The 66,235-nt window shown below is 43.7% G+C and overlaps 2 protein-coding genes across 7 annotated transcripts in view; both read left to right on the plus strand.

Annotated features, from left to right (window-relative positions):
• NPVF (neuropeptide VF precursor) overlaps positions 1-4,410 on the plus strand; it is a 5,654-nt gene extending 1,244 nt beyond the window's left edge. Inside the window, exons 2-3 of the mRNA XM_045006495.1 lie at positions 895-1,277; positions 4,006-4,410. Coding sequence (XP_044862430.1) covers positions 895-1,277; positions 4,006-4,102 — 480 coding nt within the window. The 3' untranslated portion in view covers positions 4,103-4,410. The remainder of the gene's footprint in view (positions 1-894; positions 1,278-4,005) is intronic.
• Positions 4,411-18,244: 13,834 nt separating this feature from the next.
• On the plus strand, positions 18,245-59,093 carry C2H7orf31 (chromosome 2 C7orf31 homolog). 6 transcript variants are annotated; one of them, XM_045006489.1, is made up of 10 exons: positions 18,245-18,306; positions 25,388-25,555; positions 31,832-32,008; positions 36,156-36,227; positions 43,820-43,849; positions 49,139-49,323; positions 52,574-52,662; positions 54,428-54,602; positions 54,865-54,956; positions 58,217-59,093. In XM_045006489.1, exons 2-10 carry the CDS (start codon positions 25,422-25,424, stop codon positions 59,048-59,050), a joined length of 1,788 nt encoding a protein of 595 aa, XP_044862424.1. In that variant the 5' UTR covers positions 18,245-18,306; positions 25,388-25,421; the 3' UTR covers positions 59,051-59,093. The 6 variants fall into 6 exon arrangements, with proteins under 6 accessions (XP_044862424.1, XP_044862426.1, XP_044862428.1 ...); XM_045006491.1 differs by lacking the exon at positions 18,245-18,306 and adding an exon at positions 22,108-22,129; XM_045006493.1 differs by lacking the exon at positions 18,245-18,306 and adding an exon at positions 22,183-22,203.
• The last annotated feature ends 7,142 nt before the right edge of the window (positions 59,094-66,235 follow it).

Below are 66,235 nucleotides of genomic sequence, written 5' to 3' on the forward strand. Positions count from 1 at the left end.
ACTGTTGCATAAGAAAATATTTTATATAGCCACTTTTCAGAGATCACCTGCACTTTAATTATTTTATAAAACAATTAATATACTGGGCTTAATTCTCCACTGTGTCCAAGCACAAGCATTGGGTGCAATAGAAGTGGTTCTGTACCGGTCAGCTCAAGCACGAGATAAACCAGTGTAGGAGCTCAAGGTCCTAAATGCTCCTATGCCAGTGGAGGATCAGTGTAGCAGAATAGAGCATGATCCTGGCACACTGCATATGCCAGGAATGAAGGAGTGGTTCTGTTAGCTTTACACTAATTTGAAGTTCCCTTAGGCGAGGGGAATTCTCCAATGGCTGGGCAGCGTGGCCAGGAAGCTGGGGAGATGGGAACTAAGAGAAAAGGAATCATGAAAGAGGAAAAGGAGACCAATAAGAAGGGAAACAACTGTACAGGAAGAGGAGGAGAAGAGGACAAGACAGCAGAAAAGCAAATGCAAGGAGTAGGGAGAGAGGGAAAGGAACAGAACAGATGGAAGGGGAAGATAAAATGAGCAAAAGGAGACTGTGATTGACATTTAGGGCAAAGATGGGTATCACTAAAGCAGATAAAGATACAGAAATGCATTCCTAATTTTACTTTTCCATGTAAACAACTGCTGAAGTTACCACAGGGATGGTTTTTGGTAGCCAATGGGAGGAAATAGTCTACAAGATAATCAATCTACAAGGAAGAGTCCACATTCTGAAAAATGTTTGGGGAATTCGCATTCTAAAAGCATTAGAAAAGTATATTCTTCTCCCCCGTGTCTGTGCCTACAGACACCTGAAAATTAACAACCTACTGTATGTGATTTGTATGTAGACAGATTATCATCAGTGCAAAAAGATGACTGTATCATTATTTCTATTTTTAGTCCAGTGAAGACTTCTTAGAAGAAAAGCAGAGAAGTCTCAATTTTGAAGAACTGAAAGACTGGGGATCAAAAAACATCATTAAAATGAGCACTCCCACAGTCAACAAGATGCCAAATTCACTTGCTAATTTACCACTGAGGTTTGGAAGAAATGTTCAAGAAAACAGAAGCATTAAGCCAGTGGCTAATTTGCCTCTGAGATTTGGGAGAGCTTTTGAAGGCAGTATTTCTAGATGTGCTCCTAACTTATTACACAGGTTTGGCAGATCTCCATTTGTTAAAAGTTCCATCCAGTCACTTACCAACTTGCCACAAAGATTTGGGAAATCACTACCTGCCCACCTATCACAAGACATTCAAGAATCTGAACAAGGCAATAACAGGTAAGCCCATTAACAAGAATTTTTAATGAATCAGTAAACTCAAGGGTTGTACTGTATGACTGGAGAGTTACTAACATAGTTCCTATTTTTAAGAAAGGAAAAAAAGTGAACCGAGTAACTATAGGCCTGTTAGTTTGACATCTGTAGTATCCAAGGTCTTGGAAAAAATTTTGAAGGCGAAAATAGTTAAGGACATTGAGGTCAATGGTAATTGGGACAAAATACAATATGGTTTTACAAAAGGTAGATCACGCCAAACCAACCTGATCTCCTTCTTTGAGAAGGTAACAGATTTTTTAGACAAAGGAAACACAGTGGATTTAATTTACCTCGATTTCAGTAAGGCATTTGATATGGTTCCACATGGGGAATTATTAGTTAAATTGGAAAAGATGGGGATCAATATGAAAATTGAAAGGAGGATAAGGAACTGGTTAAAGGGGAGACTACAGCGGGTCATACTGAAAGGTGAACTGTCAGGCTGGAAGGAGGTTACTAGTGGAGTTCCTCAGGGATCCATTTTGAGACCAATCTTATTTAATCTTTTTATTACTGATCTTGGCACAAAAAGTGGGAATGTGCTAATAAAGTTTGCGAATGACACAAAGCTGGGAGGTATTGCTAACACAGAGAAGGACCGGGATATCCTACAGGAAGATCTGGATGACCTTGTAAACTGGAGTAATAGTAATAGGATGAAATTTAATAGTGAAAAGTGCAAGGTCATGCATTTAGGGATTAATAACAAGAACTATTGCTATAAGCTGAGGAGGTATCAGTTGGAAGTAACAGAGGAGGAGAAGGACCTCGGAGTATTGGTTGATCACAGGATGACTATGAGCCGCCAATGTGATATGGCCATTAAAAAAGCTAATATGGTTTTGTGATGCATCAGGCGAGGTATTTCCAGTAAAGATAAGGAGGTGTTAGTACCATTATAAAAGGCACTGGTGAGACCTCATCTGGAATATTGTATGCAGTTCTGGTCTCCCATGTTTAAGAAGGATGAATTCAAACTGGAACAGGTACAGAGAAGGGCTACTAGGATGATCCGAGGAATGGAAAACCTGTCTTATGAAAGGAGACTCAAAGAGCTTGGCTTGTTTAGCCTAACCAAAAGAAGGCTGAGGGGAGATATGATTGCTCTTTATAAATATATCAGAGGGATAAATATCAGGGAGGGAGAGGAATTATTGAAGCTTAGTACCAATGTGGACACAAGAACAAATGGATATAAACTGGACACTACAAAGTTCAAACTTGAAATTAGACAAAGGTTTTTAACCATTAGAGGAGTGAAGTTCTGGAACAGCCTTCCAAGGGGAGTAGTGGGGGCAAAAGACATATCTGGCTTCAAGACTAAGCTTGATAAGTATATGGAGGAGATGGTATGATGGGATAGCTTAATTTTGGCAATTAATTGATCTTTGATTATTAGCAGATAAATATGCCCAATGGTCTGTGATGAGATGTTAGATGGGGTGGGATCTGAGTTACTACAGAGAATTCTTTCCTGGGTGCTGGCTGGTTAGTCTTGCCCACATGCTCGGGGTTTAACTGATCGCCATATTTGGGGTCGGGAAGGAATTTTCTTCCAGGGCAGATTGGCAGAGGCCCTGGAGGTTTTTCACCTTCCTCTGCAGCGTGGGGCACAGGTCACTTGCTGGAGGATTCTCTGCACCTTGAGGTCTTTAAACCACGATTTGAGGATGTCAATAACTCAGACATAGGTTAGGGGTTTGTTACAGGAGTGGGTGGGTGAGATTCTGTGGCCTGCATTGTGCAGGAGGTCAGACTAGATGATCATAATGGTCCCTTCTGACCTTAAAGTCTGTGAGCTTAAAGTCTATAAAAGCATGCTGAACGCTCTCCAAATGATAAATTAGCCAGGATTCAATCCTGCCAGCCTTACTCAAGCAATCTCAACTGGGTGTTTGAGTGAGAGTTTGATTCGCCTAAATAAGGACAGCAGAATCAGGCCCAAAGTTCTTCAAATTAAAAAGCATTGCTATTACAGTCAGGAATTTTTCAACAAAATGTTGTTTTTTTTGGTTGGAAAATGTCAATTCATCTAAACTGAAAGGAAAGTGTCCGTTTTGATGAATTTCTCACTTTAAAATGTTTTGAAATTGTTGAAGCTTTCCATGGCAATATTTTCAAAATGAAAAATTACATTGTTTTCCTTTTGAAACAATGTTTTGTTGTGATATTTAAGCTAATTATCATAAAAATTGTTTTTAAAAGTCAAAACCAAAATTTTTTGAAAATGTCAAAATGAAACATTTCAATTGACCTGAACCCAAAAATAAAAAGATTGGTTTGGTGACTTGTGAAAACTTTTGAGATTTCAACTTTTCATCCTGATTCAAGACAGTCAATATTAATTTCAAAATTTCAATTTTTTCCTGTGGCAAGAAAGTCATTTCCTGCCCAACTCTTATTATTATTTGGAACAACTATTTTCTACTGTGAAATTTATTTTTACACACAATAATAATTCCTTAAAATACCTATAATCCAAACTATTCATTAATTTGGGGCCCTGATTCTGCTTCGTCTTGCTCTGAAACCACATATTTTGCCTCCATGAAGCAGAAGAGAAGTCCAGTTCAGAAGCATTCACTGCAGAACGAGATAGCCAGTATTATCTGCAGCTGCCATTTTTCATTCTTCTGTGATTGTCTGACCCGATTGTAGCAGATTTTGTTTTGTATTTCTGACCTTTTAGGAATCTGTATTCAAACAACTATATTGAAAAGGAATCAAATGATGAAGACTCAAACCAGAAGAGCTGGGATCTATATTTAAATCAAAAGATGATGTAAAGGAAACAGAGGTGCAAACAGAAATCCAGACTTACCTTCATAATAATATTAATACTATTGTACCGTGCCTGGTGCTGTGCAAACAATTGCAGTATATTGCAATGATAACGGTAGTGATTGTTGTACTAGTTCACTTCAGTGGCAGGATATCATAAATTTTAATGACTGCCGCCTGGTTGATTTTCTGTCTGTTGTAAATTTTTGAAGAATAGTTGCATTGTATAACTGGAATCATTTTAAGCAAATAAAAAGAAGTATACTTCAACTAGAAGGAGCCTACTGTGTGACTAGCAAACAGAAACAATGCTGGAAGGAAAAAAGCCTATTGCCATCTTAGTGTCTTATGTAGCCAAAGAAGTGAATGAAAAAAACGTATACATGGAACCATCGTTGTTGTTTGAGACCTATTTGGATATAACTGTTAAGGTGACCACTGACATTTTTGCTATAAATTAAATGCTAGTTTCTTAGATCTACACAGAGGAATAGCATCTATTGTTGTCTCTTCATAATGCAATTACAATTTTGACAATATTTTGAGATAATATCCTACCAAATATCCTGAGGAATCTGAACTGTAAACATTCCCTTTCCTCTGCCAGACTGAATCACATTAGAACTACCAGACGCACAGTTGGAAAGAGCTATTACTTCTAAACCCCACCTTTTCACATTGTAAATTTTCTTGCTTAGACTTTAACCTGACATTTCAGTTTAAGCCACATTTGAACAACATCAGTTGAAACATTCTAATTATATGAACAGGAAAAAGAATGGATCCCTTTTATTTGTGCTCTGATAATTTCATAGTTAGGGCCAGATTCTGACTTGCAATCAGCCCCTTTGCACCACTCCAAATTCAACGGGGCTACTTGCAGAGTATGGTTCTACTTACCTTAAGGGTGGCAGAATCTGACCCTAAACAAACAGAGCCCCAGCAAAGTGGAGAATATTTAGGTATTACATAGAAATTCATCCAAATTCAATAAACTCTTTGAAAGTCAGAGAGTGTGTGGGTATTTTTGTCAGCAGCAAAATATTGTAGGCTGAGATTTTCAAAAGCAAAAGCCAAAATCAGGCTTCTATGTCCAATTTGGACACCTCTGATTCTGCGCTATGCTGAACACCCCACATTCCCACTGAAGTCAATGGGGATTGTCCCCAGGAATTGTGTAGAACTCCTTGTAGGATCAAAAAATATAAATGTTCTGATCTTTGCAGTGTTTTTTTAAAAAATGAAATATATCTACAAGCTACTGGGAGAGCAAAATCTTGGTCATGCCATACAGCACAGAAATGTATCAGATTTAAGAGTTGTCAGAGGAACTTACTCTGCCATGTTCACAGTTAAGGACATTGGTCAGCAAAGTGTATACATAAGGAGAAATCCTGACCCCACTGAAGTCCAAGAGAGTTTTGCCATTCTCTTCAATAGGGCCAGAATTTCACCCTTTCTGTAGTCAGAAAAACCATGGAATGTGTTACTGATTTCAGCATTGGAACTGAAATTCCCCAAATGTTGAGTTGTGTACTGATCCTTCAACACTTCTGGCACATCAGGTGAACAAAGAGCAAATAACATTTGCAAGAATCCCTAAGCAGCAATAGCAACTGTCTGCTTAAGGGACATACCACCTCGCAACAAGGTCAGATTGGCATTAATAGTGACTGCAATGGGAGAAAAGCAGTAGCCTGAAAGCAGTCCCTGCTACAAGGACACCTCTACTCCGTTATAACACCACCTGATATAACACGAATTCGGATATAACGTGGTAAAGCAGTGCTCGGGGGGGCGGGGCTGCGCACTCCCGCGGATCAAAGCAAGTTCGCTATAATGGGGTTTCACCTATAACACGGTAAGATTTTTTGGCTCCCGAGGACAGCGTTATATCGAGGTAGAGGTGTATAAATAGGATGCATTCTAACTACAGGCCCTGCAGCACAGATCCAAGAGAGGAGGGATGTTGATTTATTTCCTCCCAGCAGATAAAAAGCTAGGAGCAAAGTACATAAAGGAGAAATTATGTGATGCTATGCAAAATTTTGCTTTGGTCTGAGAGTGTGTGAGCCGGGAAAACAGTCACTGGCTAGTGTAAAGGGAGGAGAAGGAGCTACATACATAGCTCTAGCTATTACTCACCAGATTATTTATTATCCACATATTGATATTATTCATGAATTGGGAAAAAGCAAGAAAGGGATTAAAGTAAATCAAGTAGCAGACCATCCAAACTCACAGGGATTAATTCTAGTAGGGTTCAGGAGCTCCTATCCTTTCATGCTGCACAAACAATATTTATGCTTATCATTAAACTCACCAGGCAAAACCAACATGCTCACTTGAAATTCCTACCTGAGCTGATAAAGTGGACAGGTGACAATTTACTGCCAAATTTAAAGGTCTGAGGCCTCAGCATGTGGTTGATTTCCATGTATTGTTTGGAGAGATTTAGTAGAGTGTAAAAAGTCAACAGTTGTACCCAGAAGAAGCCATACACTCTCAAGCATCTTTCATCAGGGCAGGAAACCAGTCTCTCACACTTCCCAAAATGCAGAGGGCCAGTCACTTTCCTCTGGTCTTTGGAGCCCCAATGATTTATGCCAGCTGAGAAGCTGGCATACAACAACATAGATTTTTTTAAAGGGTGGCACAGCCTAACATTTAGGTTTCACAAAAATAAGCTTTCACAAAATGTGAAATCAACAGGAATTTTAAAATTCCAGCCAAAACTATTTAATTAAATAAATAACCATTCTGCTACACTGTTGTCATTGTAACCCAGATATCATTACATTGTGCTACTGCATAAAACCTTAACATGAAATTGACTAGAAAATGACAGAAAACAAAAATGAAATTGCCTAGTCTATTTTCTTTGTCCAACCAAAGAAAAATGTGGGGAGGGGGGGGGAAGGAGTAAACAAATAGCATAAAACAGTGAAAAGAAAGTACGATTTTAAAAATTGTTTCTACTAACTGAAGCAGTTACTACACTAACACATGGTTCTTTTACGGTACGTTATTTTTAAATCTAGAATTGTCCTTTTAACAAGTGATGTAGTGCTAAATTTTATAATACAGGAGCCCTGCAAAAGTGATCTGCAGTTGGTAATTCCATCACATGGGCTTCCACAATCTATCTTATGAATGATGTCATATTAAAAACCTAACTTACACTTTACCAGTAAATGTTACCTCATCTACAATCTGTGCAACAGCAAATATGAGATTTCACACATTAATAATAAATACACATATCATATCAAGATAAAATATTTGTAACTCAATTATATGCCAAACTTTAAACTAAGTAGCAAGTCACATCCAAAGCGGACATGTAATTAGTCAAAAAGCCCATTGGTGGTGCATGTAAAATACTGTTTTTACAATATTAATATTCTCTGCAAACTTCAAATAAGAGCAAGATTCGCTTGTATGCTCCAGCTACTTTTGGGGCACTCCATAACCCCAATTTAATTGGCTGATCAGACCATCCCCCCCTTATCCGGATGGCCCCTCACAACATCCCAGTAGACCTGACATATATCCCACTCACCACAGCCCCTCACCCCCCAATACTCCCCACTCACCCTGTAGCCCACCAACAACTTGTCCCCAGCCCCTCGCTCATTACTCCCACAACCTTTCTGGCCACTCACCGACTCCTCCCCCAGGCTCAGCACCCCAGTCCTGTCCTGGGCTAGAGCTGTGCCTTCCGATCACGGTCACCCAGTGGTTCCACTTGCTCCCATCACCTGCCCCGCACTCAAACAACTTGGGCCAAATTTGAGTGATGAGTGGCATTGCAACCTGGCACACAGGGTTGCAGCACTGCTCAGATTTGATGCAGGCAGTAGTCCCTCTTTTATGATGGGTGGGTGGCTAGGCCTGCCCTGAGCAGCAGTGCAATCCAATGCACCAGGCTACAATGCCATTACTCAAATTTGGCCCAACTAACCCTCCCATCATGACAGAGGGGTAGCTGGGCTAAACCTGATTGGCATTGCAACCCCGTGTGTCAGGTCGCAACACCACTCACTCAAATTTGGCCTGGCAGCCCCTCCATCAGGTATCATGATGGGGGGGTGGGAATGGGAGGAAGGCCAGGCCAAATTTGAATGGCATTGTAACCTCATGTGCCAGGTGAAGTGCTGGAGTGCTGTTCCATCCTGGATTTCAGGTGCTAGAGTTACACTCCAGGCCATTCTGGCAGCCCTATGCCCCTGCTTTAAATCACATTTTGGGGAACATATGGGAGTGCATAAAATGTCAGAAGGTATTTCTCCTCAAGAAACTGTCTGTGGGGGGATCTATTAGGGCTTCTCTGCCTCTGGCTAGAGGTGCTAGACACCACCCTCCGCTTAAGTGGCAAATCCACTCAGGCCAGGTTACCAATGGCATTGAGGCTTCCAGGGGAGTGGAAAGGCTAAGAAGAGACACTGACCAATAAGGAACCAATAGGCCCATTAAGAAAGTTTGCCTGCTTCTTCTGAAGGTCAGTGCTGAGTAGGACTGAGGCAGAAGAGGAGCAGAGCACAGCAGTATTAGCCCAAAACACCAAGGCCAGGCCAGACCCTTTGCTTAAGCACTGCAGCTAAGTAGTTACCTTTTGTATTTGTTAGTTTAGAGGGGCAGACAAACAAATCTCGAGTTTGTTGATAACTGTTTAAGACTCAGGCCAAGCTCACAGCACAGGCTTTTCTGCTCCAGCCCAGCTGCCGCACCATCCCTTCTTTTGAACCTTTGACCCACAGGTTGTCTGATTTATCCTTTATATAGCTATAGATAGATATGGGTTACGTTGGTCTTGTTCTTTGCTAAGCCCCAAAGCCACCAGAATGATTAGTATAGATATAGGTCAAGAGAAACATATAGAGGAAGGATCATTCTACTCATTTTCTTATGCTTAGAAAATGTGGCACTAAAGCAAGAATCTTACATTATCTCTGTGTCATGACAGTTTTATAGTCCTTAAACTCCCTCCCCTCCCTCTGCCTCCACCCCCCCCCCTCCTCCACCACCAGTCTGGTATGGTTCAGTCTCTACAGCAGAAGACTGAGTAATAGAATGAACAGAAGAGCTGTAATGTAGGAAGGTAAAGTAATCTAATTACTCTCTACTTCAGGAATTCACTGACTGTTATCAGTGGGTTCATCCCCTTTTTGTGACACTTAGAACAGTGTGTACTCAACCTATCTTTGAAGCTTCTGTGCTCAGAGTATTTACCCCAGCTTCTGTGCTCAGGATAATAAAAGGTGATGTGCTGAGCCAGTGTACTACTTATCAAGTGCCGTTCACATCTTCTCCACAAGGGCATCCATCTGCACTCCTTTCTGCGACAGACTGAAAAGGAGCAGTGTAATTCAGTAGGTGAAAACCAGTTTATGAACCACCTAACAGAAGGACTGAAAACGCTATGTCCAGGAAAAACCTCCTCCTTGAGCTTCATCTCAGAGCTACCAAGTTTCAGCCCAAACTAGAAGGTAATCTCAGATCCCTATAATGCAGGGGAGAGACAGTGTGATGAATTTAATCACAGAAGGGATGACATGAGTGGTCTCACACCAACATAGAACTGAAGTAATGCAGTTCTGGATCAAGCCCACAGTATTCTGCAGCAGGAACAGGAGAATCCTTAGAAACCCTGTGGCAGGATTGACATTTAACTACAGAAGTTCCTCAATAACCATCCTGATCTCACCTTACTGAGGACCACATTACGGATGTATGCACATCACCTTTATCCCTGGTATAGAATAGCTGATTTGGGTTTTAAAATAAGAAATACTTCGGTAGTAGACTAATGTATTAAAAATTCAGGGAGACAATGATTTAGAGACATGGGACCAAATGTATCCCTAGAATGGCACTCACTCACAGTAGGGCTGAATTGGGCCGATGATGAGTTTTATTTGCAGGAGTTCACAAGCAAGTGCAGAGAGAAGTGTTTTTAAAACATCTGATATAAGAAATATCTCTTCTTTGGTTGCTGAAAATAAATGCATCACCTTCATCTGATGATTTAAAAGGTTCCTAGAAGTGCATAGCTTAAGCTACACTGTATTACTAACACAGATATTGATTTGAAAGGGGAAGTGGGACTGTTTTCCCATGACCCATGGTGTAGAAAAAATAGGCTCAGGGAATGAAAAATAAGATAAAAATATGTGATTGGTACTGACTTATACTTTGGCTGTAGCTGTTTTGAAGGGTATGCATAGTCGCTACTAGGGATTTTAATCAAATTCTGAGTGCTGGAATTTTGCTAAGAAATAAGAGGCCACCAGAAATGCAAGAAGGAACCCTGATATTTCTCCTGTTGGGCATTTCAAATGAAGCTGGGCACCGATTTCCAATGTCAGTAGTGTTACAAGAGAAAGCAGTTTGATTTAGGTGCACATGAAGAAATGAGTTAAACCAAAATGAAGATACACCAAGGGTAAATTGTACTTCAGTGTGGTGAAACCAGGCTTTAATTTGGCCTGTTTGGGTCTTGAAATAGAGAAGTGTGAATGCAGATGATGCTGAACATCTGCGCCTGGGCTGGAAGTTTGTGCTGCATTCAAGAAGAGCTGCTTCATGGAAACAAAGGGTGGAGAAAACAGCAACAGTTGTCAGTATGTATTTCCTGGGGTCTCTCAGGTGACCACTGCCATCCATTTCTGTAAAATTTTGCTTTCACCCTCTTTCCCAATGAATATATTCAATGGGCTTGATCTGCTGAGATGATGAGCAGCTGCAGCCCCTACTGATGTTAGTTGAGGTTTCAGGTGCTCAGAAGCTCTGAAAGTCAAGCCATGGGCAAGTCTTGTTTGAAAGGCTGATTCACCTTATGCATAAATCCATACATTTAAAACTGCCTATCGGGCTACAGCTAATGATTTTTTTAACGTAAATAGACAGCATGGGACTGACTCTTCATGTACACATGGGTAGAGCTAAAATAACTCTACTGGAATCAACAAAGTGGCCTTGGTGTAATAGCAAGATAGGAATCAGACCCTGGTATTCCAAACATTAATACCGGACATCTTTTCTAAAGGAAAAGGCTTTTACATTAAATAAACTATAGAATGATTAAACAGGATAGCATAGAAGCTGCTCCTATCCTTTGTGCAAATTATCCAATAGGGCACAGACATTCAAGCTAAAATTATGTTAATGACCACAAAAAATTATCCCAAACCATTTATTCTTATATAATCTTCATGCTTTCAGACTCTGTGTTCTTATAGTAAGGTTAAGAAAATGGCATTGAATTATTTAATTAATTTCCCTTTTTCATAACATAAAATACCAGAAGCTTGTACTAAAATCAAATAATTATAAAGCAGAGTGGGTTGTGAACACAGTTCTTTATGTTTGTTCCACAAAGGAAAATAAAGGACTTTGTGATTATAAAATCTAATACAGACATTTGCAGTCATGATTCCAGGCCATCTGCAAAACTAGTCTACTGCCACAGGAGGGCAGAAGTCGCATTATTTTTAAACATGAGAAATGCTTTTGAAGCATCCAGTTACTATTTCAGACAGAATGAAGTATTGTTTTAAAACATTTTCACCTCATACTCTAGATTGGGATAGAAGACTGCTTAAGAAAATGCAAATACATACAGTGGCTATCTTAAGACTTTGCCATAAATGAAGTCTAGTTATATTATTCTTTACATTCTTATACTTTAAAACCATTTCCCAAAACCTGGAACTGAAAAAATATAGGCTGCAGAACCACTGTGTTTGGCTACATACCTGTAGGGATTATTCAGCAATGCTGTCTATCTTCTATCTTTTGCCACTGGCATAAGTATAATAATGTATATCACCTTTGTGTAATAATACCACTTTTCTCACTAAAAAGCAGTCTGTTTCAGCTTCCTTTTGAACACTGAAGTGTGTATGATTCTCTCCACATAAAGAAAGCAAAAAATCAGCACCAGGGCAGGATAATGACACTTCAATAGTTTCCCATCTAAATCCTGACATCCACCTGTTTCTTTTATTACACATGGGGATAAGTCTGAGTTTGCAAAATACGTTTTCTCTTGATTTAATTTAAGAAACTTTTTCCCCATTAGGTCATTTCCTTCTAAGTAACAGAAACATTCTTATGTTTGATGAGAAATGATCATGCTTTGTTCTATTTCCATTGATTAAAATACATTATTCCACATTAAACCCGTTCCGTTTAATCGGGGTGGGTGACAATTTAACTTCTGCCACCTCTCCTTCCTTGGCAATCTTTGATCTTTTCTGCATTAGATAATGGTGAGTTTGAAATGGCTGGGACCTGAGAAGATACATCTGCCAGGGTGCCTGAGTTATTGCTACTTGGATGACTATTCTACTTGCCATTCAGATCTGCTAAGACTCTTTATTTTTTCCTGATTGCTTCACTTCAGCACTACAGGCTAGATGATGCTAATAGCCCAGAGCCCATAGGAAGGGGTGATGTGGAGCTACACAAATGAGGAGAAGCCACTAGGAGGCATTATGGCACAGAGAGGCAGAATGCTTGGGCAGAGCAATCTGCAACATCTCCTTATGGAGCTCCCCATTCCCCACTGCCCAGAGCGGTCAGTCAGCTCTGCTGGGGTTCTGGAGCCATGGTTTTGCCTTTTCTTTACCCTGCTCTTTTCTCCTTTCCACTGAGTTGCGCCCGGTATGGGGAGCAATTTGGCAGTAGTTTTGGGGTTCTGGGAAGACAAAAATTGCAAAGCCCTGAGATGAAGGATGAAAACATCCCCTGAAGTAATCCACAAGAATGGAACATCCCCAAATGAGCAAGCCCCTGAAAAGAGCCAGAGTGAGCCTAAGTGGAAATAAGAGCTGCAAAAGTTGCTGTGGAATCCCACTGCCTGCGGTACAGCTGTCAGTTTGTTCAACGCTGTTTCAAAATCATGTGGAAGGCACGATTTCTCGACTCTTTTGAATAGCGTGGAAGAAATCCTCAAATTTTCATATTCTTTGAAAATGCTGCCTCATCGCCACTTTTGCCTCTAACTTTCCCAGGGTTTAAAAACTTGAATCATTCACTTGTATGTTCACTTTCTGTTTTCTTAGGGCATGTCTACCCACTGCATTGGAAACTCAAACTGGTGGACTTGGTGTTTCCAAACCTGTGCAGGCATGTGAACTGCTGGCTTGGAGAGGCTAGCCCCCAGCCCTGCCCCTTCTGCCCAAGGCCCCACCCCTTCTGGGACACCCTCTGGAGCCCAGAGCCCCCCCACTGCAACCACCAGCCTCCACCTAGTGCCCCCAGCCCCACCAACCCTGGAGTGCCAGGAGGATGGGCAGCGTGGCCCCAGCCCTGGAACACCAGGAGGGTGGGCAGTGCAGCCCCAGCCCCACGTGCCGTGAGGACAGGTGGTGTGGCCCCAGCACCTCCAGCCCCAGAGCACCGCGCAGGTGGGCGGTGCGGCCCCAGCGCCAGGTGAGCAGCGTATCTCCAGCTTGAGCTGGGGCCATGGCACAGGCAGCCGCAGAACCAGAAGCAAGAGAAGGACCGGGAGCGGAGCGTGAGCGGAGTCATGCCTGGCTATTTGGGGAGGCTCAGCCTCCCCCAGCTTATGATACCTGCCATCCATTCATGCAGGGTTTAAAGTTGCTGGACCCAGGTCTCACAGCTGTGCTAATGCATCCATACTGCACTATGCAGACCTACTGACCCAGGTCTATCCCTAACCTCCAGCATATCTACCTCCAGCATATCTATCCCTAACCTCCAGCATATCTACCTCTTCTTAGTATCCTCCGCAAACTTGCTGAGGGTGCAATCCATCCCACCATCCAGATCATTAATGAAGATGTTGAACAAAATCGGCCCCAGGACCAACCCCTGGGGCACTCCACTTGATACCAGCTGCCAACTAAACATTGAGTCATTGATCACTACCGGTTAAGCCCGATGATCTAGCCAGCTTTCTATCCACCTTATAGTCCATTTATCCAATCCATACTTCTTTAACTTGCTGGAAAGAATACTGTGGGAGACCGTATCAAAAGCTTTGCTAAAGTCAAGGTATAGCAGATCCACCGCTTTCCCCATATCCACAGAGCCAGTTATCTCATCATAGAAGGCAATCAGGTTGGTCAGGCATGACTTTCCCTTGGTTAATCCATATTGACTGTTCCTGCTCACCTTCCTCTCCTCCAAGTGCTTCAAAATGAATTCCTTGAGGACCTGCTCCATGATTTTTCCAGGGACTGAGGTGAGGCTGACTGGTCTGTAGTTCCCCAGATTCTCCTTCTTCCCTCTTTTAAAGATGGGCACTATATTTGCCTTTTTCCAAATGTCCAGGACCTCCCCCGATCACCATGACTTTTCAAAGATAATGGCCAATGGCTCTGCAATCACATCAGCCAACTCCCTCAGCAGTCTCGGATGCATTGCATATGGCCCCATGGACTTGTGCATGTCCAGCTTTTCTAAATAGTCCTTAACCTATTCTTTCACCACTGTGGGCTGCTCACCTCCTCCCCATACTATGCTGCCCAGTGCAGCAGTCCGGGAGCTGACCTTGTCTGTGAAGACCTAGGCAAAAAAAGCATTGAGTACTTCAGCCTTTTCCACATCATCTGTCACTAGGTTGCCTCCCCCATTCAGTAAAGGTCCCACACTTTCCCTGACCTTCTTCTTGTTGCTAATATACCTGTAGAAAACCTTCTTGTTACCCTTCACATCCCTTGCTAGCTGCAACTTCAATTGTACTTTGGCCTTCCTGATTACACCCCTGCATGCTCAAGAAATATTTTTATACTCATCCCTGGTCATCTGTCCAAGTTTCCACTTCTTGTAAGCTTCCTTTTTGTGTTTAAGCTTACCAAAGATTTCTCTGTTAAGCCAAGCTGGTCACCTGCCATATTTGCTATTCTTTCTTCACATTGGGATGGTTTGTTCCTGCGCCCTCAATAAGGCTTCTTCAAAATACAGCCAGCTCTCCTGGACTCCTTTCCCCCTCATATTAGCTTTGATCCTGCCCAGGGGATCCTGCCCATCAGTTCCCTGAGGGAGTCAAAGTCTGCTTTTCTGAAATCCAGGGTCCATATTCTGCTGCTCTCCTTTCTTCCTTTTGTCAGGATCCTGAACTTGACCATCTCATGGTCACTGCTGCCCAGGTTGCCACCAACTTCTAATTCCCCTACCAATTCTTCTCTGTTTGTGAGCAGCAGGTCAAGATGAGCATGGCCCCTGGTTGGTTCCTCCAGCACTTGCACCAGGAAGTTGTCCCCAGTACTTTCCAAAAACTTCCTGGATTGTCAATGTGCTGCTGTATTGCTCTCCCAGCAGATGTCAGGGTGATTGAAGTCCCCCTTATAACCAGGGCCTGTGATCCGAAGAAAGCCTCGTCTACTTCATCATTATCCTCATTGCCCACCATGACATCACCCTTGTTGCTCTTGCCTTTAAACTTAACCCAAAGACTCTCAACAGGCTTTTCTCCAGTTTCATACTGGAGCTCTGAGCAATCATACTGCTCTTTTACATACAGTGCAGCTCCTCCACCTTTCCTCCCCTGCCTGTCCTTCCTGAACAGTGCTCCAGTCATGTGAGTTACTCCACCAAGTCTCTGTTATTCCAATCACAGCTCCTTGACTGTGTTAGGACTTCCAATTCTTCCTGCTTGTTTCCCAGGCTTCTTGCGTTCGTGTACAGGCACCTAAGATAACTAGCCGATTGCCCTACTTTCTCAGTATGAATCAGGAGGCCTCCCTTGTTGCACGCTCCTCCTTGTGTTTCCTCCTGGTTTCTCACTTCCCCACTTACCTAAGGATTTAGGTCTCCGTCCCCCGGTGTACCTTGTTTTACTTCCACAATGTGATGGTCCCTACCTGGACCTTTTCCTTCAACAGGGAGGATGGACGAGAACACAACTTGTGCCTCAAACTCCTTTATCCTTCTTCCCAGAGCCACATAGTCTGCAGTGACCCGCTCAAGGTCATTTTTGGCAGTATCATTGGTGCCCACATAGAGAAGTAGGAAGGGGAGATGGTTGAGATGGCAAAAAAACAGCAGATCTGAAAGGTGAGGCCCAGAATGGGCTAGCATCAAAATCTTTTCCCCACAATTCTGGGAAGACCTACAAAGGATTGATTTTTCCCAGGGGATGGCATGGGCCAGTCTTCTCTGTGGCATCATTCCTTTGCCAATCTAGCAGAGAATAACCACCATTGTTGTGCTGCCAGGAAAGTGGATGAAGTCCAAGGGGGCCAGGAAGCAGTGCAGAGGGGGATCTGAAGAGCTGAACCCCCTGGTCATTTATGGGCAGGAAAACCTTTCCCCTGAAACAACAATCCAATAGAAAAATCCTGTGAGGAGAACAAATGTTTGACTCTAAACAATAAGTGAAGCTTGTTTTAGAGCAGGTTAAGAAATGTATCTGCAGTCCTCACAAATCCCTTTGTAGCAGTGCCCCACATCATCCACTCAGGGGGTGAGCCCTCCCGACAACTTCCCTAGAAGAGGCTCCAGACAGTGCTCACCGACAAACCTAGAGATCCATGGGACTCTAGAGACTGACTGACCCTGGCACCCCCAGGTAACATTCCTCCATTGGAGCACCACTACCAGAGTCTCACGTGGCTGGAGTTTTCCCTGGGAGCTCTGGATTGTGCTATCTTTTCTGGGGATTCTCTGTGGGCATGGGGATGATGTGTATCCCCTTGGCCTTGCTCACTTCTACCCTTGACCTGACTCCTGAGGAGTTACATCCCCCAGAGAAGATTGATAATCCCTGAAGAGACCTTGGGGTCTCTTCAGGGGTTGGAGTCATGGAGGCAGCTGCGCCCCCACTTCTGTGCAGGAGTTGGTGAGATCCACATGTGGAGGCTCTTGTTTATATGTGGATCAGGGAGGGGGGAAGTGAGCACAATCTGCGCGTATTTTTTCAAAACAACATGCACATTACAAAAACAAATGGCACGGTTTATATACTTAATATCTTAAATACCAAGTCTAAACCTCTTTTAATCTCTTTATAGTAGAAAAAGCATAGTTTTTCAACACTGTATAATGAAAAATGGGTGAAGAGATTTTGCTCCAACTTTCTACAAGTTTACCTTTAGGCGCAGAGGAAGCATGGAAAATTTGCACTACAACTAAGGACTTTTCAGAAAGTAAGTAACGTGAATTGTGGGAATATATAATGAAAGTCTCAAGTAACTAACTACAGCATTCACTACCAAGTAAACATTATAATGTAGTTCACCAATCCATCCAGGTGAAAAGTAATACAATGTTCCACAAAGTGAAGTGAACTGGCTACTGGTTCTTCTGAATGATAGCATAAAAGAGTATTTGTTATGCCTTAAAAGGAGCTGCTTATACATTATCCCTTGCCAAGGATTGCTTCCAGTTTTCTTCCATCTTCTTTTAAAAAAAAAAAAGTAGAACCTCCTATTATCCCTACCCTGTCTGCTAAACACAAAACAGAACAACAGTTTTCTTCTTAAACACATCAGATTACTTTGTCTCCAGTTCAACTCCAACAAGGCAAATATTGAAGAAAGAAAGCAAAGCAGATCAAGAGACCACTGGAGTTCTGCCAAGCATAGGAAATTGCCATACTGGATCAGACACAGGGCCCATCTAGTCCAGTATCCTGTCTCTGACAGTGGCTAATACACGGTCCTTAAGAGGATGGCGTAAGATTCCTGTAGTAGGCAGAAGGAAAGGACACACTGCTGTTTCTGGGTCCGGGCTAATTATGCTTATCAGAAATCTTACTGTCTTGGAGCTTGCCTAGTGTTGTATACCTGATCCCATTTGTGAAGAATCGCCTTGTGTCAGCTCATTTGATTCTTCAGTCATGTTCAAACATGGTAGAATTTTGTAATGAACATGATTTTGTTTTGAACTACACTAACTGCTAATCACAGTCAGCACCAGGTCTGTCCACTTGATGCTTTCAATTTGTTCAAACATCATAACTTTTACTGTCTCAGGAGAAGTGGAGCAGGTCATCAGCTACCCCTTCCTTTACATCCTTCTCTCCAGATCCTGAGGATACCAGTAACCACCTACAGAAAGACTGCTGCAACACATACCTCTTCAAACTGCAGGGGCTGGTACTGTGATGCTGCCTACATCACAAGCTGTGCTATAGTATATATCCAAAAACTGCAACCATCTGTCATTGTGATGTCAGAGCCTACCCTGAATGCAGGCCAGAATATGCTCACAGGATACTGCACTGAGCCAGAAGGTAGGCTTGAGTTTACAGTTTTGCCCCATTCTGTTGCCCACTAGCCATTCATTCTGCAGACTGACAGACACTGAGTTGGGGAGAAGGGGAACTGATCACTGCAAACTGGCCCCTTGGACTGAGAGCTCCCTGGAGAATGGGTTATCACAATGTTCGCAACACCTACTACATTTTAAATTCATACAGATCTTTGTATTCAGTCAAAGGAAACAACAAGTTTAGCATTCTTTAGAATGTTCAGTATAATTACTATCCCTCTGTGCTGTTCGTAACAACCCTTTAGATTAAGGAAGCCTGAAACCAATTGTATTTTTTTAAAATCCATTCTTTCGCTATTCTGTCAGGGGAGGACACTGGTTTATTATAGTAGGGTTGGTAAGTAAATGCCGGGTTGTTGATGCTGGGTTACTTTCTATTTTTTTTTTAAAACAGATTGTAAAACAGACTGGTGTTTATTTGGTGGGCAGCATGGAGGGCAATACTCTAAGTTATGCAGGTCCTGACTCTCTTCTCTCACGCTGGTGTAAATCAGGAGTAATACCACTGATGTCAGTGAGGTTAGGCAGAATAAGAATTGGGCCCATTATATTTGTGAAAAACAAAAAAGGCATGGGAGGTCAAAAGTTAAACTAAACCATCTTTTACCCCCAACAAATCAATTTCCTTAAGCAACATTACTCCCACATACAATTTTTCTCGGAGGAGAATCTTACCTAAGGGGCCCCTCCTACCCTGTGGTTGTCTTGTCTATTTAGAAGGAAAATTCTTTGAGACAAGGACTGTCTCTTACTGTGTGGTTGGACAGTCCATCATTCAATGGAGTGTCTCAATGCAACTGGAATATAAATAATAATTATAATAAGGAAGTCAAAGGTGCAGCAGCTAAATCTCCCAGATCAGGTAGCCCAATCCCACCCTAGGGAAGGAAATACTAGCCTTGAATGTAGGGGAGGGGACAGCATGTCAATGTATGAAAGAAAGAATCTACTATCCTCCTCTCTAAAGTCACTAGAAACTGCCGGGAGCTGGGGAAAAAGCTAGTCTCATCCCCACTAGGTAGACTGGGTGTTATACACTACCAGATTTCCCCAGGATTTCAGTGATTGGGGGAGCAAGAAACAGGTGCTCAGTGACTCAGAATGGGTGGACAAGGTGGGAGTTAATATTAGGCAAACAAATTGGTTTGGGGTATTACTTTACACTGAGCTAATACAGCGACAAAGAGTCCTGTGGCACCTTATAGACTAACAGAAGTATTGGAGCATAAGGTTTCGTGCATAAGCTGACGAAATGGGTATTCACCCACGAAAGCTTATGCGCCAATACTTCCGTTAGTCTATAAGGTGCCACAAGACTCTTTGTCGCTTTTTACAGATCCAGACTAACACAGCTACCCCTCTGATACTTGAGCTAATAGAGTTGTTGTTAACTCTCGTGATTTTATCATAAGTCTCACAATGTCAGGTGATTTTGTGAAGTCCCCGCTCCTGGAGAAAGATTGTTAAGTGGGAATCTCAGCCTTCATTGTAACAAAAAAAGTAACCTTCTAGCCCACTTAGTTGCAGAGAAGAGCTCATGTGACTCATGTGCAAAGCTGGAAGGTAAATATAAGGCACCCAACATTATTTTTTAAAAGAGCTCATTAAATTTTAGGCCAATCTCATGATTTACAGAGCCTGACATGATTTTTGAACCCTTGGGGTTGGCAATATTGTAAATGAGAGAGGTCTTCAGCAACAGGAATGAGAATCTGGGGGGAGGGAATGGGGGAGCAGAGGAAAAAAGGGAATGTGAAAGGTCCTTGGGGCCCACCATAGGGGGTAGAGACTGTGCTGTCCCCTACTGGGGCTTCTACATAGATTCTGGGACTGAGGCCCAATTCCTCTTGCTGAGAATTCCCCATGGACTAGAGAGGCTTGGGAGTGAGGGCTGCTGCCCCCAGCCAGGGATTTCCTCCCAGATAATGGGGATTTGGAGGGGACCCTGCTGCCCCTGTTGGACAATAGGGCCTTGGTGGGACCCAGTGTATATGTGTGAGGGAGAGGGATTCCCCATGGACAACAGGCCTTGGACCTGTTTGTGAGGGGGCACCAGAGACCAGTGGTTTTCAACCTTTTTTCATTTGCAGACCCCTAAAAAATTTCAAATGGTGCAGACCTCTTTAGAAATCTAAGACAGTCTACAGACCCCCAGGGGTCTGCAGGCCACAGGTTGAAAACCACTGCCATAGACAACAGGACTGTGAGTGTTCTGGGGTTCCCCATAGAGAATAGAACCTTGGGGAAAACCTGTGAGTGTTAGAGGACTCCCTATAGACAATAGGACCTGGAGGGTCCCTGTTAGTGTTGGAGGTTCCCCAGGAACAATAGGGCCTTTGGGAATCCTGTGAATGTTGAGGGCGGGTTCTCTAAGGTGACCACCTTTCCAAAAGGATAAGCAAGACACAAGCAGCAGCCCTACCCCACTCCATGGCCCCATCCCCAGTCCCTCCTCTTCCCCCAAAGTCCTGACCCCAGGCCAGGCTTGATGATGGAGCCAGGCCTTGCTAAGAGCCGCCCAGGAACTCGGGCTGCTGTGTGGCATCTCAGACCCTCCACCTGCCCTGGGTGGAAGGCCGGGGTGCCCAAGAGCAGCCCCCGGCCCATGTCCCCAACCCCCAGGACGTGCCACCCAGGGCAGGTGGAGAATCTGGGAATCCGCAGTGGCCCTGGCTCCCTGGGCAGCTCTCTTTACTGCCTGGCTCCAGCTTCTGGCTGGGCCAGGATTAAGGTCGTGGAGGGAAGAGGAGGAGCATGGGGTGGGGCCTTATGGCAAGAAGGGGGGCCTAAGGCCCACCTCACCCCCACCGGGAAAAAGCTGGCACCACCCCTGAGCCTCAGGCACATGCAGAGTGGCACTGCAGGGAATCCGGGACAATTGCTGTTCCAGAGAGTCATTCAGCCCGGGACCAGGACTTGAAATGTACCTTTTGGGTCTGTCCTGCCTAATTAGGCAAGGCACAGATGGTCACCGTAGGGTACCCCAGGGACAATAGAGCCTTGGGGGGGAACCCTGTGAGTGTTGGGGGATTCCCCAAGGACAATAGAGGGACCCTCCAGGGACAATAGGACCTTGGGGGGGGGGGGGGACACTGAGTGTTGGGGGATTTCCCCAGGGACAATAGGACCTTGGGGGGGGGACACTGAGTGTTGGGGGATTTCCCCAGGGACAATAGGGCCTGGGGGGGGGGACACTGAGTGTTGGGGGATTTCCCCAGGGACAATAGGACCTTGGGGGGGACACTGAGTGTTGGGGGATTTCCCCAGGGACAATAGGACCTTGCAGGGGGCACTGAGTGTTGGGGGATTTCCCCAGGGACAATAGGGCCTTGGGAAGACACTGAGTGCTGTTGGGTTCCCAGGGGACAATAGGGCCCAGGGGAGGGGGCGGCTGCCCTGCTGGGGCTGGATTTCCCATGGACAATGGGGGCTGGAGGGGTCGAACTGGGGAATCCCCCTTTGTGGGCGGGAGCGTGATGCTAATTCCATCCTGCCCTATTATTGAGGCGCACTGCCGGAGTACCGCCCCTCCCCCCCGCCCCCGGCCCCGCCCCCGCCCGTCAGCGAGTGACGTGCGGCCGGAGTACTAGCTTCTCCCCGGGTTCCGTGCCTGCCTGTCAATAACAAATCTTCGATTCTGATTGGCCGTGGTGGCTCACCGCGTTGATATCTGATTGGATTCTTCCACTAGGGAAGGCGGATCCAGTAGCCTATGAAACGAGAGGTCTATGGGCGGGCCGGCTGGGCGGGCCCTAAGGATGGTGCGTCACAGGGGCGCCGCTGAGGTTTGGCGGGTCCGGGTGCCGGGGACTTGAGGCCGCACGGGGAAGGGGGGATGGGGCTGGTGCTTTTGATTCGGGTAAGAGGCGGGGCGGGGGTAGCGATCACGGGGCCAGGTGCTGTGGGACTGGCTGTCAGTCACGGAGCCCAGGCTGAGTGCCGCGCGGGGTGGGGCATGGTAGCACGAGCCTGGGTATAGTGAGGTTGTGAGTGACCAGTCTTCACAGTGGGGAGAAGTGAGCACGTGGTAGCCCGTGTGGGGCACGTAAGTACCCTTCATACAGTTCCCCAGAAAAGACATGGGGGTTGGACACATTGGGTGGTTCAGCTAGTGTCCATTTCTAGTAAGCGGGGACCAGATTTCCCCCCCCCCCCGTGGTAATTCAGACTCATGAACTTTTACCTGATCATTACAGACTTGTTGCACCAGTATCACTAGGAGGAGGATCAGGCCCCTGTTTCTTATCTCTTTGCACATTTCAAACCAACAATGATTCTTTGTAACTATGATCATTGGTTCCTTTGCAAGGTGTTGGTAATGAATCTCACGCTTCAACATGGGGTCACAGTAGTAGTCAAGTAACTCCTCATGCATGAATGCCAAACAGAAGTGCACACACCAAATCAGTCTGCACACCAAGCACTCCCTACATGTATTACAGGAGAATTTGTTCTGCTTTTCTTTGAAGCTTACCATATCTGCTACCATTTGAAGAAAGATATCAAACTATGAATCAGATCTGGCAGTTCTGACATTATGTTCCTAGTCCATAAGACAGACAAAAATAATATGTTGTAAAAGTTGTCTAGACACAAGAGAAGCATTAATGTTTTTCACAAAGAAGAGTGAAATATTTGGTTCTCATTAACTTGCAGTAATGCTGAAATAAGAGAGGACATGTTGATAAAAATAAACCCCACAATAACCCTTGGTAAATTGAAGTTAAGGTTGTAGACGTATGTCTGTGGTGTGAGTGCATATTGCTTTTCAAGAACATTAGTGTTAAAACCTCTCAAAGAGGAGAAAATCAGAAAATGCAGTTAAAATTGCACCTCTCAAACCAGGCATCCTAACTGCCCCCTAACAATGTCAGTTGACCATATTCCCTGTGTTACATATAGAGTATCAAAAATGGGGGCCATAGAACACAGGTTTAGTAATTCATCTCACACATGTCTCAGTAAGCCTGATGATTTGAGCACTAAATATTCTTTTTCCTATAGGTTCTCTGATAGTATTGTTGGGTCAGAGACAGCTAGCTCTGTGTCTAGTGACACGGGTAATTGGTTACTATATGGAGTCAGAGCCTAATCCTGTCAGATACTCAGTGCCTTCAGCAGCTCAGAAGAATTGCCCCTTAATGAAGGGTGATGAATGGTTGCCTTCAGTACCCTGTTTGTCTAATCAGGAATTTGTGAAATTCTTGTATGTGTACTGTGTAGTCATAACATCAGAGTGGGGAGCAAAGTTTAGGGGATCTCTTCCCCCTCACTTCTTTGTGGATTCCTGACATGTGAGTTGGGGAGCCCTACTAATGTATGCTTCCTTAGGAGAGCAGCCCATCTCCTGTGGAGCTTAGGAGGTGTGCAGGAGTATGGCTTTGCCTGGATAAGTGCCTCTGCAGAGCCTTCTAACATTTCCAGGAACCTCACAAAGTCTCCCTGGTGTCTTATGCTTGTCCTGTGAGCCCTAGGAGCGTGATAGAGTAAGAAGGTAGAACATTCCTGGGGTACAAAGAGCATAGTTGAAGAGCTGAGGAGCAGCACAGTGCTGCTGGAGAAGGTGAGAAAGTAGCACATACGTGTCTTATGTAACATGTAAAGCTCCTGTATTCAGCAGCAGAAGTTCCCTCTGATAAACAATGAGCAGGTGAAGAAACTCTAATGCTTTCCAACCCCCATGTCCTCCCCACCTGTGCCTGAGCTGCTCCTTTCCAGCCTGGATCCCTCTGCTCCCCAGAGTTCCCCCATTCCTCATAGCAAGAAACACCCACTTCCCCTCATGTCTGCCATAGCCCCAACTCCTCTGATCCCCACCTAGAGGCATATATCCTTTCTCCTCCCCATGTCCCCTTTCAGATGCCTTCTCCCCTCGTGAACCGCACACCCAGTGGTTGCGGGGCTTCCAAGAGCATAGGGTGCAAATGGGGAAAGGGTGTTTGGCAGAGGTTAGGTGTGCAGAAGGTGGAAGAGGGGAAACACTGGTGTCTCCCAGCCTTCTGCAGCCAATGAACCTTCTGTTGTTAGTTGAGGGGGAGTCCTGCTGCTGTAAACCACAGGAGGGCTCATAAGGTGGAGAAGGGAGGGAATGCTAGAGCTTCCTCCATCTTGTCCTTTTGAACTTCTGCTGAGTGCCTCCACCCTGGCATTGGTCTTGGGGTAAAGAGCATGGGAACATCAGGAGAGTGGGGATCTTTTGAGAGCCATGAGGATTCTGCCAGGAGCAGTAGAGTCCAGGTAGGGAGAGGACACTCATGTAGTTTATGATGCAGAAAGGGGGGGTGGACTTGTTGTTTTTCAGAGGGGATTCCTGCGCCGTGAGCCAGAGGAGCTTCATTGGGTGGAGAATTTTAAATGAAGCTTCTTAAACATTTTAAAAACCTTATTTACTTTACATACAACAATAGTTTAGTTATATAACATAGACTTATAGAAAGAGCCCATCTAAAAACGTTAAAATGTATTACTGGCACGCGAAAACTTAAATTAGAGTGAATAAATGAAGACTCGGCACACCACTTCTGAAAGGTTGCCGACCTCTGGTCTGTAAGGTATGTTCAGCATCACTGAAATGCAGGGTGCAAAACGCCTTCCACTCAGCACATTGCACAAAAGTAGGAGGAGGAAAAGCTTGGCAAGGGAGCAAACTGTTGTGAAATGTGTCATGGGATCATTAATGTCTATACACAGCAAGCAACACTTTGGATTTTAAGGGTAAATCTGAAAAAATACCGACTGTATCTTTTCAGTCCATATTCCATGGGAAGATTTTCTTTTCCCTGCCATTTGGTTAAAATGTATTTCTAGGAATTGTTCATTAGTTGAATAAAGCCATAGTGCTATACTTCTGTCTATAAACAATCTTTTTGTTCTTGTTTTACATTGTAATCTGATACAAGGGATCAGTTGCAGTATCAAAGTGGCCACTGTTTCCTCGGCTGAATGGTATCAGAGTTCAGCAGAAGCTACCCATTTTACTTGCTCAGACTGTATCCAGATGTACTGACTGATTCTTTTGATGATTTAATCCTTTATCCATGTAGCTTCCCTGCAGACCTCAATGCACAAATATGAAGCATGGAGCTGTTACACGGCCTGCCATACTACTATAGAGAAAGGGAGGGAACAGACATATTATCGAAAACCTTAGAGTCTAATGAGGCACTGACTCCGCTGCAAATTCCTTCACGCCCAACTGTGTCTCAGAATAGGTAAGAAATAGCTACTAAAGGAAAATGTGTTTTGCTGAAAATTTTAAAGTATTGGCCCCAAACTCTGCTCCCACTTACACTAATGCAACACCATTGTTTTCAATGAAGTTACAAAATTTAGCCCAAAGTATCTGTATCTATAAAATAGATTGCACAGGTTGAATTTTTGTAATACAGTTTTTTTTAAAAATGATGCAACTAGGTATTTTCTGACAAGAAAAAAAAATCTTAGAAAATGGTTGGCCTCAACTATTTTAAATAATACATAGTAAATCTGAATTTTAATCATTATTAAAAGTCTGCGCTCTTTACTGGGTTGAACTTCATGTATATCAATATATGTACCATACGTCTATTGCAGCTGAGTAGTTTTAGTGTACTGTTATATATGGTTAATGTTTGTCACCAATATTTGGGTTAATAAGCTGCCTCTAAATACTCTAAGGCTGTGTTTGTATGTTTACCGTAACTAATGGACAAATCATATCCTCCTAGAAACCAGAGCCTGAGGATTTCCTTTTGTGATCAAATAATCAGTTTCAGTAATGGCGTACTTGGCATTCAATAGGGTTAATTCAGTGTTGTTATATAAATTCAGTGGATAAATGGACACAAAGCAGGTCTTTATAGGCAGAGTTGATAGTGCTGTCTATAGTTAAGGTTGGTTGACAGTTGCCATTGTACAACCCTATTCTCAGTTGCTTATATCTTTGCCAAACTTTAGCCATTTGGTCTAAAATTTTCCATGCCAAGGTGACTTCCTCAGGCTGATTATTTTTTTTTTTGGCAAATTAGAGAAAAATATGATGTTTTCTCCATGTTAAAAAAATTATTTCAGCCACTTCATTGAGAAGCTCTATCACAGCCATGTTTTGGAGGAGGAATTTGAAATTTGGTAAGAAAGGTCACCCTGGTCCCATAGATGTGCCATTTGCTGTTACTATGGGGGGTGGGGAGGATCCAAATTTGGCCAAGTTATAAGCCTTTGAAAAGTTTTACTTTGCACATGCTCAGTAAAGACTTACTAGAAGATTGCCTCGGAAGTCTCTGAAGAGTCTCTCTGTACTGAGTGTGCTCTACCCTGGAGCAGTGGGGCCAGAGCAGGACTTTCCTGACAGTTGCTACTTCCAGCTGATGCAGGCTGCTGAAGTGCTGGGCATTGGAGCTAAGAGCATCTCCTCCCTCCTTCTCCCCCCTCCCCTTGGCACAAAAGTAGCCTGACTCAGATGCAGAGGAGACCAGGGGAGGTGGAGGGGCAGCACAGCACAGGGAGAAGAATTGGGTTGGGAGCTGCATGGGGGGAAGAAGACATGGGGCTGAGGGAAGGGAGACAGGGACTGACAGCCTGTGAGGGGGGAACAGGGACTGGTAACCACTGTAGGGTGGGGGAGACTGAAATCAGATGAGGAGTTGGGGCCGTGTGGGGAGACTGGGAAAAGTAGAGTGGGACTGGGAGCAAGCCAAAAACTGAAATTGGATGAGGAGATTGAAATTGGCTGGGGAAGGTGCCTGTGGGAGGAGCTGGGATGAGGAGTCTTTGCTTACATGGTCACATACTATTTCTTCCACAGGATGCCTGCTACTTTATTCCACCCTCCTCGGGTTCTGCACTCAGCACAGCTCATTGACCCCCAAAATCAGGCCCTGTAGAGCTACAATAGGAGTGTTGGATCTGGTGCAGGCATAAAAGTGTGGGGTCTCTGATTGCTCTTACGTACTCCTCTTGATTTTCATATTAAAGCACAAACTGTATCATAATGCATATGCCCCTCATATGCCACTCAGTGTGTAAGTTACACTAGTTTTGCACACCCACTGGGACTGATTCACCACCCCCTTTCACCAGTGCAAATTGGACATAAAAGGCTGTCATTCTGATTTACACTGGTGTAAATGATGATGCAAGGCACACAGCCCCGGAGAATCATGTCCACTGAATTAGAAATCAATGTGAATGACACCCAGGGCCCTAATCCTACCCCAGACAGACTCACCTCACACAGCTTCCTGCAGCACTTGGGTTTCCCTTGGAGATCTCAGTTTCAAATACGGATCGAGTCAGAACCTGTTTTGTTTATGAGATCTGATGAGCTCACATCCTATCTCCCAATATTCATACACTGTTCGCATGAGCACCAGAAAACAAGAAAAATTTGCAGGCAAAAATACAGTTAAAATAAAGGATGCACTAGTAAACTGATGGCTGTCTTGGCAATTTTATTTGATCAAAAGCAAGGAAAGTAGCTTTTAGTTCTAAGTGGTACTCTTCCAGAACTTGACAATCAGAATTTAATATAATTCTAGAATCATAGAAGTTAAGGAGGGAAAATCCCTGTTAAGCCATCTAGTTCATTGCTCTACTGGTGCAGGATTGTTTCCTGCTCTACATCTTTTTAACAGTTTGTCCAGTATAGTTTTAGTTTGATATTCTCTTGCAAAGACACAGTTTTGTTGTGTCCTTGAAAACCATAATCCCATTGGATTGATATTGACTATAACTGTTCCTTTGTTTGAAAGACCGTAAGTAGAAGCTTAACAAGCCCTGTTTGGTTCGGTGGGCAATCAGATTCATGTACCTTTGTGTGCCATGTTTGTCTTTTCTGTCTTGGGTTAAGTCAGGGGTCGGCAACCTGCGGCTCCCGGCTCGCCCGGGGAAGCACCCTGGCGGGCCGGCCCGGTTTGTTTATCCGCCGCGTCGGCAAGTTCGGCCGATCGCGGCCCCCACTGGCCGCAGTTCGCGGTCTCAGGCCAATGCGGGAGGCAGGAAGCGGCGCGAGCCGAGGGATGTTCTGGTATCGTACGCCCTACTGAACTTTCTGTGGTTTCACTGTGATCCTGTGTACTTTGGGAAGAATATCAGTTCCCTTTGGAAAGCACTTAAAATTTCTTTATTTGGGAGTGCTGAGCTGTTTAAAAACTCTTTGCATCTGTTTTCCACTTCTGTGAAGCACTGATTGCTTTTTACTCACCCCGTGTTTGTGTATTTTATTCCATCAACAAATAAGAATACTGTGTTCTTACTACTTCTATGGTGCTCTTCATCAGAAGATTGCAACATAATTTATAAACATTAGTTACTTAAGCCTTATAAATAAGCTCTGAGTTAAATCAGGATTATTATTATCTGTTTTACAGGTGGACAAACCAAGGCACATCAAGATTAAGTGAGGTGCTCAAAGTTACATAATAACTGGCCTGTTTCTCCTGCCATTCACACTGGTGTAACTCCAGTGATTTTAGTGAAGTTATTTCTGAATCATACCAGTTTACGACCAGGTCCACACTAGGAGCGTTTTGTGGTATACTGCTTCAGTATACTATACCAGCAAAGCACTGCTAGCGTGGACAAAGCTTATACCAGCAAAACTGTGCTTTTGCCAGCATAGTTTATTCCAGCTTCACTCCCACAACACCTCCCCAAGTGAAATAAGATATACTGGCAAAAGGGCATCTTTGCCAGTATAACTGCATCTATGCTAGGGGCTTTTGCCAGCGATGTCAGTCACAATCAGGGTGGATAAAAATCAATTATTTTTCTTGAAAAAATGTAAAAAATCAGATTTCTTAAATTTAATTTTTTTTATTTTGTTATTTAAATTATAAGAAGTTTTTCTTTTGAAAAAATAAACCTGCTTAAAATGGCATTGAATTTAACACAAAATATGTTAGGCCTAAACTTATTCTAATTTCTTAAATCATTTAAATCAAAATAAATATGCTGAATCTATGAGCCTCTGTTCACAACTTTGATTTAAAGGCTGCCTTTCTACGTAAAGAAAGAATCAGGGGGAAAACATCCAACTTTAGAGACCAAGTTTTATAAATATGGCATATTAGGACAGCCTAAGTAACTTATGAGACTGTCTCATGGTCCAGAGACTTAGGGTACATTCACAGATTCTAGGACTGGAAGGGACCTCGAGAGGTCATCGAGTCCTGCCCTCATGGCAGGACCAAATACTGTCTAGATCTACACTGCAATAACAGACCTCTGGCATGGCTGCAGCTGGCCTAGATCAGCTGACTCAGGCCCATGGTGCTGGGGCTGCACAGCTGCAATTTGTAGTGTAGATGTTCAGGCTTGGGCTGGAGCCCATGTTCTGAAACCCTGTGCACAGGTTAGGTCTCTCAGAGCCTGAGCTCCAGCCTGAGCCTGAACATCTACACTGCAGTGTCTAGCCCCACAGCCCAAGCACCATGCGTTCAAGTCGGTTGGCCGGGCTCTGACACTTGGTGCTGCAGGATTTTTATTGCAGTGGACATTCCCGCCAACAAGTAGGAACTTAAGCTCCAGTCCCTTTCCCTTAGGCATATTTGAAAATGTCCCAGGCTGTCCTGAAATAATCAGTTTTATTTGCTGACTATAGTTAATCCCTCTGTTTAATAAAACAGTTACTTGTTAAAGTGAAACATGTTTTGATAAGAGAAGTTCATGTATCCAAAATATTTCAGGTTGTTTAATAAAAATAAGTTTTCTGTGCTGTTGTTTGTGTTTGATTAAATTCCAGTTACCACCCTAATGCAGCTTGACAAAATCCTGAGCAAAAAGTTAATTATCTAGTAAATAAGCAATAGATCATTCACCATTTTCTAACATACTGAAATGTACAGTTAAGTATCTGACCATATTAAGCTATATAATTGCTTAAATAAATGTATATTGTTATCGTGTACCCTCGTAGGCAGCAAAAGCATGTACAAAATCTAGTGTAAAGCTTATATTTTGTTGTAAATCAACATGTTTTAATGGTTATATCAACCAGTGAGAATGCAGCATTCTTTAGAAAGTAACTGAAGTACAAATGGAAAAGTTGATTTAAATCCAGACTTTCCATTTGGTGATGTAATCATGATTTAAATTGCTTTGATTTGAATCATCCACCCTGGTCACAGTTATAACTACTAACATAGCTATGCCAGCACAAGTCTGTAGTGTAGGCATAGCCTTTGTGAGAGAAGAATCATGTCCACCTCGTTAGCAACCAGGGGCGGTTCTAGCCATTTCGCCGCCCCAAGCACGGCGGCACGCCACGGGGGGCGCTCTGCCGGTTGCCGGTCCCGCGGCTCCGGTGGTCCTCCCGCAGGCGTGCCTGCGGAGGGTCTGCTGGTCCTGCGGCTCCGGTGGACCTCCCGCAGGTGTGCCTGGGGATGCTCCACCGAAGCCGCGGGACCACCAGACCCTCCGCAGGCACGCCTGCGGGAGGTCCATCGGAGCCACCTGCCGCCCTTCCGGCGACCGGCAGAGTGCCCCCTGCAGCATGCCACCCCAAGCACGCGCTTGGCGTGCTGGGGCCTGGAGCCGCCCCTGTTAGCAACAGGGCAGTAAATAGGACTCAGGAGACCTGGTTCTGAGTCCTTTGCCCTGCCAACTGGACATAACTTAACATAAACTCAAAAGATGAAGATGGCTGGTCCTTAGCACAGCAGTATAACCAATCATTGTTGAGTTTGGGAGGAATCTCTGGACTCCTACTCCCAGGGCCAGTACACACATTTGTTTATTGTTGCTATTTTAGAAGTATTTTTATGGGTCTGTTCAATGGAGAGGTTTTGGAGGAAACCACCATACGTGGGGAAACTGAGTCTATGTTTTTCCAGCCTCTCTCCCCATCAGTAAGAATGATAGGATACGCTTTATGCCTACATTGTTACCTGGGAAATTCCTGCCAGATGAAAAAAAACAAGAGGAAAAGGAAGTGTGTAAAATGTTCACTCTGCTTGGTGCTCATCTTCATGAAACAAGTGAAGTAAACGACACACATAGTACTACAGAACTGTTGGTGATATAGGCACACTGAATTATGCTGGAACTATTCAACCGTTCGCAGAAACTTGTGACATATCTGATAGAGCTTGTATGCCCTGGTGGCTGCAGATACTAGAGAGTGACATCTCTCACCCACTCTCTAGAGATGTCAGGGAAGATTTTCAAAAGCACAATTGTACTTAGGCACCTAATTTGTACAGTCAATGTGAATTAATTGCCTTGCTACAATTTGGCTCTTTGAAAATCCATCAGCATATGAGTTTTTATAGTGGTATTTAGCACCTAGAGGACAAGACAGGTGATCCATGTTTCAGCAGCTCATACACTCAATGTATATTGCAAGAGGTCAGACATGCCTGCAGCATATTGGCATAAGCATTCACCTATCTTCTTCTTCCAGCCAATCAAAATATACTGGACTTGCTTCTGCTCCCAACTGGGGCAGGCTCATCATGACAGCTTTGGTCAAAAAGCTGCTGCTGTTTAAGAATATTATTTTTTTGTTTCAGATATGAGGAGTTAAGAGATTCACTTCAGTGGTGCAGGCTTCCGTGGGGAACCGAAAGAGAATATGGAGGAATTGCACCGATTTCATTGCCAGAAGATCATAGACCAAAGAATGAGCCTCCTTGTTTGTTTGCTAAAGGACATCAACATTATGGTTATGGTGGAAATTCCTGGCCAAGGTAGATTAGTTGCATGCTTCATACATTCTGATTTTTTTAAGTGTTGTAACCTAGAAACAGCTAATGGAATGCAATATATTTGGACAGTCTGGATGGCAATGCAGATTGAGTTGTGTAGATAATTTGCATTCTGGAGATAGACTTTGTTACCCCCACTTTGGACAATGCTCACCTGTAGTGTGCCTGAGTTGTACTGCCCATTATCACCTTCTGTGTATTTACTGAAACTCTTGGATCTCTTCGTTTAGTTTATTTTTTCCTATTGTTTGGTAATGGTGTAGTATTTATTAGCTATTGTCCTAAACTTCCTCTGTGACATTAGATAAGTCTCACTCATGGCCTGATTTTTTAGAAGCGTTCAGCATCCACAAATCCCGCTGAAGTCAATGGGAACTGTAGGCTCTTGGCATTTTTCTGAAGGCTGCTCTGACTTACACCCAGCTTCTCCCAACCCCAGGAGCCATTTTGGGATCAAGGATAGACAGGGCATGCCTTCCGCACCCAGGGCTGAGAGAGGAGAAAATTCTACACTGCTCTTCACCATACAGGAATTCCCCTTTATGCAAAATGAGTGCCCAGGTAGCTGGGGAAGCTGACTTTCTGGCTGCTTTGCACTGCCAGAACGTGGCCCATTAGCTTTATCTGAAAACTGCCATTCAACCCTGCGTAGTCAAATTGAACAAGGCTCAGAATATTTAGTGGTACATTCCCTTGGCTCTGCTAGCCCCAGAATATCCTTCCTACCATTCTAAAAGGTAATTTCCTACAGGTATATGTGTGTGCAATGCAAAGGAGATAGAGAGATCACAGGTGTCTCCAAAGATTGCATAACCTCCAAGAAGTGTGTGGTGAAGTTCATTGAGCTTAGGGCCTCCAACACAAGTAGCACCAGGTTCATCCTATTCCAAAACAGAGGAAAAAGAAAAATCTCTGAAAATCCAACTAAACCCAAGATAAGTAAACTGCATTATCCTCCCTGAATATCTCACTGATTTTCTGGGTCTGCAGCACCAGCTGAGGAGCCTAGGCAAACAGATATGACTTCAGAGATCTCAACCCTTTTGTGAAGCAATTATGAAGTAATGTTCAGTGGTGCTACTCTCTGCCAAATGAGGTGGGGAGGACAAAGAGGAGACAAGGCCATTGTCTCGTCCCCCCATCATGGAATCAGTTTTCCTTATAGAAATTGACTTTATGGTGACAGGTCCTTGGAATGACTCCAGACAAGAATTTTTATTGCTCTTGGGTTTTATTTTAAATATATAAATCCTAGACTTATTCAGTGTATAGACATGCTGGGCTAGATCCTGGCCTGTGCTTCATCTCATTCTGTTCCACTCTGGTGGTGGAAGGGGGACAGAAGACTAGCTTTAACAGTAATCTGGTCAGCATAGCCACCTGCTTTTAGCCTCCAGCATAAGAGGTGTTTCAGGAATGTACCAAGGTGGAAGGAGAGCTGGTGGTCGTAGGCCAGTTCAGTGGCCCCTTGGGGGCCATAACTGCAGGTGCTATTAGAGCAGCCCTGAGGTTGCTCTGAATTACAGGAGGAGCCCAGGTAGCCCCCAAATGCCCAGCAGAGCTACAGTATATCTGAGTATTGGCCCTCAGATTGAAAAATTCTCCCTAAATATTCATATTGCTATCCAAACAGAAAAGCAAAGAAACCTAAAGGTTAATTCTGCATTGCCTGGAAACTTTTATTTATGTCCTTTTATCTGTATCCTTCTCCACACTGTGGGGGCAAAGAGTATTGGTTTCTGGCTGTTGAAGCGGCATCCCTTTGCAGCTACCTTAGCAGGTTGATTCCAATAAAATTTACCAGGAGGGCAGGTTAGAAGTGTATTAAGTACTTATTACAGTACAATTTAGTCTGGATCAGAAAGCGGAAAGTAGTAAAGATGCAAGGGAAGTACTTTAGAAATCTGTGACTGTGCCCATAGTGAGGTGAATGCCAGCACTGGAGATATAAGAACACACACACGCAAGCAAGCAAGCAAGCAAAATTATTTAGAGCCTGTGATAGCTGATTTTGGTAGTGGAGCTGTTGTCTGTTCGTGAGCCCTATACAAAAGTACTTGATTTTTTTTTAAATCCCACATTTAGGGGTTAGCTTACTTGTTTGTTTTTGTAAATGAGTATACTTCTTCTTTGGTATCTCCTATACATTTTTTTGGTCTACTGATAGGGAAGTATAGTGAACAGTATAAGTACTGTAGTTCCAAAATCTGTGGTTATAACCAAAATGCTTCATTTTCCCAACCCAGTTTATAAAATTTCAATAGAAAGTTTATGAAGGATAAAAAGTGGAAAAAGTATTTTTCCAGCACACTCCTGTCTAACATATTTCTGGCTTTTAAATATTCTGGGTGGTTCCTTATAATGATGTTGATATGTGAAGTGGAGCACACCTTTTTAAGGAAGATTTAAGTTTCTGAGAAACTATGTATTGGCAGAGCTGGTTTTATGTGGAAAAAGAACTGAGGAAATGTGCAGTTTTCACCAGCAGATGTCAGTGTGCATTAATAATATAGGGAAGACCATATTTCAGAAGCACTGCATTATTTACAATTATTTATCCTCTTACTGCTGGGGGATGCAGTTTCCAGCACAAAATGTTCAGTTGTCAACTGACTCAAAATGCATAAGAAGCCAAAGTGTCTCCCTTTACAGGCAAAACTAACGAGTCTCTGCAGATGCATTGAACCAAAGGTTATTCTGATCCCTAACACCATATCTCATTTACTGAGTTATTCCACTTGGCTGGAATAGTTACAAAGGCTGTGTGTATCTAAAGATGCATTTTTGCAGCATAATACTTTTGAAGTGTAAGAAAGACAAAAAATAAAAGTTCCACGTCATCATAACATTTTTATTCTAAAGCTGAAAACAGAATTCACATCATGGAGATAGTTTATACATGGTGTTCTCATTGAGATCGGTGTTCAAGTCTAACATATCCCAGGACACTGAGTACAGCTTGGCCAATTATCAGAAAAGACTTGTAGGTGGGTGGGATGGCTAATGCAAGCATCACTACTCCGTAAGAGTGCCCCGCATGTGAGGTAGTCCACTGAATAGTGTTGAAAGCATTGCCTGACGGGAGTATGCATCCTGGCCTCTGAGATAGATGTCAGGTGTCAGCAGTGGCTGCTAAATGGAAAGAAGGAAGGCAGTGACCCAGTCCAGATTGGCTTTAGCAAAGAAAGAGAGAGTGCAGAGCACTCTGAATGTCATGGAAAGATTACTGGCAAGACAAGGTGGGTGAGGTAACAGCTTTTATAGGACAAACTTCTAAGAAGAGATATTACCTCACCCACCTTGTCCCTCGAATATCCTGAGATCAACATGGCTACAACAACACTGCATGAAGAGACGATTGTCAACTTTCCAACAACCCAAAACACCATATTAAGCCAAGCAGAACACACCAACACATGCCCTGCTATTCTGAACCAACATTTTCCTCTCTCTTCTTCCAGGCAGTGTCTCCTCTTCTTCTATGCAAGTTTAGCCTTTGCAGGTGGAGGTCAGAAGCCCCAAGGCTGTTCTAACTCCAGGGATAACATTACCAGTTAAAATTGGTTACTCTGACTGTATGTTCTTCAGTTTGGCTGTCCCTCTTGCTCTACTTTTCTCTGTCCTGCCCCATTCTAGCTGCTGATAACCAACATCTGTTCTGTCAGAGGCAGCTAAGATGCCGTCATCTCAGTCAGAGGTCGTGTGTCTTTTCAGCAGCAACAAAGACCACTGAGAAAGGTCCCGTTTTTCTGCACACTAAGCGTCTTGACTCTGCCAGACCATTGACTTCAATGGGAGTAGAGGATGCTCAGCATCTTCTATTAAACGCTCAACCCCTCATAGGATCAGGCTCTAAGGGCTTGATTCTGTGCCCATTGAAATCATTGGCAAAGGGGCTTGACGCTTCTGAAAATCAGGCCCTGTGTAACTTAAATGTTAAGGTCTGAGTGATAGTAAGTATCTACATTTCCAGTATCTCTGAATTTGGTGGTAAGGGCAGTCTATGGACTGCAGGCAAAAATTACATACCATGTCTACATCTCTTACAAGAAAAAAAATTAGTATGTGTTTCCTGGGATTTTTATAACCAATAAGTAAAATGTTATTTTGTGTTTCTCTCTTTATGCAGAGGTCTTCCCATTGAACAGTATTATGATGTAACCCAAATGAAAAAAAGTGATGTCCGTATGAATGATGATCTGTAAGTTTCATTACAGCATAGACCAGATAATTTATTTAGTGTGGCAAATGTAATGACAAGCTAAATATTCATTCCTCCTTAATGACCTCGTGGATTAATGTTTATGATGAAATATGACCTTTGTATAAAATGTGGTTGGTCAGTGACTACAGAAAACACACACAGTTTGGAAGGAAGTTCAGAATGAGGTATCAGTGCCCCCACTCAGTTTAGTATCTCTTAAGCAATGAGATTTGAATTGGTTTTATTGATTTGTCAACCGGTGTCACTCAGAAATACTCTCTCCTACAGGGCAAAGTCCCAATTAGCAAAGAATAGCACTGAGATAACCATGGCATCCTGTGTGCATCATATTAAAGTTTTCTCTGGTATCTTTAGGTGTACTTAAAGAGGAGGTTTGACTAAGATAATGTTTCCTTTTTTTCACTGCTACTATTTAAAAGAGTAGCTGGTTTCCTTGAGATTGAATGTTGCCAGTTAAAACTGCAGTACACCGTTTTGCCACGTGATGGCACCAACAAAACACTGAAACTTGCAGCTCAAAACTTAGGTTAATGTAACAGTAGTTATGAGTTTAAACACTCAGAAGTCAGGAAATGAACAAGTTAAGGTCCTCACAACAACATTAACTTAGCAGTGTTGCATATCCTATATGCTTAGTTATGTAGTTAGGGCTAAGGCTGTATTAACTTCCCCCCACAGGCCAGGTAACCACGGGAACAGTGTGTGATTCACCCTCACCCCTTCCTCAGCAGGGTTGCCATCTCCGAGATTCAGAAAAACTAGCCCCTGACCACGCCACCAACACCAACAAAAAGGCTCCTAGTGCCCAGTAGCTAATTATGACCCCACACCTGTGGTCACAGCCCTCTCTTTGGTCACCTAGACACACAGGTGCTCGTTCCTCTGTCTGCATGAGCTTCTACACCCGCCCACTCACAGGAGCTTCAGTCCTTGAGGGAGCCCCACTACTGTCCCCTGTCAGGAGCCTCTGTCTCCCTTACCCCGTTCCTTATCCCTTCCTGATGACAAGCCTCGGTCCATCTTGCTTCCTGGTCCCCAGTGCCAGGAGGAGCTGCAACAGCTCAGGAGGTTGAGGGGCCAGCACACAGAGGCTGGTGCCAGCTGTTCTCCCAGCCAAGTGATGTGCAGTAGTTACAAAACCACTGCACGGCCACATGTGCCTGTAACGAACATGGAATGCTCCCAAGGGGCGGGGGGAGCACACTGAACCTTTTCACTGGCAAAGCAGTACAAAAACCAGCTAGGATGATTAAAAGCCAGCCAGGTGGCAAGCAACCCTCCCTTCCCATCTATAGTGCCTGCCAAATTCCAAAGCATGCTACCCCCTTGGGCATTTTGTGTGAGCCTACGAGGGCCGGAAAGGCAGCAGAACTACCACAGCTCTGCTGTGTGAGGCTGAAGACAGGCCACAAAGAAGCTGCACAGCGTGAATCTGCAGCCCTGTGCCCCAGGGTGTAGCGCTGTGTGCTGGCTGCCTCCATGGCATCACGCAACAGGGACTTGAAAGTAGGCCAAGGGAAGGTGGGTTTGGTACACTGAAAGAGTGTTGGCCAAAGCCCACCTTTACTGGGCCTTGACCGATAATGCAGCCTAGAAGCATTGGCTGTGCAGCTCTTGCGAACTGTGATTGCAGGTTGTGGGGAGAAATCTTACCTTACAAGGTCTGCTTATTAACACCCCCCCCACACACACACACACAGCATGTTTGCTTGAGCTTTGCACAAGTGACAAGATTTGTCCTTAGTGTGGGGTTTTGTAATTGCTGGAGCATTTGGATACTGGTGTAATACAAGTATCTATGCACACTAAGCTCAGCCCTGCCAACCTTTGCACTATACCCCAGCAGGTCTGCAAGAAATACAGGATCAGGCCCAATGGATTAAAGATAAATAAGAGTTTCACCTTTAACTCGGTCTTTTTCTTTGGGTGGGTTTCAGATCGCCTCTCACTCACCTGGAATGTTCAGCCAGCTGGCTTGGTTTTATTTTACACTTCATGGGCCTAATCCATTTCTGATGTAACTTCATTGATTTCATAAGAATGACACCAGGCAAGGATTTGGCCCCTTATATTTTGATGGCCAGATGAATGCCTTGTAAATTATAATTCTTATTGCAGAGAATTCACTCTGCCTGCACAAAGGCTGGGATAACAGGTGAAGTATGGGAGGGTTGTGGAGTGAAATCCATCCCCCAACCCAAGACACAGAACAGCTACTAAGGCAACAGCTTCTTCCACCTCATCCTCAGAATCCCAAATTCAGTCGTTCCTATTCTGGCCCACCCCAAGTGCAAGCAGTGAGGTTGCTTCCCTTAGTGTACTAGCCCCACTCTGCATGCTTGTTGGCCCATGACCCCTTTCCAGGGATTGCTTTGGGCAGGCTACATGAGGGGAGGAGGCATGTTGCCACAGGGACAGATCAATATCTGGCCCAGTGCATACTGAATAGAACGCTGCCGTGGCCCAGGGATGTTTTAGTTGAGAGTGCATTGATACATTTTCTTAATTATTTTTTAAATTAAAATGTAACCTGAAAGAGAAGGCTTCTAATGTTTCTATGCTCTTTCTAATATTTCAATCTCTGTTCATCGTTTCCATAAGATCATATTTACTCATATTTCATCCTTGAAAGATTTTTTTTTATGTTGTAAAGAAAGAGCAGATCTTTTTTAAAATGCCTAGAAAATGTGTCACATTCATACTCACAGGTCTTTCAGAGCGAACACATTCATGTAACTTTCAGTGCCCTCCCTGGGGTATCAAACTGGAAGATGGTGGTAACCTTGCGAAATCTGTGTTGAAAACCACTGGCTGAGTGCTGCTCTGGAGAATTACTAGGGAGCTCTTAATACTCGGTGTATTGACATTATAGCTTGTGATGGCTCTTTTGAGCCATGACAGTCTCTCATGGAAAATGAGTCACTGTGCATTTGCAGTAACTAGATGTCATAGACCAGAATGGGATTACTGGGCATTTGTCATAACCACAAATCCTTATGTAGTTTTGCATGACAATGAATGGCTTTGCATATACAGGAACTGCCTTTCAAAATGAATGAACACTGGGCCCTATCTTCCCTCCCGGTTAAAAACATACAGAGGAGAACAAGTTAATCAGAGACCCACCAGAGACCCAAATTTACCCTCCCAATCCAAGAGGCCACCAGGGATGCTGTGCAAGGGGTGGGGCCACAAAAATCCATCTAGGCCTTGTAGAAAATCCTTCTCCTCATGCCAGTGATCTGGGGCCCATTAGATAATGGTATGTCCAACCGCACTCCTCTCTGGTCCTGCCCCCACACCAGTGTCAGCCTCACAAGCTTGCAATTGTCACACCATTGGCTGCCAGTTATTACCTGTGATCCATCCCAAAGGGTCACTGAGTGTGTAGGATGAGTAAATGCCATTTCTAATCTATTTAGATTTTTCACACCGACTTAGTGTGCAGGAGTGGTGGAATGTACCACTCAGAGCAGCCATTCCTCAGGTCCATCCCCCCTCACCACAACCTGACCCTTTCCTACCACACTCAGCTAACTGCCTCCAGGCAGCCCGTTTTCTACAGAGGTGCTCAAAGTGCATGGGAGGCTTTGTGGGTTGACATCCCAAGAAGCTGCCTTGGAGCTGTGTCCCCCAGTAGTATTTCTGAACTGTTAAGCCGCCACCCCACTGTGCACTATTCAGTGAAAGGAGCTGAAGGAATTATTGTTTCCAAAAACTGCAAAAGTACGCAAAGCCAATACTTTGAATAGACTAATTGTCTCTGAAAAGAAACCATGTCTGTGCCCTGATATATAAAAATTGGTGTGAATACTACTAGCTGATTGCCCCCCATATGCTCGTTGCTGTACACATATGACAGCATCCATCTTGACCAACCAGGGATTGAATTGAGGACTTCTAGAGCTAAAAAGCGGAGTCTTTACAGCTTGAGCCAGGCCCGGTAGCTGGGGGCTGTAACAGACCCATAGCTGTTGTGGCCTGCTCATAGAGGGTGGGGAACCTGTAACATGCACTGAGCAGTGGATTACACAAACATATGGTATCCCAAGGCATATACAATCTAATACGATCTCAAAGCAAAACTTCTGTTCTGCACTTTTATAACATAAAAAAGGGGAAATTATTTAAACACAAATTTTAGACCAGGGTAAATTTTAGGCTGACTATAAACTCCACAAACACACAAATATAAGTAAAAGTTGACAGTCCCATAACTATCATTCCTCTATTATAAGTGTGAGTAAATAGGCACACTGTACTTTTCTTTACAGATTGCATTTAATATTCTGATAGAACTGGTTAGTTTGAAGGACTATAACGTGTGACATATATGTAAGGCCAAATTCAGTTCCTGGTTGCACTTGTGTAAATCTGTTATAATGCCTGTGAACTCTAGCATAAACCCAAAGCAACTCCAGTGAAGATATTGATGTAACTGTGACAGCCAAATTTGGCCCAATTACTATCCCCTTCCCCTGTCTTTTAAAGACATAGGCCCATAGTGTTTGGTTCCTGAATTTGAGATTTGCATCTGAAGAAGTGGGTCTTTTACCCACAAAAGCTTATGCCCAAATAAATCTGTTAGTCTTTAAGGTGCCACCGGACTCATTGTTGTTTTTTAAAAATGAAGGCACCCCAAATTAGTGGACTGAAAATGTGAGGTTCAGGCTTTTTTGGCTGTTTATGTACTCAGGCCCTAAAAGCTTCTATAAAGTACATTCTGCTATTGAAAGTGCAAGTTTACTGCTACTTTCTTACTACCTAGAGCAGGGATAGGCAACCTATGGCACACATGCCAAAGGTGGCACGTGAGCTGATTTTCAGTGGCACTCACACTGCCCGGGTCCTGGCCACCAGGGCTCTGCATTTTAATTTAATTTTAAATAAAGCTTCTTAAACATTTTTAAAACCTTATTTACTTTACATACAACAATAGTTTAGTTATATATTATAGACATATAGAGAGAGACCTTCTAAAAACGTTAAAAAGTATTACTGGCATGCGAAACCTTAAATTAGAGTGAATAAATGAAGACTTGGCACAGCAATTCTGAAAGGTTGCCGACCCCTGACACCTAGAGTGTAGATATTCCAGTGTTGAGTGCTATAGGAACACCTACAAATAAATAATCCTCCTTCCCCAAAGCACATATGGTACTGAATCTCCTCTTGCTTACATGGAGTAAATCAGAAATAGCTTCATTGAAATCAGTGGAGTTACACTCATGTAAAACCAATGCACCTGAAAGGAGAATCAAGCCCTATGCTGGTATTTACACAATTCCATCTGCCTGTGGCCAGAAAATTAATTTATCTAACTGAAGAGGTGGAAAACTAAATATAAATATTAGTAGAATGAGTAAACTTTAAAAAATTGCATTTGTGTAAATGCAGTTATTTCTATAACTGGTTAGATTCCCAAGGCAGGCACAGTGTCAGGCTCTGAGCTGTAATTACCAAGCATGTCCTGAAAATCCAAGTGGTTACAAAAATAACAGTATGTAAATGATTGTCAGAATTTGACATTTGTTGAAGTCCTATGATCTCTGTAACTATCGCACATAAAAAGAAAAGCAATTATCTTTGTTCATTTTAGTGGAGGCATGAGTTAGCTTGTGATGAAATTTTGTGAGATATCACATCACACAGTGATTATACTGAGTGTTACTGAGTGTTACTGTGTACCTTTACTGTGTGTTACCAACCCCTAAATGTGTTACTGTGTTACTGTGTGACATGACCCTCTCCCCACATTTTCTGTTTAGTGATCAAAAGTGTAATGGCCTTAAAAACAAATCCAAAACTGATCATGCTTTGCATTTAAGATATGAAACAGAACTAACAAGGAGATGAATTGTACAGGCTTCTCCAATTCATAGGTTTAACAGGAAGCCGAGATTATCTCAAAAAGGAAAATATGGAAACTCACGGTTTTAATGATTGGCTGTCCTTCTGGGACAGGGAGAAAACCCTAAAAAGAGTTTCATTTGCCCAGACAGCAGGAATCCCTCCTGAAACTCCTCTAGATACACATGCTCATGTGTATGCATGCACCACAAGGAATGTCCATAATATTCCAGTGTTCTCACTCTGCCTTTTCCTCTTCAGAGATCAGCAGCCCTGTGCAAAAGTCAAATCCATATATTTTAGATCTTGTACTGGCTGACAAACAACTCTTCATTTAAATAAACAATAATTCATACTAATACCTTATATAGTGCTCTTATACAGTACTTTTTTATCAGTATATCTCAAAGCACTCTACAAAGGTCAGTATCTTATCCCTATTTTACAGATGGGGAAACTGAGGCACGGAGCAGTGATGTGACTTGCCCAAGGTCACCCAGCAGGCCAGAGACAGAGCCAGGAGTAGAACCTGGCTATGAGTACCCCCATAGTGACTGATGTAAAGTTATGACATAGCTCTGGGACAGCAGGCATGCTGTCTTATTACAAGAGCCAGTGTTAGTAGCACTTCTAAGGGCATGTCCACCTATGTTAGACAGACTTACAGCCACCGCAGTAATTACTGTGGTCGGTGATGTCCACACTGATGTCCACACCTGGGGCTTCTCACCTCCAGCAGGGAGATCCGCACCTGGAGTCTGGTCAGCTGCTGTGCTCCCGGGGGGGAGTGGAGAGCCAGGACCACGGGGGGGGGGGGGCAGCAGGGCTGACATTGGGGAGCCCAGGTGGCCGTCCAAGCCAGGAGCCTGGGTAGCAGCCCAGCTTGGAGGGAAACCCCATAGCAGCTGGGCTGGGAGCCAGCTTTCTTGTCAATTTTACGGAGCTCTATAGAGACTCTGCATTGCCCTAATTACACGGACATAAGCCCTATCTCTCTCGAAGGTGGAGTTATGATGTCAGTGCAGAATGGCACTTACATCAGTGGGAGAAAGACAGTAGTGTAGACACTGACCAGAGGTCCCCAATGCTAGATTGTGTCATATATACAGTATATTTATTGGATTCTCCAGTTTTGAAAGACTTTCTGATTCTTGCAGAATAAGTCTAGGACTCCTTCTAGCTTGGTGGTAGAGCCAAGAGACTCAGTGATTAAAGTTTTGCTCTCTAGAATTAGTGTTTTCCTCCACCTTACTGCTTTAAAAAAAAAGTCTCTACCATGAAGAATAAAAAATTTATCATTGAAAAATGAATATATAATTTCTCCACGAATACTGTGACTAGAGTGGATATATTTTCAGATTTTTCTGTTTTGCATTACTGATAAAAAGGGTTCATTTTATTAAAAGTACTAGTGACTGATGTTTACTAAGGCAGGGCTCGTTACAAGGAAGTGTCAGAGGTTGATTTTTTTTCCTGTTTCTTCTAAAATGACACACCCACACCGCCCATTGAGCTTTCATATTTTGGCACCTAAACATGTAAAGGACTTTCACACCCAGAGACTGATATCAGTGAGAGTATTATCTGTGTTTATTACATATTAATTTGTCTCTAATGTTTATTGATTGTACTGATTTAGATAAAAAGGGGAGATGGAATCACAATGTATATGGATCACTCCAAATTAATCACCTAATATTTTCTTTTCTCTAATACAGGCTTCCTAAACCTCCAGATAATTCAGTCGAGTAAGTTTATATCACTTATATTGTACCTTTTTCTTTATGCCTTAAAAGAAAGGCTGTTCCTCTATTTTATATCCACACTGATATAGTTTAAGTACTCTGGCAATAGATAAGGGGAAAGTTAGCACTAGTAAAAAAAGAGAGATCTTACTACAGAATGAACACATACAATGGTAAATGTATTAGTTCTTATCCAAAGCACCCACCCTCTTAGCAGGTGTTGATCTTGCTGGCTGATGGCTAAGGTCTAAATGCATTTTTCCTGACTCACTCTTGCTGGTGCCACATATGGTACATTCTCTGGGTTATGAATGACCTTGTTACTCCTCTGTTTTAGCAAAAGAGATTTGTTGGTGTTAAACTGAGTAACAACTCCCTGTCACCGCAGCTTGTTAGCCAGCCAAACAAACTCCCTTGGGCCATTCCCAGCCCTCTTTGACTTGCAGCTAACACTTGATACACCCTAGCCCCCAAGCCTCTTGGAAGAGCCTATCAAGTCTGCTGTCTCCAAAGAGACAAAATACACAGCCTGTTGACTCAGCTGAGTATTCACACCTTATTCTAATATAACAGCATTGAGATGACTTGATAATAAAACAAGAGAAAGTTTATTAATAAAGAACAGAGATTTACGTGACACTAAGCAAAGATAATAGAAACAGAAATGGTAACAAATAAAACATAAGTATAACTCACTTCTAAGAGACTACATGTAACCTTAGCAGGCTCCAGCCGTCATCGAAAGCAGTTTCTCACCTACAGCCATTTCTCAGTGTCACCAACCCAAATGGCTGGGATCCATCATTCAGAGATGCAAAGAGCACTGACCCCTTTATTCCCACAGGGATGGATCCAAAATGTCGTTTGGCTTCTCCTTAAATTCCTCAAAGTTTATTGTTTTTGTCAGCAAAGTCAGGATGAGCCCCTGGGGTTCAGACTCCAGTGTCTTCCTGATTTCACATCCTTGCGTTAATTTGCTCCTCCTGCATGCCTCCCATGCAAATGAACTGTCCCTGGTCTCTGGCATCACCATGCTCAATTTACATTAGAGACAGGGAGATAACTAGCCTCCCTCTTCTCTGGAAGAAAACCTGTGTCCATTTGTTTGGATACAGATGTTAAGCATAATATCAGTAAGTATCCATAATGCCTGATGTAGTGTCAAGGGACACATTTCACAATGATATGAATGACCACTGTGTCACCAGCTTTCATTTAATATCTTACATGACATTCCTTATAGATAAATATCATGACAGCAGTGTGTTTGTCAGGGTTGATAGAAGTTGCTGTTACATGATATTGAACCCTTTGCCAGTGGGCACGGAAGGGCTTTTATGGTCACGCGTCATTACCCCACTTAGATATATGGGCAGGGAGGAGGGGAAGCTCCTGTTTAGTGAAGAAAGTAGCTAGGGTATGGGCATAGCAGACTAGGTAAAGCCAAGCGTGGTCAGAAAGTTAAGCCATCATTTGTCAGATGCAGCCACTGTGGCCACATGCAGCCACCAGGGACTTTTCTTGTGGCCACAGCCTCCTGGGCAGTGATTGGGTGGGGTGTGGGGAGGTAAGCAGCAGCCCCTCCCTGAGAGTCCCCAGCAGGGGTTGGGCCCAAGCCCCCCCTTGGAGACACAAACTGGAGGATCAGGCAGCCAGTGAGTTCCCCACCTTCCTGGAGGTAATGGGGTCGGACTTCAGCCCTGGGGTGGCAAGCAGCAGGCTCCAGGAACGGGCTTTGGGCTCCAGCTGTGTGGTGGTGGGCTCCATCCCCTGGCCACAGGGCTTCAGGCTTGGGCCTCAGGCCCCAAACTATGGCCACAGGACTTTGGGCTCCATCCCCCAGGCACCAGGCTCAAGGCTCCGGCCCTGGGCTGACCCCCTCCTGCCATTGCCCTTGGCCTATGCTGCCTCCAAGGCTTAATTTATCCCCAGGCTTGCCGGGGCTGAGGAAATCTGCTGTGACAAGTGATACTTGTATGGTTGTTAATATCACTTTTTACTACAGACTTAGTAGCTGGCTGGGAGGCTGTGGAAAGTGATATTAACATACAACTACACCTCTACCTCGATATAATGCTGTCCTTGGGAGCCAAAAAATCTTACCGCATTATAGGTGAAACCGTGTTATATCGAACTTGCTTTGATCCACCAGAGTGCGCAGCCCCACCCCCGGAGTGCTGCTTTACCACAGTATATCCAAATTCGTTTTATATCGGGGTAGAGGTGTATCACTTTTCACAGCAGCAGACTTATTAGCTAGCAAGTCTAAAAAAAGGCAACCAAAAAAGCAAAAGAAACAGCAACAAAATTGACAAGCACATACAAAGCACCTTATTTGTGCCTGTATTCTGTTTAGGTCAATTAAAGAATAGAGACAACTGTACATTATTTTTATTATTAAGTCTGCAAATAAAAAAAAAACCTACATAAATAAATTATGATTTGGACAAGGCAGGTGCATATTTATTTGTTTTTCCTAAAGTTAATTAAGTATTTTAGGAACAATTGTCAGAGCGGCTATCAGCAAGATTTGATGGCTGAACTCTGAGGCCACCAAAAATTTGTTGTAAGAACCCCTGGCCAAGCTATTCTTTGTTAGCTTATTTCCAATATTTTGGTTAGTGGAGTACAGCCCCAGAAAAAGGGTGAGGTTAGCCTATACATAGTGCGTGGGCTGTGTTTTTTAAAGCAGTTTGGAAAAAGTGTCTGCTCATAATAAAATGCTGTAAACTTTCATGTTAGAGTTTTCTAGAGAACCCAGATCATGCTATTCCCTCGTATTAAAATAGAATCCCAGTGTTTGTTTCCCTCAGGACAGACCCCTGGATCCGTTATTGCATTTGTCACAATGTTTTAGGATTTTTTATTTAGTTCTTTGATTTCCTCACCATTCAATAGTTGAAAGCTGCAAATAGCAGCCCCAGCAATATGAGAAAGACTCAGTGAAATCCCAGTTCTCGGTGTCCAGAGTGCCACTCTCTCTTAGCACCCTCAGCCAGAAAAAACATTTTCTTTGGGCCAAATTTTGAGTTTAGATGCACAGGCCTAGTACCCATTAGCTTCAGTGGGATCTGTGCTAGGAGCTGAGGCTAGAATTTGCCCCTCTTTTCCACCTAAAAGTAAACATTAGTAAATGTGACTCAAGTACAAAGTCCATGCACTTAAAAGATTTGATCTTTGGGTTTAGAAGTCATAAGTTCATTTATTGCCAAAGATCATTATAGCCTGTAAGGAAGAAGCACCTCCTCATTCCTCCTGCCTTTTTTTTTTAATGTAAGTTGCTCCAAGTCTTTAGACCAAATGTTATTTACTAGCTTTCTTCTGCTTACTAATGTGTATGATCTTTTCTGCAGTACTGAGGTAAAATTAATATTAGAAGACATGTTCAGTTTGTATTTGACTTTTTATTTTACACTGATAAAATAGTTGCCAGTTACTGTAGTTGAATTGTAGCGTTAAGATGTGAAGCCAACAAAGCAGTTGAGCACTTTGGTGTTGCCTCTATATTGACCAATGCCCTGATCCAGCAAAGTGATTTTAATGGGACTACTCATGCTTAACTTTAAGTACCTGTGTTAAGGGTTTTGTTGGATTGGGGCCTACATGTGCCCAGACAATGGTACTGAAAGGGGTGAAAGCGGTAGCGTTCTCCCAACAAGGGGCAGTCAGCACAACTACAGTCCCCCTTTTTCCACGCACAGACGTAAGTCTAGAAAAAGAACCTTGCTCTTGGGGTATGTCTACACTACCCACCGGATCGGCGGGCAGTGATCAATCCAGCGGGGATTGATTTATTGCATCTAGTCTAGACCCCCGCGCGCTCTCCCGTCGACTCCTGTACTCCAGCTCGGCGAGAGGCACAGGCAGAGTCGACGGGGGAGCGGCAGCAGTTGACTCACCACGGTAAGTCAATCTAAGTAATTCGACTTCAGCTACATTATTCATGTAGCTGAAGTTGCAAAACTTAGATCGATTCCCCCCGAGTGTAGACTAGGCCTCACACTTGCCAGAGCAGTGCATTACTACTATACTAGGCCACTAAACAGGCCTTGTCTTCCCTTCTACTCTCCTCTTTTCCATCCTTCTTTTGGCTGTCTGACAGTACCTCATTTGATTTCAGTGTTCCTATGTTAGATGGCATCTCCCCTCACGTGCCGTCACTCTTCTTACACGCTTCTTATGGCCTGCATTTGCTTTTCTGAAGCTTGCACTTCTTATGTGTGAGGCAGGCGGATGCTATTTCTGTTGCGATTGGTTTTCTCCTCTCTGTTCTCCTTCCCTCCATACTTTTTTCTGTCACTGCTCCTTGTGTCTGGTTTTTGTCTTGTCATGTTGTCCTCCACCTTCTCCTATGCCGGTTCTTGAGTCTGTAGGAAAATACTATCCCTGAAAGTTTCTCACATGAGTTCTTCAGTCTTTTACTTGCCCTATTGTGGGTACCTGTCTCTGCAGAGCCTCTTGTCATGTACTATTATAGAAACAGGAGCACCTTTCCAACAGAGAGGATGGTTGTAAAGTTTATGTGCTCATGAGCCTGAAAGGGTAGTGTTACTCTGCGGGCTGAAGCTGTGGATGACCTCCCCAAGGAAGGCAGCGTAGGCCCAGGTAGAGTTGTAGGTAGCATGAAGATTATGTTGGTAGGGGCCTCTTACAAAATTCTGATCTGGATCTGGGCTCTGATTTCAAACACCACCACCCTCTCCCAAAGTCTTGATTTGGGTCCATCTCTAATTAGTAAGTAGAGATCAGATATTAATCTTGGTCTTCATGCTCCCACAATTGCAGAGCTGGTCCTAGAGTCATGCTAACTATACAGTCTTATTTGATGCCCCTTTGCCTGTAGAGGCACCTCTGTGGCCTAAATGCTGGCCCCAAGGGTTGCAACTACAAAGAAAATTTAGCTTTTTTACATAGGAAGAAAGGGAGGGAACAGGGAAAGAGCCTCAGAGGTCTGGGGGTGAGCAGTGGAAATTCTTGGTGAGGTAAGGGCAGGAGAGGTTAAAGAAACTAACGGACCCCCTCCTCTTTGCCTCTCATGCCTCCTCTCAGCTGAGCAATTATTGCATCTCCTTACAAGTGTCTGACAAGCAATGACCCAATGTCTGTTTTAAACACAGAAGATCAAATTCCTCCCAGGTGTAACTCCAGTGACTTCAGCAGAATTATTCCAGGGAGGAATTTGGCCCAGTTGGATATACAATATATTTTAAATATTAAGACAAATCTATATTTATTTAAAGTAAGGTAACTTTATTTGTTTCTGTTCTTCTTTCCATGTAAAATCAATCCAAGACAATTATCCCTGCCATTTCCAGTTTCACACCCCTACCAGACACACATCTCCAGATATGCCATGTTCCCAAACTTTAAATCACCAGAGGATCAAGACACTGGAATCCAAGCAAGCAGCCATCGACCTTTTCATCCCAACGTCCCTACAAAGGCTTATGATGTGATTGTTTTGAGAAAGACCAAAGGTAAAGCAGCATTTGGCATTTGTTTGGTGTTCTCAAATGTTTGTGATTTTGTTGAAATGAAGCCAGTGTGTGAAAATAATAGCGACAGAGCTAAGCAGCTTGGTTTAAGCTGGAGCATCGCATGTTGGTACCAAGCATGCTGCCATCATTTCGATTTCCTACAAAGATGAAGCATAAAATTTAGAGTACGATGTCCTCCAGTCATGGGAATACTTATTGGTAGTAACAGTCAGTGAAAGGATCTAGAAAAAGCCATGGCAGAGATCAAAAGTTTGCAAATCCTGGCCCAAATAAATTCCACTCTGAAGTAGCTCCATTGACCATGATAGTTACAGCAGGGATGAGACCCAGATGTTTACAAATGGCAGAATGTGCCTTGAGAGGTCATGGGGTACAAAAACATGTGGCAAACTTTTCCAAGTCCCTTGCAGTCTGAGGACTTGTCTACACTTACAGCACTGTAGCAATGCAGCTGTGCCCCGTAGCACTTAGTGAAGATGCTACCTAAGCCGACAGGAGAGCTTCTCCCATTGCTGTAGGTACTCCACTTCCCCAAGTGCTATGTTGACAGGAGAAGCCCTCCCATCGACACAGTGCTGTCTGCACCAGCGGTTTGGTTGGTATAACTACGTCGCTCAGGAGTGTGGGTGAGCGACATAGTTATACCAACATCAGTTTGTAGCGTAGACCAGGGCTGAGATGAAACCCACACACTCACTGTTTATGGCTGACTCCTGTATGTTTAAACAGTCACTGAACTGTTTATATTTTACCCCACTGAGGTGAAATCATTTCTAACAGCAAACTAATGCTGCTCAGAGAAGCAGTAAATTACTGTCACTCATTACTCACACTGAGTAGCATCTTACTCCACAAGTGGTCCCAGTGGGATTCAGGATGAGTAAGGGGCTCAGAATCTGGCCCAGTGCTCTGGTAAAATGTAGAGTTCTGGCTTTGTCCCCATTTCTCCAGATCACAATCTCTTTGTTGAAGTGTGTATGCTTTTTGCAGCTCTCTTGTCGGGGTTAACCAGCACACATGTTGTTGTTAGCTCCCCATGGCATTTAGGTGTGGGGGCTGGACGGACATTTCTTTTCCAGAATAGCAGGACTCTTGGTGCAGCTGCCAGCAGCTCTGCTCTGCATCTGTGTGAGCCAGGCACAGTTTGGTACTTTGTTTAAAAGAGAAGCAGCATATGCTGGAGGGATAAGAAGCTTTTCAGTTCAGTAGGAGCTTCTGACATTAAGCAGCAGGTCAATTTGCATTAATCAGCCACCTTCCCTAGTCACTGTCACTGTGCTGAACAGTGATGTTTAAGAGGGTTGTATGATATGGGGCTTCTTTGGTCAGCCATAAACAAAACCTTTTCACAAAGCATATAACATTGGAAGTACTTTTTTTTTTAATCTCTCTTCTGCTTTTTACTGTTCTCCATTCACACTAAACAATGCTAAGCAGATGTGTGGAGGTGGGTTTGCAAAACCTATTTTTGCTCAACAGGGGATCATTGGAGGCCATGGTCTATTCCCAGCAAAGCTTATCGGGTTAAGAATTACTTTAGAAGCAGCAAATGACGGCTCTTCGAAAATTCATTGCCTTTATTCGGTGTTCCCTCTGTATGATCTAACTTATGTGGGCAGGCGGGGACAAAAGCTTATTTACTTCAGTTTGCTTTTATTTGGGGAGATGGAAATCTAGACTGAGGGCTCAGGTAACCCAGACTGACTTTTCTCACTTAAACGATATAAAGAATACTTCAGGTGATGGTAGCGGGGTGGTTTACCCCACTCCTGGGATAAAAGGCGTGAGCACAGCTGAGGGAGACTGGTTAGGTAGCTGGCCACAGCTGGCCCTGATAAGAGGGCTGTGAGTAAGGAGCTGTGAGAGTCCCACTCCAGCCCTGGAGTGAGAAGGACTTAGCTGCCTGGGAGAGACAGGGTACCTTCAGCAGAGCAGTGTTGGGGAAGGGGCAGGCTGAGCTGGGGAGCTCAGACCTGACTATCTCCCAGGCTGAGGCCTGGCAGGAAGGCCTAAGGAGGTACTGAGGCTGCAGGGAGACAGCTGGGGGCTTGAAAGGCAGCAGGTCCAACCCCCTTGCCAATGATGAATGGCCATTGCAGACTGCAGTTCCCCCCAGAGAAAGGGGGCTAGATGACGACTGGCAGTAGCCACTGAGGCAAGGTGGGCATAGGGGGAGGGGGTTCCCCTGGGAGGAGAGACCCAGATAAGGGGGCCTGAAGTGCCCGAAGTATAAGTGGTGGAGAGTGATGAGGAAGCAGGTACCAGTAGGGAGAAACCAGCCAGCGGGAGGCGCTCTGAGGCTGGAGAGAGCTAATTCCCAGATGACCAGCAGGAGGTGCAGCGCCAGTGAGTCGGCGGCTTGCTACAGTGATAGTCACAAAGGTATTAGGCACCAAACTCCCATTGACTTGACGTGATTTCTGGGGGAGTTAGGTGCCTGCGTACCTTTGTAAATCCCACCCTTTGTGCCTTTATATAGCACTTTACATCTACAAAGCGCTATACAGCCATTAATTAGTTAAGCCTGACAATGTTGCTGTGAGGTAGATAAGTAGACATTATTCCCATGTTTGCAGAGATGGAAATTGAGGCAGGGAGGCCATGTAGCAGAGCCAGGATCAGAACTCAGGGCTTGTCTACACTTGCAGTGCTGCAGCTGTGCCACTGTAGCGCTTAGGGAAGATGCTAACTATGCCAATGGGAGAGCTTCTCCCATCACTGTAGTTACTCCCCCTCCCAGAGAGGCGGTAGTTATTTTGACGGGAAAAGCTCTCCCATCAACATAGTGCTGTCCACACCTGGAGTTCAGTCAGTATAACTGCATCACCCCCCTGAGTGATGTCATTATAGCGACACATGTTTGTAGTGTAGACCAGAGCTCAGTTGCTTCAGGCCTGTGCTCAGTCAGTTAGGCTACTTCATTCATCAGTGGCATTCAGTTCCACCTCTGGAAGTGGTTTTATGGGCAGAGGGCCAACGTTATAATTCACCAGTTCTTACTTATCTTGTAGCGTTTTGTACTTGTAAAACTATACAGGGAGAATGCAGTGAGAGTCTTGCCAAATTGGTGTCATTTTTTTAAACAAGAGCCCTTGCAATAAAACCCAACCCAGAGAGGATAATTAGTATACAAACCTCAGCCAGCAATGAACTTTTCTCTTTCCTTCTGTCCCTGGCTCTGCCTGATAGATATTATACTATTGCCTTTTTTTTTTCCTGAATCATGTAGGTAATCCATATAGACATGAAGTGATCAACATTCCACCTGGCTCCCAGAAGGAGGCCTTGCATTGGCCAGGACAACATGCATACTTTCATGTAGGTAGTTGTTGCTGTGATTAGGAAAATTCACATTTTTTTTTATCAAACAAAACCGAACCCTTGTAGAACTGATTTAGAAGAAATAAAGATGCCTGACTGTGTTTCAAATTAATTGCTGTTACAAACCCATTCAAGTCCTGAATAGAGCACAGTGTAGTCAAAACAAACAGCGGTCATTTTAGGAGAGATCTTTCATTCACCAAAAAAAACATGTAAATAAGATCAGAAGCTAAGAGAGGCTGTCACGCTAATGGCTCTTTTTGATGTAAGGGGTAAAAACCCATTTCCCAGTGCCCAATGTAGTACCCCAGAGACATGTAGGAGAAGGAAGTTCCCATCCTATATTAACAAAGTGGCCACTGAGCCACTTCTCTGCAGCCCCTCATGACTGGAGGGTCTGTGTAGCAGCAGATACTCTTTGGCCTTGCCCTGGTCCTGTTCTTATGTTGCCATACAGGGAGCCCCTCCCCACAGCACTGGTTTCCATGCCGTGCAAGAAGTGCACCTCCCCTACACAGATCTCTGAATCCAGCTCTGCCTCACACAGCTGAAGCACACTGGTTCCATTGCGGGGGTTCCTGCATGGACACAGAATGAGTGGATGGATTTGCCCCTAAATGTTAAGGCTCAGGAACGGCAGAGGCATCATGGCCCTGCCCCGCGACCCCACACCAACCTTTCTTCCCAAAGCCACAACCCCACACTGCCCCTTCTCCCCGAGCCCACACGAGGGTTGTCAATCCTCCAGGATTGTCCTGGAGTCTCCAGGACTTAACGATTAATCTTGAATTAAAGATTATATCATGTGATGGAACCTCCAGGAATTCATCCAACCAAAGTTGGCAACCCTAGCCCAGACCCTTGTGCTGTCTCTTTCTCCCGAGGCCCTGCTCCCACACCACCTCTTTCCCCCAAGACCTTGTCCTCCATTTACTCCTCTCCGCCTTGACGCTTGCACTTAGACAGTAAACAGTGGGAGGGGCTTAGCCCTCCCACTTTTAAAGGTGATGGGGTCATAGCCCCCTGACCCCGCCTGTTCCAGCACTCGTGTTAAGGCTTCTGCTATTGTTTGTCTTCAGATGAATAGAAAGACCAGGTCTCTGCTCAGCTTAAGTTAGATGAAAGACATACCTAGGACAAGATGAAGAGTATAGGGCAGGCCAGTGGTAAACAAAATGAGGATACAGATACAGCTTTTGGGGATGCAGTTTCCTATGGATATTGAGAGATCCAAGCCTGTTGACTTGACAATCCCTATGAAGCACCCTATTAATATGAATGGTACATAGGGTCCAGTCTACTGTGTCCTTGAAAATATGAGAGCAAGGAAGAGCCTCACATGAAGATTTTAATCAAAGTGTCTTGTTTCAGATGAATTATGCAGATGTTAAATATTCTAATTAGACTGTAATGCAGGGCTGAATTCCAGTGGCGCAGAATGTACGAACTACCCCCCATGAGTAATTTATCAGATAAACTTAACAGAAAGATTGCTGGATGAGGAGTGGGGAAAATGGCTAATACTGAGTTAAATCAGTAAGGATTGCTCACAAGAATAAGGGGCGCATAGGCCCTTAGTACAGAAATATATGTATGTCCAACTCACCCATGCTACCACTTAATGTTTCCTAAAAAGACCATATTTTCTAATCTTTTTCATATCAGAACTTTAAAATACATACAGATACCCCATGTCTTAAAATCACCTCACCTAGATGCAGCAAGATTTTTATATTTTACCTATTTTATTTTTTTCCTCCAGTTTCCTAAATTTGTTGAGGGAAGCAATCAGATATACTATCCAAAGCCACCAAAGACTGTGGCTCCTAACACTACATGCAACCCACTGGAACCTAATCTCTCTCCACGGACAACAAACATGCTGCGAAATGTAGAAAGGGCCCAGTGGATAACAACATATAACCATGATTTCACAGGTATGCATTATTTTTAATATGAACGAATAGAGATAAAGAAGAAAAGGTAACATGATGTCAGCAAAAGGGGTTAGCCAATGGATTTATTTTTCCATTTTTGAGTCCTATTTCAAGAATTGGGGTATTTTTAAAAAGCAGCTGCATATATGATCATTGTCACACAGGGTAACAGTTATTTGAGTTTTTCCACACCCGTGACTAAGCATTTCTTCTCATTTGTCTAACCAAAGAAGACTAGAAAATAAAATATGTTTCCATTAAGGTAGAGGTCCCATGAATCCCCTCATACTGGATGATTACGACATGAAGCTAATTGGCAGAGTAACTGGAGAATTAGGGGAAGACGTGGAACTTGTAAGTACTGCAAGAACCTCATCCTGCAACCAGACGTAGCTTTCATGAACAGGAGTAGCCCCAGATATGACTTGCAATAGTAGCCCCAGTAATGTGTGTTTACAAGATCAGGTTCACTCTAAACTGGAGATAAATTATTCATAAGTTAAAATCAGCAGTGGTCTATTTTGTAGACAGAAGTTGTATAATGTATCAGAGATTTGTTCAATTACTAATTTTCTTGATTGTGACTCTGCTTAGTTGCATTTTCTCTCTTATCTTTGAAAGCTGTCGCCAGCACGTGACAGCACTTTACAGTACTTTTTGCCTCTATAAATATTGGTAATGCCACCCTTAAAATCAGAAGGGAGGTCTCTTGTGAGTGGTGCAACAGTGCAGAGGCTGAAACATATTGGGTCAGATCCTCAGCTAGTGTAAATCAGCAAATCTCCATTGAAGCCACCAGCTGAGGATCTAGCCTATTGCCTTTATCAGACTCAGTCTTTTTTGATAACATGTAGACGTGGCTTCCATTTGGTTAAAGTCCATGTAGCATCACAGGTTATTGTTTGTCTACCACGCAGAATCAGCTGAGGTTTCTGAGATAGTTTTCCATTCTGCTACTTTCATGTGAGTTATTTGCCTTTTTATTTTAAGGTGCATCAAGAATGTACAACTTCTTCAGAGTTCTCTGATTCTATTTTAAAGTGCAGTTCTATTCTGCAATGGGTAAACTGGCTTTGGGAGGCTCCATGTTTATTGTCTCAATAATTTTAATATTAAATGTGCTCAGGATACAAGTAAAAATGTGTTTTCATAACTGCCAGCCATGCAAACTCAACATCGGATATGAAAATCAAGCTGAATTGCTCTTTTCTCATGCATCATTACCTATAATAAATGTTCTGCAGGCCAATTTATGCCCTCAGTGACACCCGTGCAGTCCCATTGTCTTCATGGAGTTTGCACAGGTGTAATTGATTGGAACGATGTAAAGGATTCTGTTAATAAGGCACAAGAAGGAACCGATTCCAAGTCACTTTCCCACAGCTATGTTGGCTGTGCTGTGCTAGCAAGAGTAAAAAAATTAATTCAAACTCCTTTTGTCACAAAAAGATCCAGATGATTTTGAGTACACACAAGAAGCAGATCTGTTGAGTGAGAAGGAACCATTTTTACAAAGTCAGTTTTAAGAGTAGAAACAGATAACATTGTCAAAAGCATTTAAGTTACTTGGGCTCCTAAATCCAGTTTTTAAAAGTGACTTAGTCACTAAGTGAAAGTCAATGGGATTTAAATGTCTAAGTAGCTGTGTCACTATTTAAAATGGGATTTATTGATATAGCGTATGTCTTCACTGCAGCTGGAAGTGTAATTTCTAGGTAAGGGGAACATACACACACTAGTCTTGATTGAGCTAGCATGCCAAAAATAACAGTGTCGCTGCAGTGGTGCAGGAAGCAGGACGTGTTAGTCACCTGCATACATGCTCAGGGCTGAGACAGGATAGTATTTAGGGAGTGAAGACATATCCTTAGATGCTTTTGAAAATGTTTAGGGTTGTCAAATAATTGCAGTTAATTCAAACAATTAACTCAAAACAAATTAACTCAATTAAAAAATTAACTGCAGTTTTAATTCCACTGTTAAACAATAATAGAATACCAATTTCAATTTATTATAAATATTTTGGATGTTTTTCTAAATTTTCAAATATGTTGATTTCAGTTACAACCCAGAATATAAAGTTTACAGTGATCACTTTATATTATTTTTATTACAAATATTTGCACTTTAAAAAAGATAACCAAAAGAAATAGTATTTTTCAGTTCACCTCATATAAATACTGTAGTGCAATCTCTTTATAATGAAAGTGTAACTTACAAATGTAGAATAACTATTTTTGTTATATAACTGTACTCAAAACAAAACAGTGTAAAACTTTAGAGTCTACAAGTCCACTTAGTCCTACCTCTTGTTCAGCAAATTGCTAAGACAAAAAGTTTGTTTACATTTACAGGAGATAATGCTTCCTGCTACTTATTTACATTGTCACCTGAAAGTGAGCACAGGCGGTCGCATGGCACTGTTGTAGCTGGCGTTGCAAGGTATTTACATGCCAGATACGCTAAACATTCATATGCTCCTTCATGCTTGAACCTGTAGATTGCACTATCTTTTGTTTTTCTTTTTTTACAGTGCAAATAGTTGTGATCGATAATAATAATAATTTTACCCCATATCTTAAACAGAAAAGCTGCTGAGTTTTCTCTTACAGGTGACCTGGAAAAAACAGTTTTTGTCCTTTTTCGGCTCCTTTATGATGTATAAAGAAGGCTTGAAAAGTATATTTTCAACAACTTGCTTCTAGAAGAGAAAATCCAAAATGGCAGCTCTCATTAATTCAAACATAGGTTAGGTTTTCTTGCCCTCTGGCCTCAGAACTTGTGTCTGTAAAAGGTCCACTCTGGGACAGACTTGTTTGTCCCAACAATATTATTCCATTAGCACTTTAAAATAAATAGCAGAAATAAAACATCTGGGTTATTTGAGTAATTTTTAGATTGCAAGCTGTACCAGGTAGGGACGGTCATTTACTCTGTTTGTACAGTATCTAGCACAATGGGGCTTTGACTTAGTTGAGGCTCTTTGGTGCTACTGCAGTATAAATAATTAATAATGAAGATAGATCAGTGGTTCTCCAAACTATGGTCTGCAGAGAGCTGGCTGGCCATATGGTGTTAATGATCCTCATTGTTTCCAACATTAAAAGAAGCTAAACAATATACATTAACGTAAGCATTTGTTGGCATTGCAACATGGATGTCATAAGATCATAAATAGGAGGGATAGTAACCATAGAAAGTGGGAGAAGAGGGCACAAGAAACCTTCTCCCATTTGTGCCCTGTACATAGATGCTGGGCACAATATGTTCATTGTCCTCTTCAAGCAGAAGGTCTCTGAGTTTAGCCTTCCAGTATGCTCTGGGCAGAGGTGGGATCATGGTCTAGGCTCCTCCCCTCACCCAGCAAAGTTGGCCTGTCTATGTGAGGGCACTCACTGCTCACTTTGAAAGGATGAAGTAGTGGCCATATTCCCCAGGACTCTGTGCCCATGTCTGGCAGCACGCCTCCACACCACCCCCAGTGTGGGGCTGTGGATGAAGAGTCACACTTGAACCCTTTCGGTAGAGTAAGCAAATGATCAGCCATGACACTCCTCCTTTGTGAAATGCATAGGCTTAGATGCCAACCCTAATCCTATTTTTTCCTCCCACAGAAAGAAACATTTCTGCCTAGTCTCTCGCAAGTAAGGCCCCTAGAAGGGCGCATTGCACGTTTGCTCCAAAGTCGGCGTCCCCACGAATCAATTTTACAAGAACGGGATTCCTCAGATATCCATGTGCCTCCAGTTTTGTACACAGTTCATGCTGTCATACCCAGTTGCTCAGGCGTGATATTTAGCAATAGGAAAACAGCAACAAATCTGGATCAACAATGTAAACATACAGAAAACGAAGCCAAGAAAAGGGATGGGGACTCACTGCAGACTCTTCATCTGCCTCAAGCATGTTACCAGAGAGGTGAGAGTCAGGATAACAGACCTATAGTAAACAAATTTCAGAAAATCACAGATACATGGAAAACGGAAGCTTTGTACAGAAGGCAGCTTGCAGTTACACCTGAATCTGAACCTTCTCCCACACCATCTTGGAATTCCCTTTACTACGAAGATTTGAAACCCAGCCATTTAGACCAATACATTGTATGGCATAACCCAGTTAGTCTTAGTAAGCCAAGTGTACCAAAGAATCAAACTGGTGGAGAAGGTGGAAATTTTCAACCTGAGTGCAGTGATCAAGAGGAAACCCAATATGCTTTGAGTTTGGACGGCAACCCACCCAACATGGCATTGCCTGAATGGATTCCTAATTCTGGGGTGCCTCGACCTCAGACATCATTACTCGAGCTTCAGGATTCCTTTTCTAAAACAGGAGCACACAAACGTTTTCATAATTCTATTACAGGAGAAGCAAAAGACCTCAGGGATAAAATCCATGAAGGGAGGAGGCACACATTCTATGGCTTCAATTCATTTTATTTCTATAACTGACATGTGCCTTTGTCCCTTTAAATTAAAAAAAAAAAAGACCTAATCGATCCCTCTCCTTGTATTTATGATCTGATGTTTTGTGGCTTATATTTTGGACTCTTTTCTCTGTTTTACTGGTAAAGTAATGAAAAGAACATCCACAGTCTGAGACACAGATATGTTTAAAAAACAAAGGTGATGGAACACAAAATTTAATTGTAGTGAATCACCAGGGATGGACAGCATTCACCCAACAGTTCTGAAGGAGCCCGAGAATTAACAGGTAAGCCAAACGTGTAATTTGCCATTAAGCACAATCACCAAAGGACTGCAAGGAGCCACTAGAGTAGCTGTTTTTAAAATAAGGCCTAAGGATGATTATGGGAATCAGCTCAGTGGTTGGAAAAACAGTTGAGAAAAGTATAAAGGACTTTAGAGTATATGATAGAAACAGAGCAGCACTGTTGTGGGGAGCTGGATTGTGCTTCTCTACCTGTTTAGGAATCCTTGACAACGTTAACAAAATAGAGGCTAATTGCAAACCGCTAGACAGAATGTACTTAAACATTCGGAAGCATTTTGATAGTGGCCTCCCCTAAAAATGAGAAGCTATTAAGGAAACTTAGTGTAAAGCCCTATTGCAGGCTAAGAACTCGCTATGAAATAAGGACACAAAATGTAAGACTAACCAGCTATGCTGACTGCCGAGAGAGGTTAATAGTGGGATATTCCAGTGCTGATCCCTGGGTTAAGTATGGTCCCAGTGAATTTATTAAGGAGCTAGGAGGCAGATTGGGATTAGTAAAGTGCCAACATTTGCTAATGACACAACCCTATATAGGTTTTTAATTAGTTATTTAAACCAGGGATTATTAAATTAGGCCCCCAGGAGGACATGAAGGAGGGGGAAGATGCCACAAGGCTTTCTTCACTGTTGTCTGCTGAACTGTTCCATTGAAGGAGCAGGAATTGCCTCTTCGCTCCCCACAGATTAGCAGGATATCAGAATCATATCCACACTGAGTACATGCCCCTGGCAGTCCCTTCCCATTCCTGGACTGCATGATCCCAGCGCAGAGCTTCCTGCAGCTAGCAGCTGCCTTGGGACTTTCCTTAGGCACTGAATGGGGACTGGAAGATAATATAGCCATGGACTTATAATATCTCTGTGTGGGAACTCCATGGGGCCGACTGGAAGAGGGATTGTGTTTCCCAGTCCTGCCCCCTTCCCTGCACAGATCCCCAGACCCACAAAGAGCTCTCTGACTCTCTAGGCAACAGGGGAAATGATGCAATGCAGGCAGCTGAGCCCCCTTTGTCCATGGGAGTGGGAGACCAGCATACAGTGCATCCTGTCTATATGTGGACAAAATCAGGCCCTGGGTTATTAAGACAAGGGGCGATTAAATTAGCTGTTAAGGTTAAGGATGAGTGTGAGGAACTCCTGTAGGATATAACACACTATTAACTGGACCACATAAAGGCAGATTAAATTTAATGGAGACACGTCATGCACACTGCAAGGTGGTACAATTTAAACAACTCCTGGACAGTAATGGGTTCTAAATTAGTTGTAACCTCTCAGGGAGAAGATTTCAAAATCAGTGACAACTTCTACTCAACGACGCAGCAGCATTCAAAAGAGATGGTAAACCACCAGGAATACAGAATGTTATGTTATCATAAAAATCTTCAGTCTACTGCATTCAGTTTTGTTCACCACACTCAGGGGCGGCTCTAGGAATTCTGCCGCCCCACGCACGGCAGGCAGGCTGCCTTCCGTGGCTTGCCTGTGGAGGGTCCGCTGGTCCCGCAGCTTCCTGCGGGAGGTCCCCCGAAGCCGTGGGACCAACGGACCCTCCGCAGGCACACCACCAAGGCAGCCTGCCTGCTGCCCTCACGGCGCCGGCAGAGCGCCCCCCGCGGCTTGCCGCCCCAAGCACGCGCTTGGTGTGCTGGGGCCTGGAGCCGCCCCTGACCACACTTCATAAGCAACATCTTAGAAATAAGGAAGGTCCAGAGAAGGGTAACGAATATAAGACTTTAAAGGGTTATTTACATACTAGGAGAGATTTTAAAAGACTGGGACTATTCATTTGGAAAGAGAAGAACTAGTTTGGTAAGGGACATAACATACTTCATATATAGAAAAGGCCTATCAGACATTCCTATAATATATTCTCAGTCCTATAATGAGAAACCACAAGACCTTTTGCTCAGTGAAATTAATCAGATCAAAAGAAGCACATTGTAAACTGTGTGCTAATTTACTTGTTTAACTTGCTGCTTGGGATACTATTAAGGCAAAGAGCTTAGCAGCATTCAAAAAAGGATTAGACACAAATCCTAAGAGCATAAGAACAGCACCTGCAGTTCTAGTAGATTGAATAAACATTCTAAGTGCTATCAGCCCTTACGCTTCAGGATATAAGCTGATCATGGGCAGATTTAAGAGCCCACTAAAGCATCCAGCATTGACCACTGCCAGAGACAGGACTGGACTATAGATCTCTTCTGATATAACAGTTCCCACATTACTAGACTCGCAAGACAAAACGAGCAGTTAATTTTGTAGCCATGATATTGAAACATGACACAAACTATCTGCCAGGCAGGTAGTTTGATCACAAATGTCTCATTATGGACTAGAGGTGAGAGCTACAAACTGCCACTTTAGGTGTCTACATCCAACATTTAGGCACATCTGAGATCCACAAAAAACAACCTCCTAAGCTGCCACCTAACCATGGAGGTGCTTAAATTTCTGCTGGTTGGCAAGCACAAAGCTGCCTACATCCTGATGCCACCACGCTACTTGCTGCTCAACCTAAACTCCAACAGAATTCTCAAACTATCTCACCTGCAAGGCCCCATCTGGTAGATGTGATCTGAGCACACCTAACCCACCCTGAAGTTAGTTGGGGGAGACCAGGTCAGGTAGTAAGAGAGAGAGAGAGAGCCTGTGCATGCCCAATAGTTAGGGCAGTCATCTGGGAATTCATTACTTCTACGTGCATTCTGTGCCAAAAAAATTAAAAATTCCGTGTACAATATTTTAAAATTCTGCAAGTTTTATTTGTCAATAAATAAATACAGAGGCTCCAGCATGGCAGGGGGGAGCTCAGTGGGGGAGATCACCCTGCAGCCTCCCCATTCCAGGGACGCGGACTCAGTGATGAGACTGCATCCGATCCTGACACAGCACAAGGCGTGGGCCTGCCCCTTTGCACCAGGTATGGGGCAGGCAGGATCCAAGTCTGGAGGGGCTCAGTGTGGGGGGATCCAGGTGTGCGGTGAGAGGATTCTGTGTGGGACAATATGGGTGCAGGCAACTCAACAGGGGGTCTAGGTGTGGCGGGATCTGGATGCATAGAGGTTCGTTGTGGGGGTTCCAGGTGCAGGGGCAATGGGACTCTGCAGGGGCTTCCAAGTGAAAGTGCTTGGGGCTCAGTGGAGGGGTCTGGGTGTAGGGGTCTCAGAGGGGGGTCTGCGTGCTGGAGGAGTGGGGCTTAGTGGGGTGGGGGTCTGGGTGCAGCTCATTGGGGGTCAGTGGCATGGGGCTCTGGATGTGGGGGCTCAGAGTGGTGCAGGGGGTTGGGGCTCATCGGGGTTGGGGTTTGAGTACAGGGAGCTCAGTGTGGGGTGGTCTGGGTGCAGGGGTGGGGGTCCGGAGGCAAGGATCTAGTTGCAGGGGGTTCCAGATGCTGGGGTTGAGGTTCAATGGGGTGGGGTTCAGGTATGGAGGGCTAGGGGGGTTCTGAGTGTATGGGGTGAGGCTTGGCAGGGGTGTCTGGGTATTGGAGGTCCGGATGCATGGGGGTTGGGCGGATGGGGGAGCAGCTCCCTGTGCAGCTGAAGAGTGATGGGGGCAGGCAACAGGGGAGGATGCTGAGCTTCCTGCAGCTGGGGGAAGTTTCTGGGGGTGGGTCTGACACAGCCGCAGCCACACCTTGCAGGGGAAGAGGAAGTCCAGTCCTCTCCTGCCTCCAGCCTAGCCAGGACTAGCAGCTGATCCTGACTCAGGGAAGGAGCCACTGACTGGGGTGTCCCACAGCCCTGCGATGATTTACCTCTCCACCGGCTACCCCGGTGCCTGAAACACTCCACTAGGGAGTGATGCATGTTTGCTCTTGCAGCTTCCCTTTGCTTCCCTGTCAGAAAGTCATTTTTCTGCGGGGAAGCAAAGAAATCTGCGTGGGGCATGAATTCTGCACACGCACAGAATTCCCCCAGGAGTAATTTATGTTTGAATCTGTAGTCTGGAGCAGGCAGTTGAACCCAGCTCTCCCACGTCCCAGGAGAACACCTAACTATTGGTTATAGTGAGCTGGTTTGCTCTTGCTCATTCCGTTGCTCGCGTGTGGGTTATCTAAGCAGCTGAACTTCCAGGAGAGGGTTCACAGCGGTGCATCTTGAGTGGCGGGAGGTACCTAACTGCCTAGGCATTTTCTACTAGCTGGCTGAGGCATCTCTCTGCTCAGCTTGCTGGCTTCAATAAATCCCTTTCTTAAACCTAATTCTCCCCCATAGGCTGCTTGGTGAGTCTGGTTACCTAACTTGGGCCTGAGGATTTCACTGAGCGGCAGGCCCTAAGCAGCTGGATGTTGCAGTGCTTTACGGATCTGGCCCCGAATCCTGGAATTAACATACAGCAAGTGACTGGGCTGTATCCACTATCTCACGTGGTCAGTCTCCAGCTCCAAGCCCTTTGCATACACAACACAGCGAGTCCCTTTGGAGCTCTACAGGGCACAGGGTGTATGGACACCAGCACAAAGTCTCCAAATTCTGCACCACCCCTCTTTCTGCAGCACAGCAGCACTATTTCTGCTGGGTTGGAACATGTGGCCCTCCATGGCAGGAGACAGGACTTGGTCCTAAATATGTCATTGGGGTTGCTTCGCAGAAAATTCTGAGGTCAACTTCAGGCTTCTCTTTTTTTTAATGACTCTTAATGTGAGTCGTAGCACCATCCTTGTGCTCTTATTTTAAGAAACAACTTGATGCCTTGGCCAGTTTAATACAAGAACTGCAAAGGCTTTATAGATTACATTAGATTAAGATATCATTACCTAAGGAGACCCAACCATACAAATCTCCTTACAAAGGAGACTTAATTTGAAGCTTTTCTTGGGTAGGTTGATGCCCTGGAGAATAAGTTGAGAGCCAACCTCTTTTGCTACAACTACTTACAATGGTATAACTTAGATTTACTTTAGATCATGCCACCAAATGATAACACAGTGACAGGATAATAATCTCTGACCATAACAGAGCTGCAGAGGCACTTATCACAGCAGGAGACTGTCTGAACAGCCTAGTCCCAATTAGTTTATCTATTAGCAAAAATGATTAAAAAGTAAACTAAAAAAGTGGCAGATTTGACAAGCTATACGGAAACAAGGTAGGCCAACTGCAATTAGTGCAGTTGTATTGTGCCCTCTGATGGATGCAATCTGACCTGCTCAAGCACTCGTGAACACTTTCCAGGGTTGAGTTTTTTACTACCAACTTTCAGATGTCACAATCCTCCTCTTTCAAAATGGCTGAAGTTTTAGTCACATTCATTAGTAAATAAGTATCAGAAGCTAAGTGACCAACTTCCATTCGTACTGTATTTCATATATATAACATTCCGTATACTTTACCCAACTAGGTACTTCTATGGCCCTTATCACCATACTATTTAAGCACCTCATTGATGATAATGAATATCTCGGAGAGGTAGAGAAGTATACTTAATCTCCATTTTACAGGTGGTGACCAAGGCTCAGAGATGAAGAGACATGCCCAAGGTCACACACAAAGGCTGTAGCAGAGCTGAAAACTAAATCCAGATTGCCTGAGTTCCATCCTAGTTCCACAAAACTATCTTTCCTTTTTTAGCTATATGTTTTCCGCTTAAAAGAACTCTGACTGTGAATATATTTCTCCCTTTTTTAAATTAGTAACTGGACCTAACCTTCTGTACATATTTATTTGATTTCACTATTTTCCCTTCAAAAAAAATTCAATAAAAATAATTTTGTTTCAAAAAAAGGTGCATCATTCTTGCATAATGGTTTGAGGTGTTGGAAAAACAGTCAGGGTCCTTTTTTAGGAGTATTTCAGTTGTACCTAGAATGTGAAAATAGTTAAAAAATTAAAACAATAACTTCATAAACAAATGTCACCCTGATGCTAAAATTCAGACAATGGGAACAAATGAATACTATGTTGTAAATGTACTCTGATTAATGATAACCCACACCTACAACTGAGAGACACACAGATTCTGGCACGGAAAGCCACCACTTTATTCTCTTCAGCTCTGGAAAATAACACACAGTGTACACATTAAATTCTTGTAAGCATGCCACATCCTATGTGCAGGATTTGAATTTAATGCTGCCTGATGCTTCTCCAGCAAGCAGTCCTCTCAAGTCCCACACATATCTAATTCAACAATTTACCGCTAAAGCATTATCCAAAGTTCTTACTAAAAACACACTATACAGGGTCAGAAAGCAATGATATTCTGTTTCAATTTCTTATATGGATATTTCTACTAAATTTACAGCATTAACAAAAGTATTGTAAAGTTTGCAGGAATCGAACAAAGGGCTACATAGTTTTCATTAATCATATTTAGGGTCTGATGTTTCCAAGTGAAATATACCTATTTCTACTATATTTATCTTGGGATTTTTTAACTCTTCCCATTTTTCTCTTACATACAAGTGGCTTTTCTCTTTTAGGCCTGATTCCTAAAGCATACGCTTAACTTTATTACTGCAAGTAGTCCATTGAAATCAATCTGAAAACTTGTAGCCACATCGACAGTGAGCCAAATCGGAGTTTCAGTGAGGAGCTACGGGGCCAGAGCCAAGATATCGGATGCTGGCCGTGCCACAAATAATACCAGAGCCGAGCGCTGTGAGCAGCTGGGGAGAGCAAGGTGGGACCCCGGCCAGCGATTGCTCAGCAGAGGGAGACAGCACCAGACAAGAGGGCCCTAACATGACAGGAGGGCCAATGCTGGGAGGGGTGGGGGAAAGGGAAGGCTCCTGCCACCTAGAGCCTGCTGGCGTGTGGCCACCCCCAGGGCAGGTGTCTTACCTGCAGTCTCACTGCAGTGCAACCAGGTCTTGGGAAGGAAGGAATGAAGTCTGGGACCTGTGCAGAACAAACTGAACTTTTCTTAAATTGCAGAGACTTGTTCCTTTA

The sequence above is a fragment of the Mauremys mutica genome, chromosome 2 (assembly GCF_020497125.1).
Source record: "Mauremys mutica isolate MM-2020 ecotype Southern chromosome 2, ASM2049712v1, whole genome shotgun sequence".
Classification (NCBI taxonomy): Eukaryota; Metazoa; Chordata; order Testudines; family Geoemydidae; genus Mauremys; species Mauremys mutica.

What these genes read in the sequence shown, in the direction of transcription:
- C2H7orf31 (XM_045006489.1), top strand. Translation starts at nt 25,422, where the DNA reads ATGGAGCTGTTACACGGCCTGCCATACTACTATAGAGAAAGGGAGGGA. An exon ending in CCAACTGTGTCTCAGAATAG is followed by an intron (nt 25,556 to 31,831) that starts GTAAGAAATAGC and finishes TTTTTGTTTCAG; the next exon opens with ATATGAGGAGTTAAGAGATT. An exon ending in ATATAACCATGATTTCACAG is followed by an intron (nt 54,603 to 54,864) that starts GTATGCATTATT and finishes GTTTCCATTAAG; the next exon opens with GTAGAGGTCCCATGAATCCC.